This window comes from Lygodium microphyllum, chromosome 28 (genome assembly GCF_053477565.2).
Source record: "Lygodium microphyllum isolate KBCC chromosome 28, Lygodium_microphyllum_v1.1.10, whole genome shotgun sequence".
Classification (NCBI taxonomy): domain Eukaryota; kingdom Viridiplantae; phylum Streptophyta; class Polypodiopsida; order Schizaeales; family Lygodiaceae; genus Lygodium; species Lygodium microphyllum.
In genome coordinates, this window is record NC_141162.1 from 116,823,473 (window position 1) to 116,895,561 (window position 72,089).

At 41.1% G+C, this 72,089-nt stretch overlaps 1 protein-coding gene across 1 annotated transcript; it reads left to right on the forward strand.

Annotated features, from left to right (window-relative positions):
- The first annotated feature begins 6,591 nt into the window (after positions 1 to 6,591).
- Positions 6,592 to 43,711, forward strand: LOC148011899 (sodium/pyruvate cotransporter BASS2, chloroplastic-like). Its single transcript, XM_087670888.1, has 13 exons — positions 6,592 to 6,910; positions 7,003 to 7,090; positions 7,587 to 7,722; positions 7,855 to 7,896; positions 8,161 to 8,274; positions 8,463 to 8,525; positions 8,675 to 8,802; positions 29,880 to 29,961; positions 30,458 to 30,509; positions 30,658 to 30,755; positions 30,945 to 31,106; positions 43,078 to 43,167; positions 43,262 to 43,711. Exons 1-13 carry the CDS (start codon positions 6,769 to 6,771, stop codon positions 43,337 to 43,339), a joined length of 1,275 nt encoding a protein of 424 aa, XP_087527014.1. The 5' UTR covers positions 6,592 to 6,768; the 3' UTR covers positions 43,340 to 43,711.
- Positions 43,712 to 72,089: the final 28,378 nt, after the last annotated feature.

A 72,089-nucleotide genomic window follows, 5' to 3' on the forward strand; every position in this document is an offset into this window, starting at 1 on the left:
ATGGAGAGAGAAAATAAGGGGAGAGAAAGGGGAAGAGAGGAAAGAGAAAAAAACTTGAAAGAGAAAGAGAGAGGAAAAGAAAAATGGAGGAGAGAGAAAAGGAACAGAGAGAAAGAGAATTATAAAGAGAGGAAATATTAAATTTAAGAGAGAGAGAGAGAGAGAGAGAGAGGGGAGGAGAAGAAAATGGGGGAGAAAGACAGAGAGACAGAGAGAAGAAAAGAAGAAGAACAAGAGAGAACTTGAACATAGATAGAGAATTATAGAGAGAGAAAATATAACATTTAAAAGAAGGATAAAAAGAAAAAAATTAAAGAGAGAATGAAGAGAGAGCGAGAATAATTAAAAAATGAAAAACGAGAAGAGGGAGAGAGAGAGAGAGAGAGAAGGAAAAAAGAGGAGAGAGAAGAAAAGCGGAGAGAGAGGGGGGAGAGAAGAAAAGGAGAGAGAGAAGAGAAGAAGAAAGAGGAAAAGAGGGAGAGAGATGGGAAAAAAGAAGAAAGAAAAAAAGTAATTTTTAAATTTAAACATTTTTTGAGAGGGGGAAGGGAGAAAGAAGAACGAGGAGAGAGAGAGAGAGAGAGAGAGAGAGAGAAGATAAAATTTAAAAGAGAAAGATGGAGAGAATAAAAAAAGATGAGAAAGGGGAGGAAAAGAAAAAGGGAGAGAGAGAGAGAAGAGAAGAAGAAGAAGAAGAGAGAGAATATGAACATAAAGAGAGAGAATTATAGATAGGGGAAGGATAAAATTTACATACTTTAAGAGAGATTGAAAGGGAGAAAGGAAGAGAAAGAAGAAGGGGAGAGAGAGAAAGAGAGAGAGAATAAAAAATAAAGGGGAGAGGGGGAGCGAGAGAGAGAGAGAAGAAGAAGAGGAGAGAATATCAACAGAGAGAGAATAATAGAGAGAGGAAATATAAAATTTAAAAGAGTGAGAGAGAAAAAATTTAATAGAGAGAATGGAGAGAGAGAGAGAGAGAAGGAAAAGAAAGGAGAGAGAGGGGAGAAGAAAAGGGGAAGAGAGAAAGAGAGAGAGAACCAAGAGAGGAGAGAAAATAAACAAACATAGAAGGTAGAGAGAGAAAGAGAGAGAAAAAAATAAACATAGGGAATTGGGGGGGGGGGGGGGGAGGGAGAGAGAGAGAGGAGAAAAAAGAAAGAAATAGAGAGGGAAAATAGGAGAAATGGATTGTTGAGCACACTAAACTTCACTTGTTGTGAAGCGACTTAGTGTTCCATGCACTCAAAGCTCGTGTGGAACGCTAGTATAGCATTATAATCCCTTGTGCTTCTAAAACCATAACTCTTTTGGGAAATTGTTTTGCGAACCATGTTAAGAGATTACAATACATTGAAGTTCAAGAGTCATGAATCCTAAACACAAGTGCATTCCATCTTGCAAATGTAAGGAATTGTCAATCATAGGGAATCGAGATTGGAGCATAACCATAAAGAAGATGGAAAGAAATGAAGATATCTTCATGATAGAAGTGCAAGACAAATATGTGTGCACTTTAAAACAAGTTATCATAGTAATCAACATCAAAGTGAGCATGTAAGTACATTGATCCTTCTCCACTTCAAGGATAACCAACCATCTTTAAATGTCTATACAAGCAATGTTTTTCCTAAGGAACTTGAAGCAATTCTTTATTTGCTTCAGTCTATAATAGATAGGTAACTCATTGCTCCGAAGTCATTGTGTAATTTATTAAATAATGGTTAAAATAAAGGTTTCAATGAAAAATGCATTGAATTCAAAGATTCAATAAAAGCATAAAATGAACATGAAGGCAACTTTATGATCAAACGTTAATCCATGCACATAAAATAAATAAATGGTCGTATGAGACATCTATGCTTATTTTTCTAAGATATCACACACACACGCACACGCACGCACACGCGCACGCAAGCGCGTGCACACGCACACATGCACACACGCACGCATGCACATGCGTGCGCATGCGCACACACACGCGCGCACGCACACACACATGTATGCACATATAGATGCATGCTTGAATGGCTATAAGGAGAATCACCTCTCCCACAAAATATTAGCTAAGGGAGTAATAAGAGCCACATTTGCATTATTCCAATGCAAATATATATGATATATTGCAAGAAAAACAAGCAATAGAGTTTTTGGTCTTGTAAGCATGAGTATGTTGCATATCTTGCTAGGTGCTTAACTTAGGTAGAACCTTGTTCACATGGTACATTCGTGAAAGTTTGGCATCTTGCCCATTTGGAAACTCCTCTTCCTTAGGAGGTCATCCAGAGGAGGACACTATCTATATTAATCCATGGGTTGACACTTTGCTACCTTTTGTACTTTACATTGAGGGAAAATGGACACACCTAGACAATGCTCAAATAGGACAAAACACAAAAGGGATTATAAAATATAGACCTTTAGCCGTTGAGTTTTTCAATAGAAGTAGACAAGTTCAAAATACTAGAGGAGAGTGCATACAATCATAAGTCTTAAGCGGACCTTACTTGTGGTGCTCCAATGAATGAGAACCACCACATTGATGAATTGATGTATTGCAATGTCATAGATGTTCTTATAGAGTGGCTACTCCAACTACGATGAATTTTGTATGAGACAATGACATCTCCATGATGTGATGCATGGATAAGGTACTGAGAATAGAAATAGATATTCTAGACTTCTTCGTCACAATGATGAAATTTGAGATGAACATAAGTCAAGTTTTGTGATGCGATGAATTATAGATGAATCACATTTCATGTTCCTAACCACTAATCTTTTTAATTAAATGGGTATGTTTCTTGTACCAAATCAGTTTGAAGACACCCATCTCCATTGTGATTTTGTTTAGTTTACAATAGAAAATGGACCACTTCTCACTCTGTATGCATTGCAAAGAATAGTTACCTCCAATTGACTCTCACATACGTCAATATTTACATGTAAAAGGAAGTTTTGTTGCTGCAAATCAACCTATACACGTAGTGATTATAGATTAGTCAACCCACTAGTTTTGCTTCTTCTTTTTCACAAAAGAAGATCACAAATGATTCCATGAATTCAAATATCTTATGGCTTTTGTGTGTGAGTAATTGATCACCTTTTCCTTCAAATGGTAAGACATCCTCTCTTTTACACTATATTCTACTTGTTCTTTTATGCATAGACAACTTTTGACCTCTTTAGAACAATTGAAGGTAAACCTCTATTTAGAAGAACTTGAACATGCAACTCTTTATTGAGTTTTGTATAGGAGGCTTAACCATGCAAAGAGACGTATCTACAACCATGCAACAAATTGTCAAATGAATAAGCTAAGTTGAGAGCTAGGGGATGTAGTTTGAGGAACTTATTTTCTTTGCTACAACTACCAACTACATCAGTACAATTAGGTACAATTAGGTAGCCTTTCGAGAACTTGGTGTAAATTTCCAAGGTCTTCAAGAAGGACAAAGAATGCATTTGCATTGCTATAGCTATCAACCATATTGAAACAATTAGGTAGGCTTTCAAGAACTTATTGCAAATTTCCAACGTCTTCAAGAAGTTGAATTACAATTTTGATATTTTTTCAATTTAAGGTTTCCATCCCGTACTATCCATGAAATGGATCTTTCACTATGTGGCTTTATAATCTCTATGAGTAGCTACTATCATGAGAGCCAAGTCACATGCAAATAAAAGGACTTGCATGTTGCTCTAGCAAGTTTTTGTGTTGTGACACATGTAAGTTTACACTTACTATGGAGCCTAAGGCTACAAGGAGAGAGAACATTAGTAAGAAAAAACATGTGTTGCAAAAGGTGAGAGAAGCCTTAACATTTATGGGCCCAAACCAATAGGTATTAACCGTGTTTCTTGACTCTAATTAGTAGTAGGAGCACCCTCCTTTTTGAGGCTATATGCAATTCCTTAGAATACATTGGCTATGGGCTTTCGAGGTCATGCAAGTCCATGGCATTATATACATGTGCAAGTAAGTGCCTACTAAGTAGACTTGCTCAAAGCAATAAATGTGCATGTGTCTTAATTATTGTTAATAAAAGATTTTAGATTCTTACCATGTCACAACCACATAGCACCCCTCAACATTCAAGGAATTGCTGCACATGTGACCCTTCTTGGCGCTGTGTGTGTGTGCACATGCGCGCATGCATGTGCTTGAGTATTGGGTTGTAGGAAAAAACAAGGGCTTCTTAGCATGTGCATGCGCATGCACACATTAAGAAGCCCGTGCAAGTGTGTGTGTGCGTACAAGCATGTGTGTGCACACACACTCACTCATTCTCTCGTGCTGCAAGAAAAAATAAAAATTAATATATATATATATATATATATCTCTATCTCTCTCTCTCTCTCTCAACCTGAGTGTTAAAAAGGACAACCACTTATCAATGAGCTTGACTCAGGGCTACATGAAACCTATGGACTTCATCTATCCTCGCTATGTGCTTGTGAGAACATTAACTTGTATCATATTCAATTACACTTCACTGATGTGAAGACTCAAACAAAGCACCCCATACATAATAAATTTTGCAAGTTAAATCTAGAGTGCCCCACCTTGCTCAATTGGCTCAATATTAGCTCTAGCTTCTAGCTTGCTTTTCATGGAAGGAAGGAAGGAGAGACACAAAAGTCCATGACCATCATAAACTCTCTCCTACTAGTAAGACGACTGTCTCTGTCAACTTCAGTTAAGATCATCTATGAGAATTGTTGTGTTTGGGGCTATGGACACAACCACACAAGCTCTAAATAATAGAATGCAAGTCCACATTGAAAAAGCTCTAGAGAAGAAGAGGCAAGGTTAGTTTTGTGAAAGAGTTCTATGATGGCAAAAGTGACTTTTACATAAAACCTAGTTTAGACATACATCCAACTATGTTAATCAAACACCACAATCAAACATTTGATTTGTCTTTGCAAATGTAGTAAAAGAAAAGGGAGTTAAGAGACTTGAATGCATACCAATGCATTCATTAATTGATGTTCATGCCACCACCTTCATTAATCAATGTTCCTAGATTGAAAGGGGTTTGAGTATGAGAGTAGGCTAGAGAGGACGTTGCAAACTACGAATTCATGGGACTAAAGCTACAAATAGTAAAGGCATGGTAACAAGAGGATTACTAGGACTTTTGAGGATCTTTTACCCTTGCATGCATATTAATATGTGTTGCTATGACACATCATCACCCTCTATCTCATAATTGCAAGTTATATTCATGCACCTTTAGAGACATAAGAAGAGAATAAGCATAATGTGTAGAGTAAACAATAAGTATAGATAGTGCAAAGAACTAGGATTACTTAAGCAAATTTTATAGCTATGATATGAGCAGTCACTTACATAGGCGTCTTGATCATGAAATTCTTCTGAAATACTAGGTTGTTAAGGGTATGCGTAGTATGTAGATGATGATATAATTCTCACTAGCCACTCTTAGACTACTTGAGAGAGAGAGAGAGAGAGAGAGAGAGAGAGAGAGAGAGAGAGAGAGAGAGAGAGAGAGAGAGAGAGAGAGAGAGAGAGAGAGAGAGAGAGAGAGAGAGAGAGAGAGAGAGAGAGAGAGAGAGAGAGAGAGAGAGAGAGAGAGAGAGAGAGAGAGAGAGAGAGAGAGAGAGAGAGAGCACAACATGGGTTCCATCTAGGTTTGGCACATTGGTCAGCAAAGCTTGATGCATGCTCTTAGAATTATGGGCACATTCATGCTTTGCCTTGTCGTAGTTGGCCAAAATTTTGCTTTAGCATCCGGGCACATGTGCAGAAAGTAGAAGAGTTAAACAAGCTAGACAAATGTTCCTTTTTTATTTGGAGGTTACTAGAGCGAACCTATTGTTGCCTGAAGGCCTAACCCAATGGTGTTCGTCCAACACTAATAAACTATCAGATTGTTGTAGATCTGATAGCAAGGGGTCTCACTCCTCATTTTTTAGTACTCCCTACTTGATGGAATCCTCCATGTGCCTAGGCTAAGAGAGAGGAGGAGGAGGAGAAGAAGAAGGGAGAGAAGCGGGGGGGGGGATATAATCATGTTAGTAAAGGGGAGTCTTCCTTGGGTGGGAAACTCTTACGCACTCACTAGGACCTATCTTTATTGGCGTGTTGATTGCATCCAAGATGCAATCGTGGTGCCCAATCTACTAGTCTCATGCCTTGGGGTTTGCCACTAGATCATGAACCCTTTCTAGCCAAGAACGAGAGCATTCACCAAGAGGGTTTGGCCCGAGCATCACTTGTGCAGGAATTTTAATTGGGCAGCACAACTTTGGGTGCTCTGAAAGTGATAATTTATTCCCCAAAAATCTGCTCCGGCGTGCCATACGGTGTGTGAACTGGTTGGGACTTGGGAGCCATTTTCCTTGGTGGGAACATATCCCTATGAACTGGTAGCCTAAGGATTGAAAACATTATCCTGCACAGTAGCTAAGGTGAAACCAGGCGATTCAGATGTTTTCTACCATTCCCGAAACATTATCCTCATCAGCCAAAAAGTGAAAAACCCCACACATTTTCTCTTTTATGAAATGGGTTTTACACAAAAAAAACGGGCAAGGGAAAAAGAAAAAAGAAGTCCTCGCAAACACCGTAATTTTGTTTTGTCTTGTTTAGCCTTCTCTCCCTCTCCCTCTCTCCCTCTCTCTCTCTCTCCCTCCCTCTCTCGCGTTCGTCGGTAAGCCACACCACACAGAGAAGCACACACGCTGTTGTGCGTGCTATCATCTCTGTCTCTCTCTCTGCGTGTGCCAAGCTCGACAGCTCCCATGGCTTCCCGCATGCTCTCGGCTTCCCGTCCAGCCGCCTCCGCTTCCGCTTCCGCCTCCTCCATTTTCCCCTCTCCCACCTGTTCTCGGCATCCTTCCGCTTCTTCATCCAGCCTCGCTTTTGCATGCTCTCTTCCTTCAGGTAAACCTGCTTCCCACCTGGTGGACGTTTGTGTGGTAAGGGGCTCTCGTTTCTCAATTAACGACTCGCTTACGCTTCTCCCTTCCTTCCAGCATCTATCCGTTCCAGCCAGTTCGGAGATGGAAATAGGCCTCAGCTGCTCCCAGGATCCAATGCCAACCTTCCATCGCTTACAACAAGGTGCGTGGTGTAACATTTTTCAGCCTCATTGCGTGCCTATGTTGCTATCTCGTCACTCGTGCATTATTTCTTTTGCAACTGTCTGTAAGAACACGGATGCATTTCCATTTGCAATTTTCGTTTGCCGAGTTCAACAATTGATATGTCTTGATTCTTATTTCTCAGGTCTTTAGTCAAATGAAATTGAATAGTAGTTTCCGGTAATACTAGTTTTCGCTGATGTTTTCTGTCCCAGTAATCATGTTGAAAATACCCTTCTAGTTAACAGAATTTCATGTTCAAATTCGCATTTTTTCTGTTACTTTTGTAGCTCGTATGGTCTTAAGTAGATGCGGGCACTATGTTCAAGGTTCAAGGAGTCTCTCTGTGTTTACAACTTTAAGGAACCTGTGATCTAGGAGATGACATCCGTGGGGACTAGAGTTTAAAGTTGATCGGGACATCATTCAAGAAGCGGGCATTTGATGAATCAAATTTTGATCTATTTTTGTTCCAGAAGCAAGGGATTCATTTGCAAGGCGGAAGCAAATGCTCTGGGGGAACCTGGAGGCACTCCTAGTCCAGTTGCCTCTAGCAGTGTTAGTCAATTTGAGAAAGTAGTGGAACTGCTAACTACAATGTTTCCTCTTTGGGTAATACTTGGTTTCGATTTTGCAAATGAGATTAGCAATGTCTGTCTAAGAGTGCATTTATTTGACTGGTGTAAGGATTGACAGGTAATAGGAAAGAATGTGCTAAGCAGTGACCATCCTTTGTAAATACAGGTGATTTTGGGGACCATAATTGGCATCTACAAGCCTTCTGCTGTAAGTGTCCTGGACTTTCTTTAGGATCTCTAAGATTGCACCATGCACAATCTGTGTTGAGACATATCACTACATGCCTCTTAAATGACATTGCCAATGTCTAAAGTACTAAAATCTGGTTGTGTCATTCTTTATTCTTTATTACTCATTATTTGAAGTACTATCTAGTTATGACTGTCTGCACATTAAGTTTTTCCCCCCCCCCCGATGATTTGGAGAGCAGTGATGTCTACAAAGAGAATCATTCCAATGGTTTAATTGCAGGTAACTTGGCTAGAAACTGATTTGTTTACAGTGAGCTTGGGGTTTCTAATGCTCTCCATGGGCCTGACCCTCACATTTGATGATTTCAGAAGATGCTTACGGAATCCATGGACGGTGAGAGCTGACACTTGTAGAAATGATCTGTATACATTATAGTTCTTTTGTTCTTTTTGTAATATGTATGCATGTCAGTTAATGTTTCTTTGAATTGTGGTTTGTGCCCATATCACGATCAATGTCCATGTTAAGTTTCTTTTGTTTCCTGTCGTCCACTGTATCAAATTTCTTAAACTTTCTCGCAGGTAGGAGTGGGCTTTCTTGCACAGTATTTTGTCAAGCCTTTGCTCGGGTTTTTCATTGCTTTGGTATGAATTTTTTCCTCCATCCTGATTTTCATGTTGTGTACATTGTCCCTTTCTAGTGAGGTGTTTAAATTATGTTGCACATACTCCCTGGCTGGTTTAGTGATATCTAAAGACCTCTGATTTGTGTGTAAAATTTATTACATTGGCAGTCTTTGAAGCTCTCTGCACCTCTTGCTACTGGTCTGATCCTGGTTTCATGCTGCCCTGGAGGCCAAGCTTCTAATGTGGCAACCTATATTTCCAAAGGCAATGTGGCATTGTCTGTACTCATGACAACGTAAGTGTCTGACATCATGGTATCTAAAATCTTTTATCAGCACCAATGTAGCTATTGCATTGGCCCTAAGCTCCTGGTAATGTGGCGATGGGAAAGACAATCCAATTATGTTCAGTTTGCTTTTACCAGATTTTGTTCAGCTGATTTGGTAGTCTTTTGAAGCTCTATCTGTTGGCAAGTTTCAATTCACGTTCATTGATGCAGTACTGTGTTTGGCGATTACGCATTTGTGCACAATCCCAGTGCAACACGGCAAAATTATTGGATGTTTAAACTTTTTCCCAATCTGCAACACAACAAAATTCATGTTGGATGTTTTTCCCAATCTAAGCTTCAAAATACGAGATCAAATGTGTTGTGGATACACTCGATCTTGCAGCACCAGATGGCCCGATGTGAGCGATCAAGCTTTTCTTTCTTTGGGAGATGGGAAATGATGAGCACATGTCACAGGTGGTGCCATGATGGCGATGCGTAGAATGGAGGACATGGACAATGAAGAAAGATGGGAAAGGTGAAGGGATGGTGGATGGGAAGGAGGCAAGTTATAGTCCACATCTTGAGTGCCATCATGAGATTTGGGGCCTTTGCATTGATCCTCATGATCTACATGATCAAGGTTTTTGTGATGATCCTCCTCTTCTCGGTGCTCTTCGCCCTCAGGTCATGATGGTAGAAATGCCAATGAAGAAAGATGGGAAAGGTGAAGGGATGGTGGATGGGAAGGAGGCAAGTTATAGTCCACATCTTGAGTGCCATCATGAGATTTGGGGCCTTTGCATTGATCCTCATGATCTACATGATCAAGGTTTTTGTGATGATCCTCCTCTTCTTGGTGCTCTTCGCCCTCAGGTCATGATGGTAGAAATGCTGTTCTCCACAGTCTTGATTATTGCTTTGGCAGTTCTCATGGTCGTTGTTGGAGTCCCTCTCTGTCTGATCCTGCCTATCATACTAGTCTGCCGTGTGTATGCTTCAGAGAACCTGCAAAAAAGTGAGGAAAGATGCTACTTTTTCCTTGGAACTGCTTCCCAGAGTGGTTGGCGCTCTGCTCACTCCTGTGTTATGAGTTCAGTGGCCTCTGTAGGGCAAAGATGACCTGCTGTTGACACAGAGGGCCGAGTGTTAGGGTCAGCAAGGCTGAATGACTGAAGTGCTGGAGAGGTAGACTACAGTTGAAAAGGATGCTGCAGGCGTCATCTTGGAGAGAGGACTGCTGAAGGCTCCGTTTTAGGTAAACGACTGCTCTAGGCTGGAGGACAACCTGCTGCAAATGGAGAACACCTTTAGAATGGTGATGCCAGCTGTTTGAGGGAGTTGCAACAGTTGAAAGGGGTCCAGAAATAGGTGTCTGCTGCACGGTGTGGAAACACAGCAAATCAGGTGAAAAATTGCTTCGTGTAGAGGGGCTCTCCAACACTTTGTTTGGGGATAATTCCATGTAAGAGTGCAATAGAAGCATGAATATGGAGAGATGAGAAGAGCAGATGAAACATGAAAGAAACATGAGAACACTGTTTTGAACACTGGTACATGGCTGCACACAATTAGTCCTTGCACACTGTAGAGGTGCGGTAGTGAGGCTTTGGATTGATGACAGATCTGATGGAGGAAAAGAGAGAGAATGACTGGTTGGAATGATGATTTGATGAATGTGATGGATGTGATTGTTGAATGTTGGAGGCATGGGTGTGGATTGCCTATATATAGGCAAAGGACCAAGAACAGGCCGACTTGATGCCAAAAATATGGCACCTACTGAAAATGACTGCCTTGTTGCTCATGTGGCCGAAAAAAAAAAAAAAAACACTAAAAGATCAATGTGCCGTGTGAAGAAAACCGTGGAGTAGTTGCTAGGGTTTGCACTAAGGAAACATGGAGTGTACGACCATGATAGAAACACAATAATCAGATATAGGCGTGCAAAACTCAAACCTAAAAAGTAAATCTGAAAACTCACACACAAAAACAGAAATAAGCAAAAGGAGAGACAAAGAACACAACTCTAAAGTGAATGAAAACTGTAAGTGAATGAAGAGTGTATAGAGTGCCCAAGGGCAAAGTAGTAGTGTTAGAAAGTGATGTCCACTGGAGATGGATCCTAGGTATTGTAATCACTAGTGAGAGATGATAGAGTGCTGAATAATGAAAGGCAGCAGGTTGGTACGCAAAACACAACAGCTAGAGGCTGAAATCTGATATACACAGTAATGTACCACTAGAGAATGCTGAAAATTGATCACCTGAGGTAGAGAAATGTTAGGAGACAATAGGAGAGGTGTTTGTTGATGAGGTGGCTTGTTGGACCGCAAAACACATACTGGTGAGAGAGACGGCAGGAGATTCCACTGGAGATGGATCCTAGGTATTGTAATCACTAGTGAGAGATGATAGAGTGCTGAATAATGAAAGGCAGCAGGTTAGTACGCAAAACACAACAGCTAGAGGCTGAAATCTGATATACACAGTAATGTACCACTAGAGAATGCTGAAAATTGATCACCTGAGGTAGAGAAATGTTAGGAGACAATAGGAGAGGTGTTTGTTGATGAGGTGGCTTGTTGGACCGCAAAACACAGGTACTGCAGCAATTACTGGTGAGAGAGACGGCAGGAGATTGTCGCTTGGTACCAGATGTTGAAAAGCCACAATGATGCCACAGATGGAGACCCAAGGCAGAGAACTGTTAGGAGACAATAGGAGAGGTGTTTGTTGATGTAGGTGACTTGTTGGACCGCAAAAACGCAGGTACTGCAGCAATTACTTGGTGAGAGAGACGGTAGGAGATTGTCGCTTGGTACTAGATGCTGAAAAGCCACAGCGATGGCGCAGATGGAGACCTTCAAATAGCAGGGCGATGGCTGGAAATAGGCTGCCTAGGGTTGGATAGTGATGGGTTGCAATCGGTGATGGCAAGACAGGAGATGGTAGGTGGTTGATGGCCGAAATCTGCATGGTAGAGTCAGAAATCTGCACAAAAGAATGAAGATTGAATGCATATAGCTTGTCTATTTATAGATGTGAGTGGACCCTCTCAAATTAGGGTTTCACAAAAACTTTTGAACCGTGTGTTGTTTTTGCATTTTTCAATAAGCAAGCATGTTTTGGGAGGCTACGTAGCATGCAATGTATTTTTAAGCTCAACACCTTCTCTCAAGCCCAATATACAAGGCTAGAAAGGAAGGACAATTGAGGTTTGCCCAGGGTGGTCCACTGAAAAGCAGCTAGGGTATCGGACAAAGGGTGCATGGTGGCTGCCCAATGGACTAATAAGATGTTTTTGTTTCCAACACTAGCTCCAAGGCTCTAGCTGGGCTCCTACACTCTCCAAACAACCCCCATAGCCTTGTAGCCAGGAGCATCTGGATGCTATGAAATGATTTATCTAATGAATGCATTTGTAGACATGAGTTTCAAACTGTAGTTTAACGTACTGTCCATCTTGACTCTAAGCAGAGGGAGTATCCCATACATATAGGTGACTGCCACCTTGTTATACATACAAATAGAGCATCCTCTTAGCTAATTGCTGTGGCTCCTATGGCTCTCCTACACCCCAAGGATTGGCCCCAGGATGCGCCTCTCAAACATAAAGAACAATTGTGACAAAATTCCCTCATGATGTATATAACGATCCAAGAACATTTTAGCCTTACATAACATCTTTCCAAAGATCACCGTGCTACCCTATAGCAAAGAAACCTCACACACATAGCATTGGTCACAACTAGGGATATAGATGTTATGCATCTAGGAGTTTTTCTTTAGATACCATGCTTAAATGCAAATGCAACGTGTATGACTCATTGTGCTTAAACAAATTTTACTCTAAATCAGCTAAGTGTTATGCGAAAACAATCTTTCCATGATTTCTTTTCTCTAACGTTATGTTGCGTTGCAAAGGGACAATACTGGGCTAACCCATGCTACTATTTTTCTTCAAACTTAAATAAACCGAAGTCTAAATGCCATGATATGCAATTAAATCAAAACTTATGCAAATCTTATTTCTTTTCAGTCTTTTTTTTCCTAGCGCTTAGGTTTTGCTTTTGTATATAGGTGTAAAAATGTTGTCATCATTTTTGTATGAATATGTAATAAATACGCACTTTTTACACATAAATGGAGGTAGGCTGAGGCAAATCCTCATGCCCTACCCTCATTATACATCTATTTACACACTTAATGCTTAATAATTTTTAGCACATTAAAACTGATTTTTTTCTATTTTTTCCCTTCAAAGAAACTATTTTTTATTTTTTTTTCATTGATTTGAATATAAAATATCATTTTTTTAAATTTTCTAATTTATGTGACTAGTATGGACCGTGATCTATCAACTTATGAATTATTATTCCATGTGAATAACATCGAATTTCCAAAACCTAACAAAATTTTCATTTTTGTATTGAATCTTGTAGCTCGGGTTTTGTAGTTTTAATCTTTTTTACGTAAATGATTGAAAGTGATTGAGTTTTTAACGATTTTAGACATTGGCAAATATATCTCAAGCATTTTCAACAAATTTTCATGATAGACACAAGAGATACAATATTATACATAATAAAGTGACACGCTAAATCCTGCACATGTAACGCATCGTATTTCGAAAAACGGAGCCCCTGACGCCATTACACAGCTGTTGATGTTGACCTTCATATTTCCTTGCTCTATTCTTTGCATCTTGCCATGATCAGGTATCCATTTTCCCTCATCCTCTTAGTTGATACGAATAGCAATTATGGTGAGAGAGAGACTAGATTTTGGTCTTTTCATTTAGTGTATCATTTCAAAGCTTCCTAGTTTTCACTAACCACCAACTTACCAATTATACGGCTCATCATTTCGGGCCAAACAAAGGGGTGAATGGCCTCGGATTTGCAATCCGACTAGATGGGCGACTTCTTAGTATTGGAAACTATTATCTTGGTCTCCGTTACTTGCTTTCCGGTTTCTAGAACAAGTAGCTGCTTTTATCACCTAACCTTGTGGCCATTAAATGGGGGGTTAAACGGACTCGAATTGATGAACGGACACTTGTGTTAGATTCTCAGCATCGAAATACATATAGAAAAATTCCAACTTCTCAATTTGTGATCAACACACTTTTTTGCCAAAACGGCTTCTTTTATAGCTCTCGGACTACTTTTGTGCTTTTAAATCTTGTCTTAAAATGAGCTCTCATTAGCAACCATGGGATAGGGCGACTTAGCCTGTCAAACCCAGGAACTGATCTATATATATATATACGAAACATAAATAGCATCAAGCTTCTCCAAATAATATACATAACATAGTTTAACATAGCTCTCACTCTATCCCTTGACAAAATCAAGGTATGAATTCTACGAGAGATAGACCAAGCATAATCTAACAAAGAAGTCAAAAGCTAGGTGCTAACTAATTGCTCCAACTTAATCTGGCTAAAAGAACTACCAAAGGAGTCATCCCAAGTGATAGTCTAATCCGCCTACTTGACTTAGGACAATTGAACCAAGAACTCCTACTAGATGAGTACTCCTATAGCTTGTTTCATTTATATATTTTATTCGTTTATCTCAGTCTCTATTCTTTGTCATTTTGTACTCAGATGTGTAAAAAAGAGCGAGCTGAGCTGTGTTCCTTGCAAATCCACTAAAAGAGTTGTAGAGCCATTCTTTCCTATACAAACAATCTTATAAGGGCCATCCCACTTGGGTTGTAACTTGCCTGGGAATAGCTCACGATGGGCATCATAATATAGGACCAATTGACCGTTAGCAAATTTATATCTTAGCATGAAGGTCGTGAAGTGCTTTCATCTGCTTCTTCTCTACTTCCTAATGTAACAAGGCTTGTAATCTAATCTCATCAAGATGTGCAAGGAAAGTGAACCTTTCTTGCAATGCTTCCTCTTCACCCAGAGCATGGTTTATAGTGAACTTTATTGTAGGCAGCTTAATCTCCAAAGGTAAAACACACTCTTCTCCATATTCTAATTTGAAGGGGGTGTGGCTTGTACCACTTTTAAATTTCGTATTATAAGCCTAAATAGCCATATACAACTTTTTATCCCAATCATGCTTACCTTCGGATACCATCTTAGATAAAATTTCCACAAACTGTTTATTAATACTCTCTACTTGCCCATTCGCTTGGGGGTTGTAAGGCGTGGTCTTATTGTGTTTGATCTTTAAAGCCTCAATTACTTTATTCAATAAATGTGTCCCTTGGTCAGACACAAGCTCTTTAGGTGGATCAAAATGGCAAACAATTTGCTCCAAAATAAAACTAGTCGTCTCCTTGGCATTATCCTTCATTGTAGTGTGGGTTTCAGACCACTTCGTAAAATAGTTGGTCACCACAATGATATAATGCTTTCGTGTAGTAGACAAAGGATGCACAGGTTCAACAAAGTCAATGCCCCACTTCTCAAAGGGCAAGGTCACTAGAATGGGATTTAGCATTCTTATGATTTTTCCTAGTATCGCGTCTCTAATAGATATCGCAGCCCTTAACATATGCAAAAGCATCTTGGAAATCCGTCAACCACCAATAGCTAGTACATAAAGCTTTCTGGGCGGTAAGCTATCTAGCAAAATGATCCTCACATGTTGAATCTTGGCATTTCTCTAAAATGAATGGTACCTCATCAGGCACCATGCAACAATGATACACCTCATTCAATCCCGTTTTGTGCAAGACACCAGTTGTAATGGAAGAGCGAAGTGCTTGTTGCTTAATCTTCCTTTTCTCAGATTTGGAAAGAGTTTCTGTTGGTTGCTTGTGGATAGATAATGTGTAATAGATGCATACCATGGTGGGATTAAGGATGCATTAATCTTGCATAGATCCTTGCAGTCACTAATATCAGGCCACTCTTCCTTAGGCTCACTAAAATCTACTAAACATTTAACAATTCCTTGTAATTTTGGTGGCTTACTTTAAATCTCATAGTCAAAATCTTGAAAGAGATTAACCACTTGGCTAGGTGATCAGGGGGTTGAAGCTTGTTTAACAATAAGTGCAGACCTTTAGCCTTGGTGAAAACACCACCTTCTTATAAAGAATGTAATATCTAAACTTCTTGGTGGCGAACACCATAGCCAAACATACTTTTTCTAAATAACTATAACAAAGCTTTGAAATGCTTGATTTTAGGCTTGCAAAAGCAATCGGATGATAAAGCTGCATCTCGCAAATCTGTGATAGACAACAATGGATACTACGCCTTGTTGCAGTTGTAAATATATAGAAAACCTCACTTTTTATAGAGCTTTTAACATTGGCATTTTGGATAATTCCATCTTAACATCTTCAAATGCCACTGCATATGGTTTAGTGCATTCAAAAACATGGCTGTGCGCCAAGAGATTCGTCAAAGGTAATGAGCGCTCGACCAATGCATTAATGAATTGACGATAATAGCCCATAAACGAAACAAATCTGTGAATCTACCTATAGCTAGTGGGTGGGTTCATGGCCACAATTATTGCTACTTTCTCAGGATCAGTGGCAATGCTAGCCGCACTCACAATATGACCCAACAATAAGGCATAAGGAGCTGTGAATATACACTTCCGAGGATATAATGCTATGTAGTACTCATGACAACGCTCAAAGCACTTATGTAGAATGATGAGTTGTTCATCATAGATCGTGATAGCCGCCTCCAAATCATCTATTAAAACCTTAAGTTCTTTAGAGGAGCTATCGGCAAACATCTTGTTAGTTGTTCTTTACCAAGACTTGGGAGCATTGCATAGACCAAAAGCCATGACCTGTTACACAAAGGTATCGAAGATTATAATGAATGCCATTTTCAACTTATCCTTCTCAGCTATGGCCATTTGATTATAGCCTGCAAAGCAATCCATGAAGGAGTACATTTCTTGCCTTCCAACTGATCTAAAATCTAGTCTGTAAAGGGCAGAGGGTAGTAGTCCTTTACTGTTTGTTTGCTTATTCAGCTCCTTAACATCTATGCATAAGTGGATTTGATTGTTGTTCTTCTTCCTTACCACGACCGGTGAGTACCATTCAGTGTGTTCAACATGAAAGAGCAGACTTGCCTTGCTTAAATGCATCAATTGCTCAAAAAGAGACTCTCTTAGCTCAAAAGGCATTCATCTAACCTTTTGCCTTATTGGCTTACTCCCTTCTTTCAATGGCATTGTGTGCATGGCAATAGTAAGGGGTAATGTCTTTCAATTCATCATAGCTTCATGCAAATATATCCCTAAACTCCTGTAGGAGCGATACATAGTTTGCATGCTCGTCATCAAATAATATAATACCGAGTTTGGTTGGATTGGGATTATTAGGAGTTCCAAGATCCCACTCTATTACATCTGCATCACGTATTCTTTTGTTTCTATCGGCTCATTCAAACACACTTGATAGACCTCCTCCATTGTGGAACCCTCATTAGACTTACAAGAGCTTGAAGTGCCAGTGACAAAGGTGCCCTCAAGTGCCTCCCATTCTAAAGTGGGAGGTGTTTCCCTTTCATTCAGTGCATGCTCAGGGTAAACACCCAAAATTGTTCCCCTTGACACTGGCCTAAAGATTAATTGACCAGTTGGGATGTCTACTAAACAATCAGAGCATACTATCCATAGCCGTCCCAGCAACAACTGATAGTTTGTCCTCCTAGCAAGTCGGATAATACGGAAGTCAAGAATACACTCAATATGTGCTACTGTTACATGTACTTGAGAGACTATTCCTTTTGGCTGTCTTAAACTGTCATCAACCATCTTTAGGATAGTTGTAACATCATTCTGAATGAGTAAACTAAGCCTCTCCAGTAAGTTCATACTCATGATGTTTATGGACGAGCCTTGGTCTACCACAACACTTTCTATCAAGATGCCATCAACATTTGCTTGAACATAGGGTAGTGTTTCTCCACATGTTCTCATCATTTGTTGCCCACTCAATTGATACCTGCAAGTTCTACAACATAACCTGTTCATAGATTTTTCTTGAACTCCTTGCAAATGTTAGGTGACAACTCTATTAATTGTAGCAAGTTCACATCTGGCTTGACTTTACATAGGGCATTCGCTAGATCAAACTTAGAGAAGTTTGCAACAACCTTGTTTTCTTGCCACACCATTCTCTCTTTCAGCTTTCTGACATCCTTAATAACCTTCTTCACTTGTGACTTATACTTGCTCTTAACCATGGGCTTTTCTAAAACATATTGAGATTTAAGAGGACCCACCTAGATATTGACATTTGCAATCTTCTTGTCAACCATGATAGGCTTAGGGATAGCTTTGCTTGTACTAGGTTCATCATTTTGAACCTCTTTCATTTTTTGGCTCTTAGTGACCACTCTTACATTGTTAGAGGTTGTGTTTCCATCAATTGGAAGCGCCTCTACTAGAGTAATCCCACTAGGCGCTTTCTCTAGGGTGGCTTTTCCCCTTTGCAAAATTTGCTCAGGACCCTTTCCTCGAGGATTCACATAATTTGAACGATGATTCAGTGGCTCGGGTTGTTGACTACCTTGCTAGAGTGAACTAACTCTATTCCAGCATGTATTGGCCATATGTTCTGACTTCCCACATATATTGCACTTCACATGAGGGCAATTCTGCAAGAGGTGCTGACCACCACACCACTTACAATTATATCTTGATGGACCACTCTCATAGGGCATCGACTTCCTATTAAGTTTTGCTACTTCTTTAGGAAGTTTACGTCTGCGGCGGCTATTTGTTTATGCTATTCAGTTATCATGTCAGTATAATGCTTCATCATGTCCTTGACTTTCCCAAGAACATTTGATGCACTAGACTTATAATTGTAATCATCCGCTTGGCATTCCAATGGCTTAACCACTTGGTTAGATATTGGTGGCTGACTAGTTGACACTACATTGGGATTCATCATTTGTCTTTTGCTATTTAACGGGCCCATTTGGCTAACCATTGGCATAGTAGCATTAGGAGGAGTTGGCAGCATAGGTATATTTTGTGTGACGCCTCCTCTTGCATTAGGGTTTGTTATGGGTGGACTTATCGTACCACCACTAGCTGTAGGTAATGGCAAATTTTTGTCAGGACCTAGACTTCAATAGAGATTTGCCCTAGATACATAGGTCGCTTGTAAATGCAATTCTATCTTCTCCGCTCATGTAATGGAAGTATCTATATTAGCGAGAAGAACATTGCTCAACTGCACTCGGATGTTGAAATCCAATCCATGCAGAAGTTATTGTAGTTGAGCAACATGTGGAATGGGAATAGAGGCTTGCAATTTGTAGTACACCTCCTTCAATTTCTTGGTATAAGCTTGAGGATTTTCATGAGGCTCAACGTGTTACATTCAAAATATGTAGTCAATATTGACCTCCTCTCTCAGGCACAAACTCTCTTTGGAAGACCACATAAAATAGATTTTTCATAGTTATGGTTTCGGCTTCCAAGCCATGATACCACACTGTAGCTTTTCCTTTCAAAGTCATATTGAAGAACATCATAAGATGTCCTTTGTTCTGGATCGGGCAATTAAACATTAACTTTTAGAACTCACTAATGTGGAGTTCCGCATCCTCCTTTGCTAAACCCTTGAAAATGAGTAGGGGAAAACTAAGCGTTGGCAAATTCGTCATTTCTACATGTATCACAATTGGTTGTGCCATCATAATGACTAGGTTTGCTCTAGGAGTTTGTATCGGGGGGCGGGGGTATACTCCCACTCGGAGTAGATTGACTTTTTGGAGAAATGGAAACGCTAAAGCTTCCTTCTCCCCCTGACGGACCAATCGAGATATTAATTGGGTCAATAAGATCTCTCACTCTTAGTGATATCAGATTGCTGTACTTCGGAGAATAACTCCTAAGGATCTCTGCTCTTTGTCTAGCCCTTTTAGCTCTTTCTCGGCGTTGGCTTGACGCTTTCTATCAAGATATATTGGATCTATCTCGACACTTTTTGGGATATACTAACTAACTAGGTCCCTATTAGCTAAGGTTCGAAAATTGCTACTTATTAGTGGCTCTCGGCAAAATGCTACTTATTAGTGGCTCTCGGTACCATTTTTTACGATAGACACAAGAGATACAACATAATATGTAATAAATCGGTACTTACGCAAAATTCTGCATACGTGACGCATCATATTCTGAAAAACGGAGCTGTTGAAGCCATTACACAACCGCTGACCTCACCTTCGTACTTTTTTGCTCCATTCCTTGCATCTTACTACGATTCGGCACCCATTTTCCCTCATCCTTTTAGCTTATATGAAAAGCAATTATGGTGAAAGAGAAAGAGGAGAGAGAAAGATTGGATTTTGATCTTTTCATTCAATGCATCATTTCTCGCGTTTGTTGCAGCGATCGGAGGCAAAAAATTGTAGGAATCCATGGCCTAGGCTATTCCTTATGATTTGATCAGGTGGAAAAATCACATTTTTGGGGCCATGAAGAGGTGTGCCGAAAAATGCGTCCCCCCTCCAATCACGTTTAGTTTTTGAGATTTGAAGCTTACTAATCCTCATTAACCACCAACTTGCCAATTATCCGGTTCATTTGCTTCGTGTTTGTGCTGTTGATAAGTGGTTTTTCCTCTCGAGGTGGCCCTCGCGACATCTCTTGATGCTATCATAGTGGTAGCTTCTCCCTAGCTCCTCTAGCTGGGTTGCTTCACATCCACATCCTTCTTCATGGTTCTTGGCACCACACAAAGATTGACATTAGATTCTTCTTCCTTCTTCGGCATTGACATCCATGGTTGAGAGGGGTTTCCCACCCTTTCTTGGTAGTCTATGGGTTTCGGCATTTGTCTTCGACATGGGCCTCCCTTCCCTATTTTACCTACCCTTTGCATTGCATGATCATCTTCATTGTTGTAAAAAGGCACTTGGGCAAGTAAACAATTTCCCCACAAGGAACACTGTCCAAGTGGTACCTTGCTACATGTGCATTCTCAACATGTAGCATACTCTTTGCATCTCAGTGTGTAGAGTATCCTTAAGTGGATCCTGAGTTGTTTCCATTGGCGGTTCTTTGACCTCCTTACCACCACACTTACATACTTTTCCACCCTTTTCCTTGTTGTCGATACCCACGATTGGTTGGGTTAGCTTCCTTGTTTTGTTATGTGTTGGATCTACCCATCCCTTTTCATTCTTCCCTTCGGGCATAGTTACTTGACATGCCACAAATCATATCTTCTTTAAAAAAGAAAAAAACAAAATTAGAAAAAAAGTAGTTCCGTCTGCCTTTGCATGTCCCTGATTGGCCACAGGTGATCACTTGGGCTCCCTTAGTAAGATAACCATCACCTTTGTATTCTCAGTAGGCCACTGAGAAGCTGATGTGTATCCTTTGACTAATGCCATGGTTGCTTTGGGGTGGGATGCCTTGGTGTAAAAATGGGCTTGAGCTTTTCTTCCAGTCCTTTCTTGGTTCTAATTTTGGGCATGAGAGGGGGTGTTGAGCTAAAATGCATTACAAACTGTGTTGGGAAGTTGTTGGGGAATAAAGGGCCATTTTGGCTTTTATATGTGCACGGGTGTGAACACACCCTTAGCACATTTGTACATTCATATATATCTATCTAAAACCTAAAGAGGTACAACACTAGTCTCTTGTACCGAAGAACATTGTGCATCTCTCTTTGACTCTCTCTCTCTACTCTGCACTCACACACTCTCTCTCTACTCTGCACTCACACACTCTCTCTCTCTGCTGTGAGAAAGCATTGCGTGTCTTGATCCTCGTGCTCTCTGTCATAACAAACTGGTATCAGAGTAGGCAAGGAGTGCACACTTCTCAAGGCGTAGTCACGCTTGAGCTGGGTGAGCAGGCGACTACCAAGCGAACAGTTGGCGGGTTGAAGAGCAGGCAATGGGCTGGCAAGCGGGTGCAGATTCGACAATTGGTGGCCTGTTGAACAATTGTGATGGCTAGGTGAGCAGGCGACGTTGGCGGTAGGTCGACGTGATCAAGAGGACGGGCTGCACGGGCTGGACAGGTCAGCCGTGACCAAGCCGGCAGCATGCGGTAGGTCAACGCCGTCATGGCGTTACTATTTGACGGACATTTTTCACCATTTTTTAAATTTTCTAAAATCTGTTTTCCTCCCACTGACCAGATGTTCGCGCAACTTTTATGCAGAATTTGACAATCTGACTGAGAAATTGCAGGAATTTGTGACATTTTGCCTCCGACATTTGGGGCCCTCTGACATTTGGGGCTTTTCATGTACGTGCAAGAATTGGGCTGAAATTTACCCAATTTCTTGACATTGATGCACATTGGATCCCGTGCAATTTGGGGCTTTTGCTGTTTGGGCGAAGTTTGTGCATTGTTTGGTCATTTTATGTACATGCGGGTTTAATTCCATGCAATTTGGACACCTAGCACTTGGAAAAATTTGGGGGTTTTGCTGAAATTGCTCTATTTTGGCAAAATTGGCCTATTCTATGCATGTTAGACACAGTGCAGATGTATGGTTGATGCTTTGAGAACAAAAATTTTGGGGCTTTTGACAGTGCGTGTCAAATTTTGTGCCCGTGGGTGCATGTACAACAGAAATTGCAGCTAAAATTTGGGACTTCTCATGTAATGTGATGTGTTTGTCCTTGGAACAACTGTAATCAGTTGTGGAATGCTGTAGCACAAGGTTTAGTGCTTCTCAAAATTTATTTGCTGATCTGAAATTTCTACTTTCATGTGGTTATTTATTGCTGGTTGGTACTTGTTTGTACCTTGGTCACTTGTGTGACAGTTTGGGCCTGCATTTGCTGAATTTTTTGGTCACATTTGGACTGAAAGTCATGGAGGGCAGCAGTGATAGCAGTCATCTCATGCACATTAAGAAGCTTGAAGGAGCACATAACTTTGCAGTCTGGCAAAAAAATAGTGCTATAACATCCTGTTGCAGAAGAAGTAGGCAAAGCTGATTAAGACCAAAGGGTTTGCCCGCAGATATGGAACAGAAAGATTGGGATGAGTTAAACGAGCTTGCATGCTCAACCATCGAGCTATCAATTTCTGATGCCTTGCTGTTTAACATTGAAGGTTTGGATTCTGCCTATGCTATTTGGACTCGATTGGAAGAACTGTAGGCCTAGAAGAGTGCTGCAAGCAAAGTTTATTGGCTGAAAAAGCTTATGGATTTGTGTATGAAAGAGGGTACAGCAATGTCTACTCATTTGAGTGAGTTTAACTCCATTTTCAGCCAGCTGGTTGCCTTGAAGTTTATGATTGATGAAAAATTTAAGGCTATGTTCTTGCTTTGCACTCTGCCAGAGAGTTGGGATACATTGAGGACTGCTATGAGCAATTCTAATGCGATCCTTTTGTATGCTGATGTAGAGAGTGCTCTACTCATGAAAGAAATGAATCGGGAGAACAATGCATCCAGTAAGTCTTCTAGTGCTTTGCATACTAGGGGCAGATCATAGTAGAAAGGAAAATTTGATAGCAAGGGATGCAGTAAATCACGTTGTAAGGATGTTGAATGCCATCATTGTGGCAAGAAGGGTCACTTTAAACATGACTGGTATAAATGGAAGAAAGAGAAAAGAAAGGGCAAGAAGATAGATGATAGCAAGGAAGAGAAGAAGGAGAGTCAGCCTAAGAATAGCAGTGTCAAAATTGAAGAGGTGAATGCAGTTACTTATGACAGTGACAGTGGGAATGACGTACTCTTCGCCTCTTTACACTTTAGTAGACATGCTTTACTTACAGATACGGATGATGACATGCACACTTGGATTCTAGATTCCGGTGCTTCCTTTCATGTCACCCCTCATCGTAAGTGGTTTTCTGACTATACAGGGGGTTGATATGGTGTTGTCTATCTTGGGGACAACTATGCATGTGACATTGCAGGTATTGGTAGTGTGCAGTTGCAGTTTCAGCATGGTTATATCTTCACACTTCAGTCTTCGTTATGTTGATTTTGAGCATTGTGATCATTGTGTTTATGGTAAACATGCACAGACGTCTCATAAGAAGTCTCTTTCATTGAAATCTTCTTCTCTAGAGTTAGTACATTCTGATGTATGTCAGATGCCAGGGTTGTCTTTAGGGAGAAATAAATACTTTGTCACCTTTATCGATGATGCTACATAGAAGGTATGGGTTTACCCTGTTCGTTGCAAGGATGGAGTGCCTTGAAGCAAGATGGGTCACCACAGTCTGTCAACATAACATAATCAGCCACATTGTTTGCACCAGGAACGAATCTATCATGCTGTCCGGTAGCCCTAGACGATCTCCTAACCCAATGATCATTGTTTTCTGGCTGTTGAGTCTACAAATTTCCATTTTCAGCTTGCTATCCTAGCATTTCAGCCTGCAAATCAGCATTAACAACTTGTTGTCCTAGATGTTCTTGCACATCCAATGGCTCATCGTTATGGGCAATGGCCGCTGATCATTTCCAGTATTATTTTCTGCATTTGCAGGTTCATTTATAGCAGGTATTTGCATATGTACAACGGGCACATTTTGCTATCCAAAAAGTATTTCTTCTCGGAGTACAACCCAATGAACTTTCTCTGTTTTTTCGGGCTGTTTGTGCATGCAATCTTCCCGGAAGATAACATCATTGCTGCGTACTACTTTTCTTTTCTCCGGATCCCATAATATATACCACATTTCACCTTCATCACCATATCCTAGGAAAATACATTTACATGACTTTGGCTCAAGTTTGTTGCGTTCTTCCTTACGTATGTACACAAAAGCTTCGCATCCAAACACTTTCAAGTGAGCATACGAAGGTGGCTTGCCAAACCACACTTCTTGGGAAACTCCCCCCCCCCCCCCCCCAAAAGACCTGTTTGGTGACAGATTAATCAAGTGTATGGCTATCATAACAGCCTCTGCCTAAAAACCATGAGGTAAAGCAGCATGTGACAGCATTGTACGGACCTTGTCTTAAATGGTCCAATATATACACTCTGCAACACCATTTTGAGATGGATTATGAGAGGCAATGAGCTCCCTTTTGATCCCTTTGCTGTCACAAAATGCCTGAAAGGCCTTGGACACATATTTCCCACCATTTTCAAAGCGAAGACACTTAAGTGTCTTATTAGTCTGATTCTCAACCAATGCCAAGAATTTTAAGTAATGGACAGATAGGACAGTAAGAAATGGTATAAGGCCATGTTGTCAGAGATGGAATCTCTTGAAAAAATGGCACTTGGGACTTGGTGCAGTTGCCTAAAGGGCAGAAAACCCTTCCATGCAAATGGGTTTACAAGATGAAAGTCACTTCTGGTTCCTTGTTAAAATACAAAGCAAGATTGGTTGCGAAGGGGTACAAGCAGGAATATGGAGTTGACTTTGATGAGATCTTCTCTCCTGTAGTCAAGATGACTACATTGAGAACCATTTTGGGCTTGGTTGCAGCTGAAGATATGGAGCTCATACAGATGGATGTAAAGATTGCATTCTTACATGGTGATCTCCATGAAGACATATATATGCAGCAGCTTGAAGGGTTTGTGGCACAAGGGAAAGAGAATATGGTATGTAAACTCAAAAGGAGTTTGTATGGGCTGAAACAAGCACCAAGAGAATGGTATCATAAGTTTGATACATTTATGCAGTCTCAAGGTTTTCATAGAAGTCAAGTGGATCACTGCTTGTACACCAAGAAGGCAGCAGATGGCAGCCTGATTATATTGGTTTTGTATGTTGATGACATGCTGATTGTTCGCAAGGATACTCATGCCTTGGACTCATTAAAGCAAAGTCTTCATGGTAGCTTTGACATGAAGGATCTTGGTGATGCAAATCACATTTTGGAATGCAAATACTTAGAGATAGGTCAAAAGGATTACTCTATCTATCTCAGCAGGAGTATATCTCCAAGGTTTTGCAACGTTTCAATATGGAGGGAGGGAAAACAATTGGGGTTCCATTGCCTCCATATGTGAAACTCAGTGGAGAGGACAGCCCTACATCTGATGATGAGAAGGCTGAAATGGCCAAGATACCATATGCTTCACATGTTGGCAGTTTGATGTATGCTATGGTTGTTACACGTCCTGACATTGCCTTTGTAGTGGGAGTGGTTAGCAGATACATGACAAACCCTGGTAAAAAGCATTGGGAAGCAGTGAAAGGTATTATGAGATACCTCAAAAGCACAAAGGATTTGTGCATTTACTTTGGAAAGTAGAAGGCATCTGTTGTTGGCTTTACGGATGCAGATTGCAGAAAGTCCACTTCTGGGTATGTGTTTACCTTCACAGGAAGAGCAATCTCTTGGATATCCAGGCTACAAAAGTGTGTTGCATTGTCTACTACAGAGGCAGAGTATGTGGCTGCCACTAAGGCATGCAAGGAGGCTTTATGGCTTTTACGTCTTGTGGGAGAGCTTGGCATTACAAAGTTACGTGTTCTGCATTGTGATAGTCAGAGTGCTATCATGCTAGCATAGAATCCTATCTTTTATGCAAAGAGGAAGCACATAAAGATGAAGTATCACTTCATTAGAGATGTACTCGACAGTAAGAGCATTGAGCTTGTCAAAGTGCATATAGATGATAATCCTGCAGATCTTCTCACGAAAGGGTCTTCCAACAGAGCGGTTTACTCATTGCCGACAGATGATGGGAGTTGGATAGGTATATGTATTTCAGCTTTGTACATACCTAGACTTAGTTGATTCTTTTCTCCTCTTAAGGCACATTGCCTTTAGGTGGGAGGTTGTTGGGAATAAAGGGCCATCGTGCCTTTTATATGTGCACGGGTGTGAACACACCGTTAACACTTTTGTACTTTCATATATGTCTATCTAAAACCTAAAGAGGTACAACACTAGTCTTTTGTACCCAAGAACATCGTGCATCTCTCTCTTTGACTCTTACTCTCTACTCACCACACACACACACACACACTCTCTCTCTCTCTCTCTCTCTCTCTCCCTCTCTCTCTCTGTGTGTGTGCTGTGAGAAGGCATTGTGTCTCGATCCTCACGCTCTCTGTCATACAAACTGATCAGCTCTTTCATTTAGCGGTGTATGGTTCTAGAGAGTTACTGTGTTCCATAAGTGAAATCCTAATATGGGAGGATCCTTCTATATCTATAAATAGAGAGGCCGCCCACCATTCAGCCTATCCTTGTTTTGTAGGTTACATCAGCCCTTTGTGCTACTGTTGGTGACTTGTTTCCAGCCTACAGCCCATCACCATCTGCTGTCCAGCCATCATCGATTGCAGCCCATTCACTTGGTGCCTATCTACTACTGTTGATGATAGTTTTTAGCTGTTGACGACTGCATTTACTGCCCCAAATTTGCTGCGTTTGTTGTCCCAGCTGTCTGCCTTGCTAATCAGCCTCATCGTGTGCTTTAGTGAGCTTGTGTTTACGATAGTGCAAGCCCATACATCCTCTGACTGACCCTTCTCAGCTGGTGCCATGCTGTTTAGGGCCTTGGTGATCAGTTTCCAGCCTTGTTCGAGTGGTACACTATTGCATTTACTAGATTCCAGCCTCTAAACTGCTATGTTTTGGTGACTTGCTTGCTATCCTTTCACATTTAGCATTCTCTTAGCTTTGATTGGTGGTTATAGCACTTAGGATCTGTCTCTATTGGATGTCACACTTCGACTATTTTCACTCTCTACCTTTGAGCATTCAGTACACCCTTTCCTTCATTTACAACATTGATTCATTCACTTGTGAGTTCTCTTTCTTTCTTTGATTGTGTTTATTTTTTTGTGTTTTTGAGTTTTGCGTTTAGCGTTGTTGTCAGAGTTATTGTGTTTTAGTCATGTTCATACATTATGTGTTTTCTCAACGCAAACCCTACCTTATCTTCACATGCTTGCCAACAAATAGGACATAAGTAGGGAAAGAAAGACGTAATTTTTCAAATAGGAAGGCTAGAGAAAGTTAGAAAACAAGACTATCTTGGTCATGAAATTGTACATGATCAGTAAATGTTTAAGAAAGATCAATTGTTTTAGATAGACAAATTTTGTTTTGCAAAAGCACAACTATTGTACTTGCTCTATATAGGGTCTTCTTTGTACTTTGTATTTTTACCTTAGTGGAATTGTCTTTGATGTCTCATTAATAGAAATTTTCATTTCTTTTTTTGGATGGGGGAAGGAATGGTTTTTCTTTGTTTTGTTGCATGTCTACTTGAGGAATTTGCCTCGTTGCTAGACAAGGGAATTTAATTAATTAAAGAAAAGGATGGCATTTGGATTTACCATAAGCCCAATGGTGTCTACAAGTGATTATGGTGAAGCCTGGCTGATAAAGGCATGGATAAGTTACTTGTTATCTTGGGTAAAGAGCTAAGCGGTGTCTATGACTTTGAATTGATTATTGTAAAGCCCAGACAATAAAGGCATGTAAGTTACTCGGTATCTTAGATAAAGAGCTAATTGGTGAAATAATAGACCAACTTGATGATGCTTGATTCTAGATGTGTAGCACAGAGCTTAGAGGGGCCCTAAGCCAATAAATGTCTTCTATGGCCATGGGACGAATGCGACCACGTGCCCAACACAATGAAGCATTGGCGGGCCTCAATTTCTAGGAGGCAAGATATCCACAATAAAGGGGTTGTTGGTTAGGTAAAGAGCTTGTTATAAAGAAAGTGAACTTAATAAAAGAATATGTTTTTCTCCAATGTTTGATCGACTAGTTTATGTGATATGACTAAAGAATTGTGTAAGGAATCTTGTGTATAAGGTTAATTAAGGAACTTGCTTTTACACATAACGACAATGTGGTAGCATAACTTGTTTAAACAACTGAAAGGTGCATCGGGTGGAATGTAGGAGAGTATGACAATGAGAGTTACATTCTATGGATAGGTGGACCCAATAAGTCAGGTAGCTTTCCAACATCAAGCTAGCCATGATAAATATTGAGAAGATCCAAACATTCTAGAACCCTAATTTTTTCATTTTAGGGAAATGCAATGATGGTCATACTTTGATAGACAATTAAAAAAAAAAAGACTCTCCTTGAATCAAGTGCGGAAGTGGTAATGAGTTGTCTTTACAATATATTCATTGGCCCTATGGGTACAACATTTGTAAAGACTAGTTAACGCTAGGACGACTTTGAAAAGTTTAGGTACACTCAAGGTTGATCAAAGGGTTGAGGACTTGATGTTCCTCTTTATGAGGAAGTTTGAGAGACCACTTGACTGACTAAATCCATCATCATATGGGGTCCAAATGCCCCCTTGTGGAGAGATTCCAAATAACTATTGAAGGTTCCCTTCCTTGTCCTAGCTAGGTGTGATACTTAACAAATTTTAGCAAACATTGTTAAGTACCTTCTATATTAGGAGCATAATCCCAAGAAACTCCTCAATTCATGTAAAGAAGTCATTGAATCCCTTGTGCAAATGATGTATTTGACCTTCTCTAAAAGAATAGACAATGGTGTCATCATAGGTTTTTGAAGATTTTCAGATTTCTTGTGGGTTCGATGATTCCAAGAACTCAAGAGATGTATATTTAGATTTTAGGTGTACAAAAGGTTGGTTTGTTTGTTTTTTTGTTGTTGTTGTTGTTGTTTTTTTTTTTTTTTTTTTTTTTTGCTTTTACTTTTGACTCCTAACATAATTTTAGTGGAGTTTGCAAAGAGATGAAAATAGTTTTTTCTACTTTTTGACTCTAACATGAATTGGAGTATTCTTGTGGGTGTAGAGACTATAAGGACTCGAGATGTATTTTGACATTGTAGAAGGGAAGAGTTTTCTTTGCTTTTGGTTTCTATGAACTTGAAAGATATATTTGAGATTGTAGAAGGGATGGAAAGAGTCTCGTTTGCTTTTGACTCCTAATATAAATTGAGCTTCTGCCTACTCCCAAGACTTCTTCTCTACATGAGCATGTCATTTTCTGGAAAGTTCCTTGAAATTTTAAGATTCATGTGAGTGTGATGTCTTCTGGAAAGCTGCTCAAATGTCTAAGTAGTTTTGTTTTTTGAGATGGATATAGCTGAATGATTGTGTAGCTATTTGCCTTAATCAGTTTCTTGCTAAGTCAGGTCGTTCTTCGCTGTACAAGTAGCGTGAATAAAGTGCAACAGGCCATGCCTGTTTATTCTGTTCTTTACATGGTGTAGATTCTTGCATGCAGATGCTCAACGATTGGGGCTATTCTAATGACGCCATTGCTTACCAAAGTTCTAGCTGGTCAACTAGTGCCAGTTGATGCAGCAGTACGTTCAACTTACCTCTGTTATCATGGTGGAAATACTACTATTGTTTTTATGTTCTAGAAATTAGTCCTTCAGGAAATTCTTACCGAACTCCCAGGTGGTCAATTAGTGCCAGTTGATTCAGTGATATGTTCAGCTTTTTACTTCAGTTGTCAAGGCAGATATTTGACTGTCTTGTGTATGTTCTAGAGATTAGTTGTTCTGTTTTTCTGACTTGGAGATTGTTAGAAAATAGTAAGGAATATGATAAGTCTTGGTCATAGTCACCTGAGAGAATTTCACAATTCAAGCTAGTCTGTCTAAGAAGCAAGTCTGAAGTCAATCACTCGCTCACTCGCTCTTTGATAATTGCATAAGCACAAATCATGGTGTTTTTATGCTTTTCTAACTGGGAAGAGGGCTTGATGCTGGTCAAAGATTTTGCAAAAGTTCACACCATTAACTTGATAAAGTCATGTGTAGTCTGAAAGATGCTGTTCTTGCATGGAAATTTCAGGGCTTGGCTCTGAGTACATTCCAGGTTGTCCTTGTGCCCACGATTGTTGGAGGTCAGTTTGCCATCTCAAGCACATGCTTCCAGCATGACAGTGCTTCTGTAGTTTTGGTTGCTGCTATTCTGAGTATGTTTAGTTTCCTAACACAGGGCCAGACATATATGTACAGCTTTTGACAACTTTCTTACACTTAACTGTGCAGTATTATCCCATGAGTATTTTCCAAAAGTCACTGAAAAGTTGACAGCATTCACCCCATTAGTTGGAGTTATATTGACAACATTGCTTTGTGCAAGTCCAGTAAGTCCTTGCTCTTTGCTCTTTGTTATGTTGCTGAATCTGTTGAGCTTCAGTGTTCATGATCAGTACTGGATTGTCATGCCTCTTGAAAAATTAAAACTCAACGTATTGATGTTTCGAGAGATGGTTTGTAATGGTCAAAATCAGTGATGTGATGCATATTCTTATGTTGACTTATTTTGCGCGTAGATTGGGCAAGTCTCTGAAGTGCTGAAGGCACAAGGTGGGCAACTTATTTTGCCAGTGGCTGTTCTTCATGCAGCAGCCTTTTTTCTAGGTTACTGGTTCTCCAAGTTTTGCAGCTTTGGAGAGTCTACATCTCGTACGATATCTATTGAGTGTGGGATGCAAGTAAGTATCGTTTGGCATTTGCTAGTTTCAGTAGCTTTCCAGAGGTCTATGAATTATCTTACCTTTTGTACATTTGAGTTGGTCAGTATTTGTTTGCTTTCTCACTCCGACTGCTGCTCATATATTTTATTAGGACCAAAAAAAGAAAGATGTACTTACATCAATGGAGGGCCTGTGAGACCAAGCTAGTTACAATGGTTCCACATTGTGACACCAAAAACCAACCTGGTATAATGCCAACTACATTTGCAATATAAGGGTCTAATAGAGGTGGTATCGAGCTGTCGGAGGAAAGTAGTTACTATAATGGATGCTCGAAAGGTACTACCAGCGTTGCATCTATCTGAAGTGGTTTTTGATATGGAACTGCAGTTGTGGCTATTCGCCTGTCACATCACCCACTTGGCTCTAGCCCCTGTTCCTGTGCATTTATTTTGAAAGAAAAGAAGATTCTATCAATAACACCTTGGAGAAACGAGTTGTCATCGTACTTGTAATATAGAATATACATGCATGGCGTTCAATGGTTTGGCTTTATAAACTTGCACCATAGCATCCAAATTGGCAGCCCAGTTGGTGGATACATGGCATGTGTTGAGTGGAATCCTTGGTTCAATACTTGGTTGGGTGTTTTGGTGTGGGGGGCCTTATTCACCACACATGAAGCATTACCTGCAAAGGGTGCAAGACAGGATAGACCCGTTCAATTTTCTAAAAACTTGCACCATATGATGAAGGGTCACTATATGCACGTCCTTTTATCCATGACATCGGAATTGTCATCATCAAGCATATCCATTGTCTACACATCCATGGTCATAGGAACAACCTTCTCATCATGTGAACTCATCAACATCTCCATCACATCGTCGGGATCTCCAAAGAAAAGGGTATTTGATGCCTGGATATCCCTTGACTGCTCAGAAACTAAGGCCTAGTACTTGTTATTCAGTCGCTGAAATTTGGGCATTTCAATGAATTTCGAGAGTGCAGCTAGTCAACATTGGTTTTGGAGCAAAATTTGTCATCCAAGGAGCAAATTGAAGGCCAAAATCCCTAGTCAAACTATGGAGAAAATTTTGTTTGAAGGCTTGCTCGTTGCTTTTGGCAGCAAGAGGCATTGGACAACAAAGTAGATTGGAGTTAAATCTCAGTGTACTTCACATCCAATTCTAATAAAAGCTAAAGAAATACCAAAAGGGGTGCTAGTTTTGGGACGAGTTGGGTGTCCAATGTCCAAGATTGATTGGCAACATTTGTATTTCAGTTTATGTGAATTTTGTGCTGTTGCAATTAGTGTTAAATTAGGTCAGTACCACCCGTTCCCATAAGGATTGGCTAGTTACATTACATGGTCTTGTACTTTGCGTTTGTCAGTGAGAGTGAGGTTTGGGTGAGTGCATACTCTGACACTTGCTCATATACATATTCCATTCCAAATTTCAATGTTCAACATTCTTCATTTCAGAGTTCTCTCTCTCTCTCTCTCTCTCATTATTTACTTCATCTCTTTTCACTCAGCTTGTGCGTCTGCTTTTTGCAATGCTACACTCTAACATGGAGTAGGCCATAGAGAGTGATAGGTTGCTTGAACCTTGGGACATCCAATGAGGCCTCGGTGCTTTGCCCACACCTTGGGAGATGTCCCATAGGAGATGACTATGGGGGAATTTGAGATGCATTGGAGAAGAGCCGGGTATGACGTGACATCATTTGAGTCCCAATTGAGTGCTTCTTCCTTGATCCAACTGGATGGTAATGGAGACTCAAGGGACTTGTTGAGGATGAGGAGCTGATCTCGAGGGGATACACCACAATTGCTGCTGCACAATCCACACTTCATAATAGCACTCCAAGTGGTTAGGCCCTTTAAGCTTATCATTTGTGTTAGTGCATGGAAGTGTGTGTTGAGCCACTAATTTTAGGGTTTGCACTTCATCTTGAGTTTTGTGCATTAACCCCTAATTTAGTCTCCTTTCAACAACCCCAAAAAGCAATTAATGCTAAATCACAAAAAATAAATTGCTTAATTTGGAGAGGGACAAATGTACATGAGTTTGTGTTTAGTGCATCTTCAATCCTTCATTCATGCAGCCAACCTTCAGCACTCTCGCTTTCCATTGCTGCCCACACCCCATCCTGAAGAAGATCTCTGTTTATGGAGCCTTTCTGAGTGCTGCTACTTCCATCTATGTGGTCTCTGCTTGCAGCTGACCTGCTTTGGCGGGTCTCTATTGCATCCACTTCATCAGACACGCCTCATCCGGTTGCCCACAACCTGTCTACACCATTGTGACCTGTTTCTGAACAGTTCTTAGTTGCATTTCATTGGTCTTCTTCCTGCCCATCAGGTTGAGTTCATTACAGCAGCCATCTCTTCCAGTTTATGTTCAGTTATTGCTGATCTAGGCTGTCCAGCATCCCATGCATTCTCTTACAGTTGTTGCCATCTTCACCAAGTTTCCTTGCTTCTTAAGGTCTTCATCTTGCTGCCATATCTGCATTTTACTGCCTGGCAGACCGCCTTGCTGTTTGCTAGCCCTCTAGAGGAGATTTGGATTGCTGACGTCTTCTTAGACTTGGCAAGATCTGCATTTTTGCTGCCTCAGCTCTGCCTACATGACTGATGCCTTTTTCAAATGTCATCAAACATCTTTGGCCTGTTGGTGCTGGGTTATGGGATCCAAATAGAGTATGACAACACTCTTGGAGTTGATATCAATGTCTCCAACTCCTCTTTCAGCTCATCTCATCCCTGGTCCTTGAGACATGGAGGGTTGAGGCCTATTGTAGCATATTCAGCGTACGATTTCATTCATTTATTTATTCACCTTTTGAGTTATCTTCATCTTGAGTTCCATTGTTTGTTAGTTAATGTGTGAGACTATGCATGTATTAGTGGATTGTGTACCTTATTCCCAGTTGGAACCAGTCTTTCTTCTTGGAAAGAGTGGTAATTCCTTGATTAAGCACCTAATTACAGCAATTGGCAAATAAACATATCTTAATAATCTTGGACAATAGACACCTAGTTGATCCCAAAATTGACGCCTCTTCCGGTATTTCTTTAACTTCAATTGCTAATGGATTCAGTACAAGTTGAAATTCCATAATCTTCTTTGCTAGTCCAAAAGCCCCTTGCTGTACATACAATCAACAAGCAATTTGGGCCAATTGCCCCTTGATTTTCACCCACGAATTGCACAAATGAAACCACTAAATGGCCAAATGTTGCCTCAATTCACAATGGATGGCTTGACATCCAAAATCCTTGCAATTCCACGAATTTCAGGTGTTGATTTTAGTGTATGATGCCTTATTCTGTCGGCATAAGTCCCAAGGTAGTTGCTAAAGCCTAATTTTTGTAGAAATTTTAGGATTTACGGAAGAGATTTGTTTGGTATCCACCAAATTTGGTTGAGATTTGCCGAAAACGGTTGAGAAATGCTGAGATCTCTTGAGAATGGGTTGGAGAAGGTGAGAGAAAGCCAAGATGAGAGAGAAATCTGATTTTCTTCGCAAGAAAACCTTGAAATCTGCCTGCTACTTGCTCCAACTTGGATTTAGTACAATCACCTATATTGCCAAGCACCTCCAAAATATTGCCACCTGCTCAGTAATGCTGTTGCCAACCCTTGGAAGGTATCTCCTTACTAAGGCCCCTATGGGCTGTCTTCTGCAGCAAATTGTTGTTGTCTGATAAAATTTGGACTAACATCTCTCTTTCTCTCTCTCCCCTTCAAGCCGTAAACTAATTGAATGACTGAGACTTAGTCCCCATAAACGTTTTTTTAGTTTGCATGGGCATTTTTTGAGGTTCTCTGGTGGTTTCCTCTTGTAGGATAGCCTCAAAAGTGTGGGAGAAGTTAGAGATACTGTACAAGCACCACCGACCATGTGAGTTATGACCCTCAGTGGTCAACTTTAGGCTATGAAGTTTGAACCTAAGGATATGATTCAGTCTTTTTGCTTTGGTATATGCAAGTTGCCTTTCTGGTGGTCTATCTTGTGGAGATTGTGTTGTATAAGCTTACTTCGGAGTATGGAGTGGCCAATGCTTTACGAGCTTAGACATCAACGCACCCTGACAATCGTATGTCCTCCATACTACTTGAGCATTAGGCATCTCTATAGTTACAAAGGAGGCTTCTATCTCGCTATGGTGGCCAACAGGAGGCTTTTGAAACTTGAAAGAGGGGTGATAGGAAGAAGAAGAAGACGAGGACTCAATGTTATCTCTATGAGTTGTCTTTTGACTTTGATTCCAATTATGATTTAGACCCTCTAGCAAAGTTGAAGATGATATCTCGGAAGGGCTCATCTTTTGCAAGGAAGGGAAAGGCCATGTTGACCCCCTCTTTTTCCTTTTAGTCTTGGTGATGTAGGTCATTCCTCATGACTCTAAAGTGCCATAGAGGGAGTGTGAGAAGGTGGAGTTGGGGGTGTCGAGGCTCATTCATGTGTAGGTGCAAAGGACCTAGGGCATCGATGAAGTTTGGTAGATTGAAATTTTGGAGTTGCGATTGATATCTAGGTTTATGATGAATTGTCTCTTGATAGAGAGCAGGCTTTGCTCCTTGTTTGAGCTCACGTGAGAAGACACTTTAGTGGTCCAATTAAAGGTGGAGAATCCATGGTCACATATGCTATTGTAGAGGCATTACTAATTTTTGTTTTTAGGGTTGGTATGATCGACATAGACATCAAGTTCTTTTCAAGGCACCTTGGTGGTGGTTTGATCATCCATTGCTTGGGTATTGACTGTCCATTCTGAATGTCATTATTGTATGTACTATGGCGAGTCTTTATCATTTTATACTGTGTTGCATTAGTTCACCCTTGATTTGAGAGTAAGGTGTTAATATTTAGCAATTCATGTTTGAGTCCATGCATGTATTAGTGGCATGTGTACTTTATTTCCAATCATGATGTGGTTGATCTATTTTTTGGGTTCCTGATTTACCCTTTGTGTCGGCCAATGTATTTACGAGGGCTCATTACTGCTGACGGACCTGATCAGATTATGGCCTTTTTATTGGCTAGCATCTGCCTCCTCCAGCGAGTTCAACGTACACCATCTCATGCAGGTCCTATTGGAGAGAAGGAGTTGGTACTCGTGCCCACAACAATTGACTTACTGTTGTTCCATATTGTCTCTTTCTTGATATCTTGATTCCATTTCTAGAGGATCTATCTTCTAAGGTCTTTTGCAGTTTTCTACTTTCTTCATAGTGTTTCTCTTCTCTCTTGTGTTTCTATAGTCTTCTACAACAGATTCTTACACTTCCATTGATGCACCCACTTTTGACATTGTTTACTCTTTGTTTGTCATACACTTTGAGTTGCTCTATCTCTTTCTCTATCTCTATTCAAGCACTTCTTTAGAGTGCCATAGTAGTAAATAAAGATAAAATAGAGAAAGGGTTTGAGAGAGATATTTGGGGCACTTGTGGTCAGATAGCCAAATCAATCAAGAGTTCACTTGTTTAAGATATAGTTTAATCATACACAAGTAGTTAGAAAAGCATATAGATTGGTGTGAAGATATGCTAAGGTTTGCACTGAGGAAACACAACGTATACGACCAAGACTGAACCACAAAGACTCAAAGAGAGAGAAGCAAAACTCAAATTCTAAACGCAAAACACAAACGCAAAACTCAAAACTCAAGCACATGGACAAACATAGAGAGAAGAAACTTTGAAGTGAATGAATGCTATAAATGAATGTAAGAGTGTATAGAATGCCCAAGGGCAGAGCAATGCAGTGTTTGAGAGTGATGCCCACCAGAGACAAATCCCAAGTGTTGTGACCACCAATGAGAGTGTGGAGTGTGGGAAACACCAAACACTAATCACCAGAGTGTTTGGAAATTGAGGTGATCGCTGTGGATGATGCCTGTTGATGTGGGCGGCAGCAAAAAGCTACAAATGCAGCAGTAGGGGAGCCGCCAAGAGGATGAAAAAAGTCACCAGTTGCCACTAGGTAGGATGAAGGTCAAACGCAAGAAGCAAGTCACCAGAAGGTGTGGAAGATCACTGCCAATGGTTGCCTAGTGGAGGAGGATCCAAACGTAAGCTCAAGGAGACATGTTGTGTTGGCGATGGTAGAAGAGTCCCAACGCACTAGGGAGGAGGGCACCAAATAGTGGGTGACAGCTAGGGAGGAAGATGCTAGGCATTGCAAGGGCGGATAGAGAAGTGGTGGCAGTTTCGAAGGGTAGCTATGTGGGTGAAGGCAGCTGAAATCTGCATTGAAAGAATGAGAAACTTGCCCAAAAAGATTGGGGCTGAATGGTGGGAAGTTTGTCTATTTATAGATGTTGAAGGATGCCCCAAACAATTAGGGTTTTAGGGGACCACTGAAACTCTCTCGAACCACTAGCAAATTTGCGTTTTTCATTAATTAAAAGTGTTTTAGAGCTATTTAAAAATGTTGATCAGCTATAAAGTATGTTTTAGCTCAACACCCCCTCTTAGTCCCAAAGTTGAATATTCCATTTCAAAACAACCGAGTCATCGAACAAAGGATGTATATCGGTTGTCTAGTGGCCTATCAAGACCATAGAAGCAATGGTTATCTTACCAAGGGAGTCCAAGTAGTCACCCTAGAGAGGACATGGCACTAGGCAAAGGGGGACTTGTCGACTGTCTAGTCACCTATGAAGCCCTACAAATGCGGATGGAACTACATTGGACTTTAAAAAAAAAGTGGTGTAAAGTAATTGTAGGGGTGGCGATCGATTAAGGAATAGTGGCCCAAAAGATGGCAGTAAGGATGGTACACCCAACATATCACAAAACAATACAAGCATACCCAACCTCTTGAGAATGTCAATGATGAGGGAAAGGTGATGAAGTATCATGTGAAGAAGAATGGTGATTAGTTCGTTGATGGAAACAACTTAGGATCCATCGAGTAGTACTTTGCACAGTGGGATGCATGGTATGCTATATGCTGAAGAACACTCATGTAGCAGGTGCCACTTGGACAATGTCCCTCGTGGAAAAATTGTTTACCTGCCCAAGCGCCCTAGTACGAAGATGATGAAATCATGCAATATAGAGGGAAAGGCATAACAGGAGGGAAAGGTTGATGCCGAACATAAGTGTTGAAACTAGCAGAATACCAAGAAGGGTCGGAACTGGTAGGAACCCCCTCTTAACCTAGATGTCGATAACGAAGAAGGAAGAGGAGCTTGAGGATCTCAGTCTTTGTGTGGTGCCTAGAATCGTATGGATGAAGATAATTAAGCATCCATGTTGAAAGAGTAAGGATAACAGTCACCCCTATGATAACATCAAGAGAGATGTTGCACGACCGGTTGCAGGAGGGTAAGTCTCCATGCTAGTAGGAGAGTAAAACTCCAAGTAGATGAAAGCATGACAGTGCAAGCCCGTATGTTAGTCCTACATTGAAATACAAAGCCCCGCAAAAGAGATGAAAATTTGCAAGTAGAGAGGTAAGTGGTGAGATGCTCAAAAAACAGAACTGAAAATAAAAGAAAGCAAAGCCAAGTGCAATACAATGAGTATGTAAGTAGGTATCGGAAGTCTAACAAGGAAAAGGTTGAGTGTGTGGCCACTGTATGTACAAGGAGGTAGAAAAGGGGTCCTAGAAGGTACAGTTACAGTGGATGCCCTAGAAATGGATGTGTAAAGTGCAATGGGCAAGTTACTAGCAAACCAATCAGCTAATCCTTTAGGAGTAGGGAAGGAGATAGGTTGCTGAGATTATCCGCATGTCACATATCTAGTAGTTGTTGGGGCGGATGGAGAGATGGTGTAGTAGCAGGGGGTGTAGCCCCACTAGACCGGCTAGTCAGAGTAGAGGTAGTCGTAGCAATTTGTTGTAGTTTTCTAGGAGGAAGACCCTAGGGCTTGGTATGACATTGCTCCTTCACATGGCTTGACCTATGGCAGTGTGTGCAAAATCTATTTTTCTCAGGAATTTGCTGCTAAAAGGGTCGTGTTTCTTTGGTTCTGTTGGAGGAAGGGGTGTTACCCTTGTTTTGGCTTGCCTTCGCATCTTGCGAGTTCTTGTCATTACTATTGGTTTTTCCTCTTGAAGAAGAGGCAACCAATCCTTGCCCCTCTAAATGGATGTGTATGGAGGATCTTTTATGGACTTGATTGTATAGCCTCTTGTAATGTAAGAACTTGCACTTCAACTTGTAGAGCATCGGCAATTGAGATAGTGAGATAATGTGCTGGATAAAACGGAAGTATTGGTTGGGCAACTTGCTCAAGAAGAATGTGAGTTGATCATCATTTGACTTCGGGGATACAGTAGTGGAAAAATCGGTTAGTAAACGCCAATACTTGGCCAACTTGACTTTCAAATCATCCCCTTCCTTAATGGAAAACTCTTGAAGCTCGAAATCGAGATTGATACATCGAGTGCGATCTCGAGGTGCATAGTGGTCCAATGAGATGACTCAACGCTCAGATGCAAGGGAAAAATGCTGTAATTGAGAGCGGAATTCAAAACGTGACCCATGCATTAACTCAACATTGGTTGTAGCATTGTGGACTCTCCATTGACAAATGCGATTAGGGTGAGCTAATAGGCATAGGCTCGATACCAACAGCAAGGTTTCAAAGTTCCTGAGATTCAAGCACTTCTTGAATGAAGTTTGACCAATTGGTAAAATTCGACCCATTAAAATGAGTCTTATCCGTGAAGGCATTTTTGGCCATTGCAACAAGAGTGGTAGTGTTAGGAGATGGAGAAGGTAGCATAGGAAGGAATCCTAGAGTGCCCACTATGTATATGAGAAGTGTGCATAGTAGATCTATATGTGGGCAAGGGCTGACGAGGAATGTGAATGGGAAGCGCTTGCGGAGCCGAAGATAGAGGGATAGAGACATGGGAAGAAGAGGATGGAAATCCTGTGCAGAGTGTTCCAAGGGATATGTGACAATAGTCCATAAGCAAAGAATGGATATCATTGCGTTTGAAAGGTCATGTGGGGGGGTTTATGAGTGTCCGTGGGGTGGGTAGTGAGGGGGATGCCCATCACAACCCTCCCAAAGTGGAAGAACGTGGTAAAGTGGGGGTATGTGGAAGGTTTAGTTTTAAAGGCTGGCATTTCTCCTAATGATGCACCAAGAAGTGGAGTGAATGAAGGGTAGGTAGATGGTGGGATGGAAAAAGAAAAAGCGCTTGGAGCAGAGATGAAAGATTCAATCCCTAGTATACTTCAAGCGGAAGTGAAATGTAATTGCAAAATTTGGAATGAAAATTGAGTAGATCAGAATGTGGAGAAAATAGTGGTGGGATGGGACAGAGTTGAGAAGTGTGGTTTACTTGCTTAAATGAAACAAATGGTAGAGATATATCTGATGAAGGGAATTTGCTTCAAGAGCCTTCTTTATTAAAGTTAGCAGACTAAAAATCATCTGGATCTTGCACAACAAAAGAAGTAGGAGAGGGTTTTGGCTCATGTGACTCAAAAGGGTTATATGAATGTTACACAAGGCCTGGTTGTGATGAAGGAGATGGATTGCTAGACGTGCCGAATGTTATGGTCTCTCCAAGATCGGAGAGAGAGCTAGTCTCACCAATTGGTCCAAATGGAGTAGTAGCACTCGTTGGAGGTGTGTAAACATGACTATACGTGATGCTCAAGTACTCCTCAAAATCTTCATTTGTAAGATGGCCAATATGAGAAGAAGAAGATGTTAAAGGTGAAGGTGTGTCTACATGCTCCTCAAGACCATAATACCTTCTTAGAGCCTCCAATGATAGAGAGGGCTGATAGGGCATCATAAGATCCCTACAAGAAGGCGCTTCAGACATTATTAGTCAGAATCAAGTTGCGTGTGAGTCTCGCACCAAGACTAGCCTCCATAATCACCATAGGATGCTCTTTAGAAGAGCATTGGCTTTGATATCATGTGATGATATGCTAGGATTTGCACTAAGGAAACACAACATACCCTGAAATACAAAGGCAGAGACAGAGACAAGCAAAACTTAAACCCTAAATGCAAAATGCAATTAAAAACTCAAAACTCAAACACATGAACAAACACAAAGAAAAGAAACTCTGAAGTGAATGAATGCTGTAAATGAATGTAAGAGTATATAGAATGCCCAAGCGTAGAGCAATGCAGTGTCGGAGAGCTACATCCACTGGAGATGGATCCCAAGTGTTGTGACCGCTAGTTGGAGTAGTGTAGAGTGCAGAAAACAGCAAACACTGATCTGCAGAGTATCTGGGAATTTAGGCGACAACTCTAGATGATGCCTGATGATGTGGGTGGCAACAGAAAGCTGCAAATGCAGCAATAAGAGAGCTGCTAGGAGGATGAAGGTCGTTGCTAGCTGCGGCTAGGTAGGGTGAAGGTCAGACGCAAGCATTAGGTCACCGGAAGGTTTGGAAGTTCATTGCCAATTGTCACTTGGTGGAGGAGGGTCCAAACACAAGCCGGAGAAGGCAAACTGTGTGTTGATGATGGTAGAAGAGTCCAAACGCAGTAGGGAGGTCGCCAAATAGTGGGCGACAGCCAAGGAGGATGGTGCTAGGTGCTGCAAGGGCTGATGGAGGAGTGGCAATAGTTGTGAAGGGTAGATTGCCACATGGATGAAGAGGCTGATGGCTGAAATTTGCATTGAAAGAATGAGAAACCTGCACAAAAGGATTGGGGCTGAATGGTGGGCAGCTTGTCTATTTATGGATGTTGAAGGTGCCCCAAAAGATTAGGGTTTTGGGGGACCATTGAAACTCTCTCGAACTGTGCACCAAATTTCTGTTTTTCATTAACTAAGTGTATTTTGGGGCTGTTTAAAAATGCTAATCAGCTGTAAAGCACGTTTTAGCTCAACAACGGGCACAATATGGAGTGAGTGTAGTGAGAGAGGCACAACAACCAGTACATGAGACACTTTGTTAAGCTGAAAAGACAAAACACCAGTTTGAAGAGAATAGATTAGCAAAACATGCAAGTTTACCACAGTCAGGAGCAGGTCCAGCCAAAAACACAAGGTCTAGGAGGTCTAGGAACAGCAGGCAGCAACACTAGCTGCAGCCCTCACAACAAGGCAGTAGTCAAAAAATGCAGGGTTCAATACTTCTGGGAGCAGGAAAACAGGTCACTTGCCCCAAAAATGGGTTGTGCAGCTGATAGACATGTTGCGTTGTGAGAGATGAAGGGCTGGGAGTGAACTTAAGTTGCAGCAGCTCCAACAGCAGTAAAACACAGCAATAGCAGACCGATATTAGTTAGTAGACAGCAGGAAACAACATCAGAATGGAAGGTTCTAGCTGATTGACATCATTTGAGAATGCGCCAATGAACTGAAGTGCAAAAAGACAAAGCATAAACACTAATACGATGAAACATTGAGGGCCATGGAATCCATAAAGAGAAGTATGAGATGAATACTACAATACCACCAGGGTACTGGCACAATGACCAACAGTGGAGGGGGATCTAAGTTTTAGAGAGTGGGCACAATTCTAAAAGGTTCTCTCACTGCATATCATATTCAATTGCACATTGAAGTTTGAAGGGAAACTTTTTCGCTGTTTCTGCACACTGTCCATTTTTCAAAAGGTTGAACATCAGTAGTGTGTGCATGTCACCAGCTGCTTTGTGATGATCTCTAGGGGCTGAATGCACACAATGAATTTGTCAGTTAGGGGTCTCTAGCAAATTTAAATCTTGGTTTTCTTTCTTTTGATTGGTAATTTTTGAATAGCCTTAGCACATTTCTAGTGCACAGTAGAGCTGCATGCTGTTTTTTCTGTTTGGTTGGTTGGGGATGGTGTGTGGGGAGGGGAGGGGAGAGTATCTAGTTGAGATCTTAACCTTCTCAAACATTTTTCCTTTTGAGTATGTCAATGTATGTAGACACTCAACCATATGAGATTTTTTTAATTCCATTGGTTTAAGCCTTGAAAAGCTGTCGCCCTGCTGATATTTTCCTTCTGATCAAAATTTTTTGTTTTGAAAATCTCGGGCAGAGCTCAGCATTAGGATTCTTGCTGGCACAAAAACATTTTACAAATCCTTTGGTGGCTGTTCCTTCTGCTGTCAGTGTGGTTTTTATGGCGGTAACAAGACCTTCATCTCGTGCATTAAAGGATCCTTTTGCACATTGTAGTTGACAACCTTTATGCGTGTTAACCATATGTCTCACTTTTGCAGCTGGGAGGAAGTGCTCTGGCAGTGTTCTGGAGAAACAGGCCCATCCCTCTGGATGACAAGGATGACTTCAAGGAGTAACTACATTTTGTCTTCAATTTTGTCTCATTATACACTGGAAGGTGTACAATATGGTATAAGCAGGTACAGCAAATTTGCAATGGACAATCCTTTGATTGATAGGCTTGGAGATTTGAGATTTTTCCTGAGCAGGTTACAGGTTGTACTACAAACTTCTTACGATATGACATTGAGGGGAGATAATCTAAATTTTGTAGCCATACAGGTTGGGAATTATAACCATTCCCTTCTTTCTAGTCGTGTTCTTTGTGTTTTGGTTCGATTTTGGGCTGTAATGGATGCAGTGTTTGTATAATGAGTCTAGCATATAGCAAGGTGTTGTATACATGGTGCCGATGTTGGAGAGATGTCTTAAGACATTTTATTTCGACCTATCTTTTCTATTTCTAAGTGTGTAAATGACCTTGATGTGTGAACTATGAGAAGCACAACAATTGAACAGTCAAATATGCAATGGAAAGTTGTGAGCAGAAGTATAGTAGCTGCAAAAAGCTGCATTTTGGCACCAGTTTGTATGAGGCTCTTGTTGGAATTGGCCATCACATCATTTGTTACAATATCTCACTATGTGAAAGGCATTCTGTTGATATTTTCAAGAGCCTAGACAAGGAACCATATGATAATGTGGCAACATAGAATTTGGAGATTACAGATGTCCCGAATTGGAGAGTGTATGCTTTAATGTCTGTTCTCTTATCTACTAGCTGACTCTAGGACAGTCCAAGAGATAGTCAAAGGGCAGGAGCTAGTTGATATCAAGCCCATGTAAGCTCATCTAAGTGGCTATCTGTGAGTACTAACAGTCCCTCTCACCTGTCTCTGCTAGTTGTCTGGAGGAAGTCAATGCCAATCTGGGATATTTGTGGCACGGGAGCTCCCATATCCTATGCAAGAAAGTCATTTCTCTAAAGATTGCCTCCGCAACCATAGGTGTTGCCCCTAACTTTGCTTTGATGATAGGGGGTGGGATGGAGGGATTACTCCTGATCATGTGTGATGATATCATCACCAATGGTCTCTCTATGTAGTCCCAACCATCATAATGATCTCTCACTAGGCTAGTTTGATCAGTGAGCAGGCTCAATCATCTGTGATATAGGCTATAACCCTAGATCTTCACTCCATACAAAGAAGAGTAGGTCTGACTAGTGTGTCAAACAACCATAGTTCGGTGCAAGGTTCCTAAAATTGTTTATGGGCACATTGGCTCTCAACGGCCCCTAGTGCTCATAGCCTTGCACCAACTAGGTCTCAGCTACCCCCCTCAGTGAAAATCTTGTGCCAAAGTGACTCCTAGGTGTACATATACTCATGCTCCACTACGTTTCCCCCAAATGTGAATTGATGCATAGATTGGGTCACCCAAACTGCCAAGGTGTTGAATACCATGACTTTGTTTTTTCCAAGATTCACTATGAGATCTCTATCTTTGCAAAAGGCATATAGTGCATCCAAGTGACACTGTAGCCCTCCGGCGAGTTTAAAATGAGTATCGATATTAACACTCTAGCTAGGTTGGCTCCAACTCTATCAATGTAGTGAGTCGCCTTATCTATGTATAGTCCAAATATCATGGGTGAAAGTGGGCATTGCGTTTTACTCTAATGATGCTGTCGATTCTCTCAGACATCCCCCTAGTGTGTGCATACAGCCTGCCACTTTCCTGTACAATTTTTAAATTCGCCATTGTATACATTTTGGCACTCCAATCTCTTGCAATCGTTCCATGAAACATGCTTGAGATACTGTGTCAAATGCCTTGCAAAAGTCCACAAAGCAACAATAAATCCTATTGTCTCGAGCTTTGTCCTCAATAATTTCCCTTAGTGTGAGAATATGGTTCAATGTGGTGTATCCACGTCTAAAACTAGCTTGCCCCTATGCTCTCCTACCTTGCATCGTAGCCCATGCACTAAGCTCATGATTTAGTATCGATTCATAGATCTTAGCCAGTGTAGGCCCAATCAGATGGTCCTATAGTTATTGGGAATCAAAGGGTCACCACTCTTTAAAAGTGGGAGTATAGTATTGTTTGGCCATATATTTGGGAATCCCTCACATGTTGCTTTGTTGAACATACTTGCCAATATGGGTGCTAGTGTGTTATGTGCATGTGAGAAGTGCTTTGCTACTAGATTGTCACCATCTTTTGCCCTCCCATTTTGTAGTTTGTAGATCGCCTCTCTAACAATCTTACTAGTAAAGAAGGACAACTTTTGGATGCCAAATATATATATATATATATATATATATATATATATATAGTTGTTACACATGCTTTGTCATTATCTTCTTATTCTATTTCTAATGGTGTATGCATGATGTGTTGAAAAGGTAGGTTGCATTTTGTACGACATTACTAAAATGGAGTGTTCTTCATACCCTATTATGTGCTTCATGCAATGAAACGATCATTCTTAGATTCGATTCTCTCAAAGGTTCAGGGACCTAATGGAGTCAATATCTTATCATGATCATCATTCCTTGAGCACTTAGGTCAATTGCGCTTTAGTCTCTTGAAAGTGTTATTGAGTCTCCTTGACCCCGTGTTTCACTTTATTGATCATGTTGAGTTGGTGTTTTGTATTAGGCTTTCTTGCCATAAAGCAAGAGAGAAATCAATGATGATATATCTCCTCACTTGTAGTACAAAAGAAGGAAGAACCATTGGAATATGTTTGAGTAAGGGCCAATGACAATAGCCAAGTGGGCACCCCTTGTAGAAGTACACATTGTACAATCATACATAAGTGAAGACAACACATGAGAAGGATATTATACCCCTTGTAGAAGTACACATTGTACAATCATACATAAGTGAAGACAACACATGAGAAGGATATTATGCATTGTATCTCACTAAACTCTCTTATATGCTTCTCTTACTCTCTTACATGCTTCTCTTCCTCAACCCTCTTACACTCCATTGCTTTGACTTTGCATCCCATCGTTGCTTCCCTCTTAATTGGTATTAGAGCTGCATTTGTGGGAGATCATGCTTGGAGCCAAGAGCGCGAGGAGTCAAACATTGTCATGAAGTTAAAGATTCAAGCTTACCTTGCAATATTCATACTTGTTGTCTACATCTTCTCATTATTGAGCTCTCCATATATAAAGTAGGCATTTCAGCTTGAGAAGCCATTGAGGCTTGATTGGAAGATTGCCATAGCTCAATTTGGATGCATTTGGGCATCCAATAGTGGTTGTGGATTTAAAGAAGGATAGCTTGGTTTTGGAATGCTTAAAAAGAGGTTCCGGTCTATGTATTCAATGTATGCAAGCAAGGGGTTACTTGAGCATAGGGGCAACTTGTTATTCCAAAAACAAATGGCCAGCTTAATTGGAAAAGTAGGGGGTCTCTTTGCTTTTTTAAAGTAGTGGTTCTACTTTTGTCTATTAACAAAGAAGAAGAAAGAAAGATAAAGTTGATATTTTGATGAGATTTGTGATTTCTGTGGGTTGTATTGTTCATTTGGCTACTCCATGAGGTTGTTATTGATGAAAATGACCTATTTCGATACATTTTGATGAGTCAGGTTACTTACACAAATTTTAAATGTTTCTTCATGTTCTCAATGTAATTTTTCCTAGCATGTAACATTGGGTTCTTGGCTAATTGTATATAGCTCATGTTGTCACATTGAATGACAACCAGCTCTTGCACATCTCCTTGTAGCTCCAACACTAGGATTTTTTCTTTTGATAATATCAATGGTCTCAATAACATTAGTTTGGAGTACAATAACTAATGCTCTTACAAGCTTCACTTAATGCTCACTAGCAAAAGCATCACGTGTGTCCCCTTTTGATAATATCAATGGTCTCAATAACATTACTTTGGAGTACAATGACTATTGCTCCACTAGCAAAAGCATCACATGTGTCCTCTTTTGATAATATCAATGGTCTCAATAACATTAGTTTGGAGTACAATGACTATTGCTCCTACATGCTCGACTTTCTATGCACTAGCAAAAGCATCACTTGTGTCCTCCTTCTACAACACACTTAATGCACTAGCACTTACTCTACATGAGAGAATAACAAGTGGTACTATATCCTATAAAGAAATCATGTCATTACTATGGATAATATTTTTGCCTCTTGGATCCCAAAGGTAATACCTCATCTTACACTCTATTCATAGTTCAAAAAGATACATTTAGTGGATGTTGGCTCTAATTTGCTAGACCTTTCCTCTCATACATACACTTAAGCTTCATGACCACTATAAGGGATGAGGGGTATTTTGTTAGATTCTGAAGCTATTTGCAAGAAAATGTGGGCATCAGTATAAGTGTCATTGTCACCCAACAACTTTTGCAACCATACCACCTCACATGCTACCATAACAGTACCTCTATACTCTTTATATTTGATAAAGCAATTGCTGGTTGCTTTTTGTTGCTCCAAGTAACTATTGCACTACTAAGGAAAAACATGAATCTATTGGGTAGATCTTCTATCAGATTTGCTGCCAACCAATTTGTATCTATGTATCCAAATGCATGTACATCTTATTTACCTCATAAAAAAGTCCATAATGCAAGGTGGATTTCACATATCTCAATATGCATTTGAGTGTATCCAAATGAGGTTTCCTAGGTACTTGCATAAATTGACTCACAAGTCCAATAACATAGCTCAGGTCTAGTCTTCTATCTCATGTTGAATATGAGCAATCAACCTTACATTTTACTCCAATGGCACTAAAAGAGGCTTACATGCCATCACACTATACTTGGATAACATATCCAAGCCATACTACCTTTGGGACATGCCATTTACCATCTGTAGATTTAATCACCTTAATATCAAGAAAGCATGTCAGCTCACCCAAATCCTTCATCTCAAACTTTTGTTTCAAAAGGCCCTTAATATTAGCAATCCCACTATCATTATCACGTGTAATAATTAAGTTATCCATATAAATGACTATAAAAACTAAACCCGCATCACTCTTCCTCACATAAAATGAGTGATCTACATTAGAAACATAGAAGCCAATGTTGACAAGATACTCTTTGATTTTGTCAGACCATGCTCTAGGTACCTGTTTCAACCTATAGAGTGCATTCTTTAACTTGCACATATATGTGGGATACTCTAAATCCTCATAACTTGCCGATTGTTCCATATATATCTCTTCTTGCAAATCACCATGCAAGAAGAAATTCTTCATATCCATTTGCTATAAACTCTACCCTTTTGGTTACTACCAAAGCAATCACACATCTGATAGTTGGTATCCTATTTGGATTGAATGTCTCTTCATAGTTTATATCATATGTCAGTGCATAGCCTTTTTGCAACCAGTCCTACCTTATACCTGCTAATAGAGTCATCTACATTATACTTTATTTTATAGACCCACTTACAACCAGTGGCTTTTTTGCCTTTAGGCAATGGTACTAGATCTCAAGTCATGTTGACTTCTAATGTAACCATCTCCTCATTCATTGCTGCATCCCAATGAGCACGACCAACAACCTCCTCAAAACAAGTGGGCTTAACATCCTCAACTATCTTTATAATATAAGCATAATGGTGAATTCTGTAACCCTAAAAAATAAATCTTCCAATAGACTATCTTACCTTGCTAGACTTGGGTACCACTAGATTACTCAATGAAGCCTTTATATTACCATGTGCTCTCTGTACATTTTGTGCCCTAACTAAAGGAATACGAAGCTCATTATCCAGCTCTTTGAGCCACTAGACACTCCATCAAGAACTGTATGACTAGTAGATATATTATTTAAATCTGACACTTTTTTTTTCTTTGTCATTACTTGCAACAATAATAGATGCACTTAAAGATATGGGGCTATTCCTTAGTCTCCCAAACCAAGGATTCATTGTAGATCTACTATGAGATGATATCTCTAGTCCACTAAGAGTTTGTGATTTACACTTTACAATGTGCACATGACTATCATGATCATCAATATTATCCAATGCATCTCCACTAGATGCATATCAATTGCTCATCTCATAAAAAATAACCTCCCTACTTATCCAAAACTCACCACTAACATGGTTATAATAATGATACCCCTTTTGCTCAGTACAATATCCAACGAAAATACATTTTTCAACCTTTGGGTTCAATTTTTTCCTCCATTGATCAAGTAATGAACATATACAAAACATCCAAACATTGTTAAGTGTGATATATCAGGTTTTTTGCCTATAAAACATTCTTTAGGAATCATACCATGAATTGTAGCTGTGGGAAACATATTCATAATGTACACAACATTGTGAATAACCTTAGACAAAAACTGCTTAAGTATATTCTTTTCAACCCCATCAATGTGTATGTAACTTCTGCAATATGTCTATTTTTTCTTTCTACAATCCCATTTTGTGGTGGAGTATATTCGCATGTAAACTATTGCTTTAACCCATGAAACCTTTAAAAATCACCAAACTCATTAGAGAGAGATTCTTCCCCACCATCTCACCTCAAGCACTTAACTTTCATGTTATTTTTGTTTCCACCACATCCTTGAAACTTTTGAAGTGCTCAAACACTTCATCTTTTTCTTCATAAAATATATTCAAAGTTTCCTAGAGCAATAATCACGAATGTAACAAAATACTTACTGTCACCAAGAGATACATTATGGGTAGGCTCACAAACATTTGTATACACAACATCAAGTATATTCTTGCTTACATAATGCAAAAATGGTTGTCTTACCTACTTTTCAAACTAACACGCTTCACAAAATTTATGCAATTCTTCAACTTTGAATGTAGACAAACATGTAAGCAACCCTTTGAACTACATTAATTTCAACCATTGCAGTTTTACATGTCCAATACATTTGTACCATATTTCAATGTCTACAACTACACCTTTGCCTTTAGCATACATAGTAGCATTCATAGCAAGAATTCTAGTATCTAAGGTACTTTCTTTTGCAATCAACCTACACTTATTATTAAAGTCTTCAACAAAATATCCCTTCACATTAAATCTAACTTGTAGCCCTTCCTCTACCATTTGACTAATGGATACCAAATTCTTTGTGAGAAATGATACATGTAAAACATTCGACAAATACTTTTGACTATTATGCAAGGACAAGGAAACTTTTTCAATATGTAAAATCAAACAACATGAATCATCATATATCTTTACATAACCTAGACTTTGTAAATCCCGCATCTCTTCAAACTATTCACCATGGCTGGTCATATGATTAGATACACCTAAATCTGTTGAGAAGTAAGCATGGGAACTCTTCTTATACTAGAGAGGATAAGGGTAGCTAGGTGTAAATGGACTGGAGGACAGGGGATCAAGGGAAAACCCTAATCATAACTTCTCCAAAGGCTATATAAACTACCTAAAGTACACCCTCACAGTTGAGAAGAGTGTACCAGTTGTACCTTGAACAACTGACTAAGCAAGATCTTATTCTTGTACTTGAGCTCTCTCTCTCTCCCTCTTGTGCACACTCTCTCATGCTTCCAACTCTGGTTTTCCAAAAAATCAACATACCATACATAATCACATACATTCTTTCATGTAACAACATTCATCATATGTTACATGACAAACAAACACTCTTTTTTGTTGTCATTTTGGTTTGAAGATGATACATAATTTCCTTACTACAACATGCCATTTCGAATGTCATCCTTCTTATCAAAATGATGGATTGTGATGGTAGATAGTACTAGAATTGGTAGAACCTCTATTCTGCCATCCACCTCTTTCTCTAGAGCTCCCCCTATCTCTAGAATTGAGGGGAGCTATGGAGCTCTACCTCGAGACCTACGGACCGCTTATTGATCAAGCGTTTCAAGCCGAGCGGCCATGGCTACCTCTCACATAGCCGACGCGCAATGCCTACCTTACGGGTGTAGTGAGCTTACCTTGATGCTCGATCGAGTTCCCTCCTCTCTATTGCACTTCGGTAGCTCCAAGATTCTTGCGGCAAGCTCAAGCAACCTCAAGCCCTCTTCATTAAGCTACATCCTCCATAGCCACGCAAGAGAAGAGAAGAGAAGGGAAGAAGAGAAGATGAAGAGAGAAGATGGGGAGCTTCCTCTCCACGATCCCTCACTCTCACACACTCATTCCCTCACTCCCTCACACTCCCTCAATCCCTTACTCAAGCACAAGCAAGAAGACAAGAACAAGAGAAGAAGAAGAAGAAGCTTTGGCCACATACAAGAATGAGCTTCTCATTCACTTTTGAACTTTATATACATGCCCTACTTTTTGGGTGATCATCCCCACTTTTTACATGGCCGGCCATTAGCCTAGGCCCTCTTTTCCTATTTCCCACCGGTCTAACTTATCCCATTCCCAACTAGTGCATACAATTTGCACAGGAGTGAGCATGGCACTCTTTTACAAGGATTCAGGAGCGCTTTCACAATTAATGGTGCACTTTTACTCTTTTATTTTCTCGAGGCGACATTGAGGCCTTCTGGAAAGGTCGTCATTCAAATTTTTCAGGGTTCGACCGGGGCATCTTTTCCTTCCTTTGTCCTGTGCCCTTTCGGTTATCTCCTTCTTCCATTCTCCTGCTCCTCTGCTCCATTTTCTTGCTCCTCTGTGCTGCGGTAAACATTACCCCCTTCCTAACTGAGTGCCAGTCCCATGGCGCTGTGGTGGGGAGTAGTGGGGTAGTTGGGGTTGTTGCTAAGTGGAACTGGTGGGTAGATGACAACAATCAAAAGGTGCTATTGTGAATGGGAGGTCATGGAGTTTGATAACGATGATCGGGAGAGATTTCGGCGTGCTTTAGACTTCATGAAGATGCTCGGCATTTCTCACACAGTTGTAGCTCCCATTCTGCGACGGCTGATAAAGGTTTTGCATGGGCATCTCTAATCATTTGGAGAATATGAGGTTCCAAAATCTATGCCAATGGTGGGTCCATCACTGAGTTTTCCTTCTACTTGATTTGGTTCAGTCATGGTAGCCATCAACTGGTAGATGGTCGGCTGCATCAAGCATGTTGGTTCGGAGTATGCAAAAGCTCCTGAAACTATTGTAGTGGTGTCTTGTCCGACTCAGGGAAAAACTCCTGGCTAGTAGCGGATGTTGTGGATGATCTTCTTTAGCTGGGTAGCCATTCACTGAGTCACGATCATAGCATGTAAGAGAAAGTTGTGCACTCCCTAAGGGGTGTGTCTGTCTCACGGTGTGGTGTAAGTGCATGTGTGGTGGAACTGGGAGATGGGTCTAACCTTGGGTAAGCCCTTGGTAATGCCCCACACTTGAGGACCCAGTTCGTGTGTTGTTGAGGTGCAGTGCAAAACTTTGGGTGACAAGTTTGGAAGTCCTGCCCTTGATGTGCCCTAAGCGTGAAGTGCGGGAAGGGCTAAGTGTGAACCCTAAGTGTAGTGAGTGAAGTGAGCCCTCGTGCTTTTTTTTTTTTGAAGAATTGCATATAGGGAAGATGTCTTGGCTAACACCTATCACCTTCAGCCGGATTACGAGGTGGTCGCAAGCATTGGGATAGGAATGCGCGACTTTGTAGATATTATTTAATAGCGACCCGTGCCTTCAGAGGTGTGGATGACAAGAAAGGATGATTGCACCTCGTGAAGTGGGTATCACTCATATCCTCTAAGATTTCTAGGCAAAAGGAGAGAAGCAGGATTGCCCTCATCATTAGTCTAGTCATGGCTCTACTATCTATTCCTAGGTTGATGTCAAAAAAGAGTGGAGGGAGGTGGGCTTCCTCGGCTGTGGGTCTCTGCATTAGTAGGAACTGGATAAGCCTAAGATAATTACAGGTAGTTAAGAAGGCTGAATCTGGGCAAGAAGAAAAATCTGCGAGGATGCGGTTGATAGATGGGAGGAGATCCTCTAACCTAAAGACTAGGCATTTCTCGGGGCTCCGGGCATTAATGTTATATATCTTAGGAAAGTCAAAATCCCCATGAATGTTTCGATCATAGTCAACGCCATGCCTATGGGGGTAGGGCATGTAGATGGGGTCGTTGCGTTCTTCAGGGAGCGAGCTGCAGAAGGCAGTCCAGGCGTCAAAATTGGTATCCCATATCCTCCTCCGCCACTTCGGCTGTGTCTCGTAGCCTTGGACGGTTTTGGGAACCATGTTTACCTTGTCTTGCCAGTAGTCTACAAGCTCTTGCCTCCATCTAGTTATTATGAGGCTTCTTTCCTCTATCCACCTATTTGCAAGATCATTAGCCAGATCCTTGATCTTGGCTAGAATGCCTAGAGGCAACGCATGGTCCAGAGAGCGTGGATAAGCAAATGAAAGTTCAAATGGCCTGGTCTGGAACTCCTGTTCACGCCATATAACCAAATTCCTGAGGCCAATCGATAGAATGGGGCTCCCCCCGTAGTGGCATAGACTCTTCAGGGAATTGTCTCAGTAGTGATCGTGCTCTGCGTTGGGCTTCCTCTGCTAGTTCCTGTCTTCTTCTTCTGGCTGCCACAATGCGCTGGAGCATGTGGGCATCTTCGGGCTTTTCAGGCAGGAGGTTTGGTAGAGGCGGACTGGGCATTCTTTGTTGCTCTTCTTCAGCATCTTGCTCAAAGTCCGGATCCTCTTCGACATTATTGGCACGAAGGAGGAAGGTAGGGGGTGCAGCAGGGACTTGCCCTTGCCTACAACCACTGGGGCCGCTTCCACACTACCACTTGCTTCAGCCTCATGGCAGGGACTCAAAGGGTCGATCTCTCCTCCCCCATGGGTTTCTTCGACAGATCTACGAGTGGCCTCTGCCAACTCAGTAAGTTCTTTCATTCTTAGCTCGTCGGCTTCCTCCTCTGTCCTTCTTTGCCTCTCTTTTTCTGCCCTCTTTGATTCTTCTCTAATTCTTTCGAGTTCTTCCTCTTCTTTTTTCCTTCGTTCCTCCTCCACCCTCCTTGACTCTCTTTGAGCCCTCTTCATCTCGGCTCGCTCTTCTTTGCTCAGTCTTTCTTCCTTCTTCTTCTGGCTCTTGTCAGTCTTCTTTTGCTTCCGTGGTTTAGCCGCTTGAGTGGGTGGTACCTCCGGATCTCCTTTGTCGCTTATTGTGTTTTCACTCGAGCCTTCTTCCTCGTGGTGAGGTGAGCTTTGGTGCACAGCTTGCTCTTCATCTACACCGGCAACCTTGATAGCCTCATCGATGATTGCCATCAGGACACCTCCGTATCTGATTGTGGAGGCTTTCGAGGTAGGATTTTTCCTTGTGGAACGTGCAATAGAGGCAGGAGACTCCCCACCAGCTGGTGCTGCGGCTGGAGCTAGGAGCGCGGCCGAACTCTTGATCCTTTTCTGCACAAAACTGTTCCAATCCACCTCCTCTGGAACTCCTGCAACGATGCTCTCTAGTAATGGCACCCCGATTCTGTTCATTAAAGCATTGTATCTGTGTCCTGAGAAAAGGGCGTGGACCATTTTAGCTTGCATCCTTGTTGCAGGGTTTGGAATATCAGCCAAACTGATTCCATCCACTGTGTGCACGTCCTCTTTTTTGACTCCCATCATGGTATATACATCCCTTTTTGGGTGCCTCTCCTTCTTGGACACAAGCCCCAGGGCTTTCTCGACAATAGCTGCATTAAGGGGCACTTGCACCCTTCTTTTCTGGTCACCAGTCCTTACTGTGACCGTGCCACAACTCCTACCTTCATCAAAGCTCCTTGAGAAGTCAGCGTACATGCTGTAATCTACAGCCTGTCCGACCTTTTCCACATACTTTCGGAGGTTGCATTTGTCCACCAACTCCTTCACTGCTGGCTCTTCCAGGATGGCTTCATCTAAATTCATGGTATGCTTGAACGTGAACTGGCTAAATCCACGTGTCTCAACATTGATTCCATACTTTGTCAGCTCCGCTTCAGTGAATAAAGTTTACCCTGTCCTGCCATGGTAGGTGCCTGTCATTACACCATGCCAATATTAGCGTTATGAATTGACTCATCACTGACAACAACCCAAGAAAGAATACGTGTGATAATTTGCCATGCTGCTTCTTCAGAGGCATGAAACTTGGAAATAATTCAAAAGAAACATCTATTTCCTCCTTGCATTCTTTCCTATTTGAATTCAGTTGATCATTTTCATCCATTATACATCTTGCTACATCACTTGGCTCTCACTTTGCTCCCCCCCCCCCCCCCCCCCCCCCCCCCCTTTCTTAAGTTTTAAAGGAATCCTTCCTATGATTAGCAAGGGAAAAAGGAGGACTCACATGGACTTGGTGGGGTGAGTTACTTGGCCAACAACCAAGTATAAAGGTTAGGGTTATATTCAAGCTGGGCATGATGATCAAGTTCACATGGTCATATGGAAGCTTCGGTGATATAGGTCAAGACATCATGAAAGATGTCCCCGGCATTGAGGCGGCTAGCAACGTGCAGTTCCTCTTCCGTAAGGAATTGGTTAATGTAAGGATGGGCTAACACATGGTCATCTAAGTGTATGTTGGATGTAATGGCCAAAACCCTAAACGAAAGAGGTGCCACATAAGTAGGGTCATGTTCAATTGTTTTGATTGCCCTTCTTTGCTCGGCATTGGTCATGATGTGGCAGCCTTTTTTCTCCCATTGGAGTCGCAAGGCATACCACAATTGTAAGAACGAAGAATTAGAGCTGACAAGCTGCGTGAGCTCCTCCAGTTCAGATGCAGAGCAAATAGGCTTGCAGTACGAGGTAATTAGTCTTCTAAGAATGGCTTGCTCCTTTGAGATTTCTCCATTAGCAATTGATTCGGCAGCAATTTTGAAAAATTTGACGGTCATAAATTCGTAGTCTTCCCAAGTGCATGGCAACACACGAACATCAGAAGCAAGGGGTTCATCGAGAAGTCCTAGGTCAAGCCTCTCATAGCTCCTAGAGAATGTGGTGAAGGTGTTATCTAACTCCTTGATGCATGTCACTACATCATCTCCCGAGGTCTCAGCAAGATCCTTGGCCACTGAAAGGAAAGATCGTCTTTTATACAAAGACCTAAGACCTGTTGGTGGTGATGGTGCAATTGGCATGGACAGTGGTGACTCCATTGATGGCATCACAGATGGGACTTTGCACTGAGAAGCACTTTGAGATGCTGCAGGGGGCTCTAGTGGCATAGCAGATTTTTTGCATTCTACCGGAGCCGGCATGGGGGTGTGCAACTCCTCTGACTTGGATAATGCTGGGGCATCTAGCTTTGGATGATAAATGTGTTGGGATTCATTAATCACAATCGGTGCTGGTCCAGCTTGCTTTGCAGCCTGTACTCCATATGTGCAAGCCTCTCTTACTGGAGTGGGATTGCTTAGAGTTGAGCCTCTTGAATGGCCACTCTTAGGCAACCATATCCAAGGGTTGCCCTCATAGTATCCTTGTGCTCGCAAGAGATCTTTGGGGATCCATCGCGGCATGGAAGTGCGCCTATGTGGATAGCGTCTAAGCTGCTTCTTAGGCTGTGACTGATAGTTTTTGCATTTAGAAGTACGTTTTTTCCGTTTACGAGGAGGTGGCCCCTGTCGTTTTGGCACCCATATGAGCATGGACTCCTTGGCCTTGTGAATGGCCTTGGTGGGCTTGGTTCCAGCAGTTTGAGTGTGGGGTGAGATATCACAACCCTTCTCCCTAGGCTTGGTCATAGGCGTGGTCGTAGGTGTCTCGATTGGTGGCTTTGAAATCGTAGAAGAATCAAGATAACCCTAGTTGAAAGTAGTCACTATGCGCACATTGCCTATAGCAAGATGGATGCGATCTAGGTTATAGTCCACATTGCAGTTCATCTGCTTTTTAAAAGTGCGACCTAGTAGTGACTTATTACCGGCCCCTTGAGTGTTTGGCAACACATAAAAGAAGACTGGTATACTTTCAGACTCCATAGAGATGGCCACTTTGCATTTTCCTAAGCCTGAGTAAGCGTTGCCCCCAAATGGGCTGAATTTAGCGTTTGTAGGATGTAATTTAGGTTGACCAATGCGTGTCCAATGGTCATGCGTCAAGATATTATAGTCGACACCTTCGTTGATCAAGGCATCAAAAGAATACGTTTGTTCTGCAGTGATCGTGATTCGTAGGTAGGCGGGTGCCACTGCTTCCTCATCTTGATCTGTCAGTTCGGTAATAGTGGCCATGCAAACGTTGACAGGGGCTTCAAGCATAGGTGGCTTGTGCAACGGATGGGGATAGGATAGTACTTTTTCATGTGATTGCCATTGAAGAAGCCTATTCCTTCACCTTCGAGAGTCTCCAATTCAACATTGCCTGTTCTACTAATTGTACGTACTCGAAAAGGTCCTAGTCCTCAAAATTTCATTTTCTGTTTGTGACCCTTCACAAAGTATAGTAGAACGAGGTCCCCTGATCAAAGTTGTGCTGTTTGATATGCTTGTCAAACCACATCTTTCTTTGTGCCTTCTCACAAATCAGAGCGTGGGTGGCTAAGAGTCGAGTCTCCGTGAGACGCTCTTAACTCCACTAAACGGTTGGTCCAAGCCTCTCTTCCCTCCCAACGCTCCTGGGCTGCTATCCTTAAGCTAGGGACAAAGAACTCTAAGGGTAGAATGGCCTCCGTTCTATAAGTCAGCCAAAGGGAGTCTATCCTACAACTGTTTTATAAGCTATACGATAGGCCCACAAGGCCACCATTAATTTGTTATCCCAGTCACTTCGTGATGTGGATACTGTTTTAGTAAGCACGTTGATTAGGATTTTATTCGTGGATTCTGCTTGGCCATTTGCTTGAGGGTAGTAGAGCGAGGACCTTCTAGGAATGATTAGGAAGGTTGAGAGCAGGTGGGATATCACTTCATTAATGAAGCGCGTGCCCTGATCACTTACTAGTTCAATTGGACAACCAAAATGTGAAAGGACCTGCTCCCACAAGAACTTCGCAGTGGTTCTAGCATCGTTCTTCCTAGTGGCTCTTGCCTCTGCCCACTTCGTCAGGTAATCAGCCACAATGATGTAGCGTGCCTGGGAGTACTGTGCCGCAGGACTGATAGATCCCATGAAGTCAATGCCCCACTTTTCGAAGGGCTGTCATGCTATTACAGGGGTCAACTCCACCTTGTCATTGCGCACATGCACCTTAGTCCTCTGGCACTCATCGCAGTGTTTTACAAATTTAGCAGCATCACAAAATAGGGTGGGCCACCATAGTTGGGATTGTAGCACCTTACGGGCTGTTGTATCCCCACTAAAGTGTCCTCCAGCTATTCCACCATGTGCTTCTCTCAATACATCGTGCATCTTGTGCTCACACATCTACGCAACAAACTGCCTTGTCCTAGCCTATAGAGTTGGCCGACGATCAGTTGGTATGGTTGGATCTTTAACATAAGTCTCCTTAGCCTGGCTTTCTCAATAGATCTCTCAGGCAGACCGTTCTCTAGCACTTGAACTACATCATCGGCCCAATATGGCTTCAGATCGGCCCTAAACAAGTCTCTTTCTCTAGATAGGCCAAAGAGATGAGCGTCTGGTAGGTTGAAGATGGTGCACATTAATCGTTGGAAGGTCGCAGGTGCATTCTTTAGCCCAAAGGGCATAACGATGTAGGCGAATACACCCCAATTCGTGGCGAAGGCAGTCTTGTGCCTATCGTTAGGGTGCACTTGCACTTGACTATAGCCAGAGAAGCCATCCAGGAAGCTGTAGGCTTCTTTGCCTGCTATCCTCTCCAGCATGTGCTCGGTATATGGTAAGGGGTAGTTGTCCCTCTTCGTAGCGGCATTAACTTTCTTATAATTCACGCACACTCGAATTTTACCGTTCTTTTTCATAAGGATCACTATAGGTGATACCCAATTCGTGTGCTCAATCTCATATAGAAATCCCGCCTTCATGAGCTTATCAATTTCCTCCTTCACTGCATAGGCGTGTTTGGGATTCATAGGGTAAGGTCGTTGTTTTGTTGGCACCGCATCTGGAACCATTGGGATATTACGGGTCACAACCCTAGGATCGACTCCTTTAAGTTCCTCCAAGGACCAAGCAAACACGTCGACATACTCTCGTAGGAGAGCAACAAGTTTAGCCTCCTCATCCTTGGTCAAGTCGTCAGCAATGAACACAAGTCGAGGCTTCTTGCCTTCCCCTACCAAGTTCTTAAACTTTGTGAAGCGTTTGGGGAGATCCTGTGGCTTCTTTTGCTTTTCTGCTTTTGAGTCCTTAGTTCGCTTCATGGCCTCCTCCTTTAGCCGTATGTGCCTTAGGTGGACTGGCAAGTCCCCTTTGGTGCGTCTGACCTTAGAGGGTTGGGGTATTTCGGGGTCACTCTCTGTACTGACTTCTGACTTCGAGTCAAACTCATATCCCTCGCTTGAGGAAGGAGTTTCGCCAGGGGGTCGTAATTCAGTAGGTGTATCCATCTTAAGCACTAGAACTACTAATGGTTGCGCCACTCCTACCTGCTCGTAATCCATGGCTCCTATGTGCTCCAACCAGGATCTATCGCACTCCATCCGCATGACTCCTCTTTCATTCCAGCTTGCCCTTTCCCTTCTAGGCCTAGAGTCTGCCTTGATCTATTCGATTGTTCTCCCTTCAGTGTCATATTCTATCGTGTCTAACTCTTCTTCACTCTCGTCTCCAATAGAGTGGCAATCCTTGTACTCCTCATCATTAGAGTCTTGCCCCTTCAATGTCATATTCTATCGTGTTTAACTCTTCTTCACTCTCGTCTCCAATAGAGTGGCAGTCCTCATACTCCTCATCATCAGAGTCTTACCCCTCTGACTGCTCGTCATCCCCCAAGCTTTCCTCTCCAATCTCCTTTTCGTCAGTGACTAAAGCCCAATTGTATAATAGGTTCAGATCGTGAATTTTGGTCCATTTCCACTCAGGCTTAGCCAAAAGATCACTTAGGGGTTTTAGATTGGCAGCCATGTTGCCCTTTAGTTTATCGGTCAGGTACCCTATGATTTCCTGAAGCTCAAGCTTGTTGGTGGGGATATGGAATGAGACCAGTTTTCGTGGGTTACATGAGCTTCCTGCCATTATGCAGAGTGGCACGATGGGCTCCCTTGCTGGCATGCTTGGGGATTTAGCAGTTGCCTATATAGCTCTTCCTCATCTGAGAATGGTAGGTCAACGGTTGCCAAGACGTGCATCCAATCCCGCTCGTCCTCAGGGCAAGGGATGTACTTGGTCAATGACCTATAGGGTTTGCTTGCCTGTGCATCACCTTTTAGCATGGTTGAGATAGCCTCAAGGTCGGTTGGGGTAGTCTTCCAGGTATCCATCTCAACCCTTACCGCTTTTATTCTATTCCCGAAGAAGATGAGATTGTTACCCCAATCTTCAATAACTCGAGCGTTCCTCATCTAGGGTCGGCCTAGCAGTATGTCATAGTCCACTCCCTTCATGACAATGAAGTTCAAGGAAAACTGCACCCTTGCGACCTTCACTGGCCAGTTCTTCAGGACCCTGAATGGTCTGACCTTCATTTCGTTGGCCAGTGTGACATTGAACCTAGCCGTTTCCATAGGTGGGTTTCCCCAGGCCTGTAGAATTGTGTAGCTCAAGAGATTGACACTAGCGCATGTGTCTACGATTCCTTTTTGTGTTACATCCCCCAAGGCTAAGATAGGTAAGACTCCATGCATCTCAGTGCCTTCCCAGAAAGCATTGACGTGCAGTGACCTTGGAACTGAGTGTAGCATTAGGCTTGGAATCTGCATGACTGTGTCTTGCTCTTGCAAGTCAGCGGTAGTATGCTCCTCTTTTCCCTCCACCCAGTGCTTTAATTCTTGCCATAAGGAAGGGTGCTGCCGAAGCAGATCTCCTAGGCTCATGGTTACTGGAGTGTTTACTAAAGTGGTGAGGAGGTTGCTTGGTGGTTGCCTCCCTCCTTGGTCAGCACTCTTTGGCCATATGTCTTGGTTAGCTTGCTAACATGCTTCTTCGTGGTCTTGCCTCTGTGGAATCTCATGTGGTGTGGGTGCATTCCCCGATTGGGGTCGCAACGGTGAAACGGGTGTACTCACACTAGAGAGGTCTTCAATTTGGTCTTCCAGTATGGGCTCTATGTCCTTAAGGTGTTCCTGGGCGTCCTTGACCCACTCCTTGACTTTGGCTATAGCCTCGAGTTGCCTTTGGGGTGGGGGTATTCCCCTACCTTGGCACTCCCTAGTTCTGCTGTCTTAGGAGCCGAGGTCTCTGCCTCTACATCAGTGGCTCTCTTTCCTGTCACTAGTGTTGTAGCTTCCTCAGTCTTAAGGGTAATCCTTGCATCTGTTCTCTTTCTCATTCTCCTCTAGCTTTTCTTTCCCGATGAGGCTGCATCCAAGTTACTTAGCCCAGGCAATGAGATGCCTGCCTATTTTATCTATGCTCGCATCATGACATATAGTGGGATGGGCGTATCCTCACTATCAAAGGTCTCCACACCGAACAACCCCAAGGGTACTGAGGACACGTTGGCAGAACTAGTTGATGGCTTCCATCTAGGATAGTCAGGAAACATGTGTGTGATTCCACACTCGGTGCATCGAAGGTCAGCTTTGTCCTTGTTTGCATGTTCCCTTTCCGGGCAGCGTGATGAAATATGGCCGGGATGACCGCAAGCCCAGCATGAGATTGGATCTCGGCTTGGTCCTCCAAAGCCTCTGCCTCTTCCTCTACCGAGCGCCATCACCGGTATTGGTCAGTAGTCCATCAGGACTGGATTGCCTTCCTCATCATAGGATATGTATGGGTTCACGTAGGTCTCCTCTTCACTAGGTTCTTCCACATAGTGAACAGGAGCGTCACTTGGGCTCTGGTAGTCTGGGTATGCCTATGGGTTCATCTCTAGCCTAGGAATGGCCAGTCTTGCATCATTTGGTGCTGGAAGCACCAAGTGGGCTCCCCTGCCAAAGAGGTTAGGTGGCTTGTTGCCTAAGTATGGAGGGTTGTATTGCTGCGCATATGGGAATCTCCTTGGCAATCTGCAATGTAATGTGTCATGACCGAACCTATCGCAGTTCGAGCACGGCCTAGATCTAGGATCTTGGCACTTGGCTGGGAGGTGGTTACCGCCATAGTGTATACACTGCACATGCAAGCGCACAGGCTTCCTCATTTGGTCTTGCAATCGTGCAAGATTCATTCTCACCTCAGCAAGCTCTTGGCCTTGGTCAACACTCTTTCCCTTATCCCGTACGCTAGAGTTCTCTCTCTCTCCTGAAACTGTTGACCGCTCTGGAGCTCTCTGACGTGCACCTCCTGACTGCTGTTCCCCATGCTTCGCTCCCTAGGCTGATCATCCACCCTTATTGCCTATTCAAAGACTCTAGCTAACACGTCTCAGTGTAGAGTGGAGTTACTAGCCAAAGCCTTATAGAGTTCCTCGCTTCGAATTCCATTTATAAATACAGTAGACACCGCCTTCTCGTTAGGTCGCTCATTTGCAGGGATCCTCTTGAAGAGGCTACGCACATGAGTGACATAGTCCCTTACGTCTTCCTTTTCCCTCTGACTGACATTCATCAATCGGACGATAAGATTTTCAGAGTACCCTGCCTCAAAGAATCTCTTGATGAAGAGGTCCTTAAGACGGGCAAAGTTCGTCCGCTTAGTTGCATCTAGACTAGTGTACCAAATTCTCCCCTTGTCACCTAAGCACAGCCCGAAGGTTTGAGAGCATTGTGCAAGGTCTGTGAGACCGTTTACTTCGCAAACTTGTTCAAATTGCTCCACAAAGCTATATGGGTCATTGCTAGGTTCATATTTGTCTAGCTTCTTTGCTACAATAGGGATCCTAGATTGCCCCTTTGCCCCTTGCGTGACCCCTAATCCCGAGAGTAATGCGGTGGCTAAGGCTGTTGCACTCTACTCAGTAGACGTATTGTCCGTGAGCCACTTGGCTACGAGTTCACTCAACGATAAGTTAGCCTCTGCTGCTCGTTCTCTCTCTGCATTTGGCCCTACTTTGGCCGCATCGGCCAAGGCTAGCATACATGTCTACATCTTGTTGGAGTTTCCTAGCCTTCTGCTCATGGTTATAGGCAATTATGCTCTCTAGGGCCTTTCTAATCGCCTTTCTTTCCTCTTCTAGGCTTGCTACCACTTCCTCTATTGGTCTACCCTGAACTACCGTCTTAGTCAACAAGTCGTACTCATTGACTAACTCCTGTTTTGAGATTGGAAATTCTCCCAAGTCCAGTCGGTCCTCTTCGTGTCCGCCTCGTGATCCTGACATTGCTCCCACTTCTAGCTCCACAAGGTCGTTGATCAATTTGAGTAGCTCCGGCAGCATCCGTTTCTCTATACTGTCGCCTTCTGGATCTTCATGTCCACTTAGGGTCCTACTGATGGGGCTCTCGGGCACCCAACTATGTTTTGGGATCTTCTCCTAATAGTGGGTTCCTTGATGTTATTATATCTCCTGATGAGTTCCTTGTTATTGAAAGCAGTTGTCAATTTTATTCACAAGTTGTGCTTTGTGCTTTCTAGTGCTCAGTGCGAAAACAAGCTTTTTCTTTTCTTGTAGTGCACCTTTGGTGATAAAATCAAAAGTCAGGTGCGGATGCAGGCAACACTCAATGCAAACTCCACTCTTCTCGTCACGTTCGTAGCCTGAATATGGCTCTAAGCGTCCATCTTAGCATTTTAATGGGCTACAATATGACCTATTTTATCATAATAATGACAATCGATATCAGAAATGCTAGAATCCCTGTTCTACCATTCCCCTCTTCCTCTAGAGCTCCCCCTACCTCTAAAGTCACCAGGGCCTCTTGAAACTTATATATCACCAAACTATTGATTTAACTTGTTTTACTAGTTATCACTAGGACGTCCCATACCATAGCTGCTACTCGAAGAGGATCTGCCATGTCCCCTTCTTGAACTTGAGTAAAATGCTTTGACTTATTCACCACTTCTTTTAGATGATTCACTATGCATGCCGATCACTTCAATGATCATGAGAAAGACCAACTCATCAAAATTAAAAAATCACTTCCATGCATACGTAGATATAACAAATGATTTCCAAGCATTTTCATTATTAAGTCCACCCAAAGTAGATGATACAAAATCATCATCACCAGGCGTTGCATCAATCACTACCAAAGCATCTACAATGCTCCTCCCCTTCAAAACATACTCATTGACAAGCGTTTTCTCTTTCTCAAAGGATTCATGTCCTACTTGAGATGAATATTTTGTGTCTTTATATTCACAGGAAACATATTTTTAAATGTGTTCTATACACTACACATAAACTTTCTACATTTTTTATATACCCTAGCATAGTGTTATTAATGATTTTGCAGATAACCAATACAAATCACTTAGCACTCAGGTTTGGCTCCTTTTCTTCACCTGAAATAAACTCAAAGAGGCCTTTTTCAATAAGGAAATTTGTGACATGAAACTTCCATGATGGATAGTTGTTCCTTTCTACCTTCTCAATGATGGGGTTTCCATTGTTCTCTACCATTATCACAATTGATACAAAAGAGCAAGCAAGTCTTTTGCAATATTTCACAACAATGCACAACAATACACCATATAGTCTTTTTCATTGGTTGCTCAATAGTACATGTAATCTGCAACCTCTTTGCAAATAAAACTTGTGTTTGCTTTCTGGCAAATACTTTAGAACTTATATATTGGAAAACTATAATCTATGCACCCACTTTCAATCGATATAACTAAAATCGAAGTATATCCTAAAACAAATGTTCATAATCTTGCGGTCTGAATGGAGCCCAAAATAACCAAAGATGACCAAAAAAGCAATGGGTAAGTCCCTATAGAATATATTATGATTTTTTCATACATCAAATCTCATAGCAATTTGAGATTTTTGCTTTGCCATGCTGTCGGTGCCTCTATAGACACTATCCAAGAGAAAGAGTGAAAGACTAAGAGAGCTTCTTACCTATTGCTTGCTTGCTCAAATGTTTGCTTCTTCTCCTTCACTTGAGCCTCTAAATCTAGCCTTTTTTCAATGGTGTAACTTTGATACCATGTCATGAATTGCATAGTAGCGGAACTTTCTCAAGCTGCTGTGTCAAACACATACCATACACATAAGAGAAAGCTCACTCAAGAACACAAGAAGAGAGATGGAGTCTTGCTAGTTTCTTCTTCTTTTTTCATATATAATATAGACAAAATATAGATAAGATACAATATAAAGAAAAGTGAACTGCTAAGTCAAATAGTGTATAACGAACTATACTAATTGATCGGCACTATAACTATACCAATAGGTGTAAAAAACTAAATATCATAAGCAATAAGTCAGTGGCCATGTAAGAATCATAATGACCATTGACATGCTAAATGTATGCGGACCTATCTAACTAGGTGGTTTATCATCAATGTTTCCACATATTGAGCTTGCCATCTCAACACAAATCTCGTAGTAGTAATCTGAGATTTTTGCTCTACCTTGCTTTTGATGCCTCTAGAGGCATTATCCAAGGGAAAGAAAGAGAGAACGGGAGAGATTCTTACTAATTTATTTATTTCTTTAATTCTTGCTCCTTCTCCTTCAATTTAGCCTTTGAAACTAGTCTCTCTTAGTGGCACTACTCGGATACCATGTCATAAATCACTCGGTAGGGAAACTTGCTTGAGCTACTGCATTGAACACACACAATATGTACAAGAGGAGCCCACTCAATAACACAAGAAGAGTGATGGAGTACAAAACATTTTCTTGCTAGTTTTTCTTCCTTCTTCCTCTCACAATGCAATGTACACAAAGTATAATAAGATACAACATAAAGGAAAGTGGCCTATTAAAGCAAATAGTGCATAATTAACTGTACTTATTAACATGCACTATAACTATGCCAGCTGTAGGTAGAAGTAACTAACTAAATATAATAAGTAGTAAGTTAGTGGACATGTGAGTATCAGAATGACCACTGATGTGCTAAGTGTAGATGTGCAGACCCATCTAACTAGGTGGTCCATCATTGATGTTTATATGTGTTGAGCTTGCTATCTCAATATATAGAGCAAACTTTTTGTAACCTTTGAATTTAGGTCAAATAAGCTAGAACTATTTTCACATTGCAAAAACAAGATACCAATGTTTTGGAGGTCGTTTTAATTGAGATACATAGCCAAAAAATTGCAAGAGAACTTTGTAAGAAGATTGGTATGTGTTGATCTTATAATTAAGAGTGTCTTGGTTGCTTGCTTTTCATCACACATTGCAATGGCTATGGATTCCTGTTTGGTTTCAGAAAATACATTGCTCAATATTGAAATGCTTGATAGTATCAACTTTATATTGAAAAGAGAAAATCTATCAAGATAATCAAATTGTGAGGTATAAAGCTTGAGGACATGGAACAAGATGCTTGGAATGAGATGGATAAGATTGCATATTTTATTATAATGCAAACACTCTCTAAAGTTGTGTATTTTGATGTTAAGGACATGGAAGGTAGTACATTTGGTATATAGGAAAACCTACGTGACTTACATAAGAAAGAAAATGCTCACATGTATACTGGTTGAAGAAACTCAATAACCACCACATGGAGGAGAGTTCTATATCCCACCATCTCAATGAGTGTGATACCATTTTTAGTTGATAGCACATAAGATCAAATTTCATGATTTGGGTTAAGGATATGTTTTGATTGGTCACCTTGCTTGAGAGTTGGGATACTTTTAGGAGATTTATTAGCAATTCTACACTTACAAGTGGTCTTATGAGTGCTAATGTTGAGAGGAATTTTCTCATTGAGGGGGTGAATACAAAGAAGAATGCATATTCAAAGAACTCTCATGTACTATATACTAGGAAGGCTATGGATGGCATCCCTGTGATTTTGATTTGCTATGTAGATGATATGTTTATCGATGGGCTATTAGTCATGGATGTGGATGCACTAAAGAAAAGATTGCATAAAACCTTTGATGTGAAGCAATTGGGGAATGCTGGTCACATGCTTGGTATGCACATTATATGGCTTAAGAGACAAAAAGATACTCTATTTGTGTTAAAAGAAATACAAAGGTAAAGGTGAGTATTGTTTAATATAGAGAGGGGGAAGCAATCAACATTTCATTGAACTCAACCAAGAGGACAACCCAAGTTAGATAAAGAAAATGTTAAAATGGCCAAGGTTCCTTTTGCATCTACCACGGTGATTTAATTTATATCACGATTGCTACATTTCTAGACATTGCATATGCAGTGGGAGTGCTTAGCTAGGATATACCAAACCCTAGCAAGAAGAATTATGAGGTAGTAAAGAGTGTCATGAGATACATGAATGGCACTGGACTTATGTGCATATGCTTCAAAAGGAAGGAAGGATTTATTCTTGGATATGTAGATATTGCATTTGTAGGGAGTAGAGGTCTGCTATAGTTTTTGGATTTACTTTCTCGCCTGTATTCGGAGTTTCCTTGAGGTTGGTCAGGCTTGAGGCCACCCTAGCCCATTGAGTGCTCTATCCCAAACCATAAACATTGTACGCTCTACTGTAATAGATTTCGCGGAAAACCAACTATATCCGATCTTGGTTGAGCTTTCCAAGCAACTCTATCTTCCGCTTGAGATTAGACTATACGTTTTCCCATTCCTAATGTAAAATTGAAGTTAGATCACAAATGCCATAAACATAGGTGGTGCAATATCTTGGGTCACTCAATTTTGTAGCCATATAAAGTTTTACCTACAATTGAGGTTGAATATGTTGCAACCATTAAGGCTTGCGAGGAAGTCATATGGCTAACTTGTCTAGTATGAGACTTGGACATTGTAGGAGAGGTTCCTAGATTGCCTAGTGATAGTTGAAGTGCCATTTAGTTGGCAAAGAACCCAAAACCAGACAAAGCACATTGAGGTGAAGTATCACTTTACCAGAAAGGTACTTAATGACAAATACATTGAGCTTATTAAGGTCCATATAGATGATAGCCCTATTGAATTTCTTAAGAATATTTCACCTTTTGGGGTCTTTGCACACTACAAAGTATTGATGGGCATTGGATAGTATGTTCACTTTCCTCTTATACTTCCATAAAGGTGCATTGGTCTTTAAGTGGGAGGTTGTTGGGGTAAAGGCCAGTGGGCAATAACTGGGCAGGAACGCCTTGTATAAGCACACTATAAAATCATATAGAATTGAAAATAAGAAATGATAAGGGTACCATTCATTCTAAACTCTCTTGTGTCTTTCTCTATGTCAACCCTCTTGCACTCCATAACTTTCACTCTACAACCAATTAGTGCCCAAAATATTGTGGCTTGAGAGTGAGAAGCAAGAGGGAGACCACCCACCAGCATTCATCAAATAAATAATTTGTATTTTGGGGGTTTTATTAAGCTAGTCCATTGCAAACATGGATTTCCATCCTCTCTTGTTTCCTTCTCGACACCTTCCTCTTCTTTGGGAGTTAGTGCTTCTTGGCTATCTGTGGTGGCCTACCTATTTCCTCCAATGAGTCATAGTGCCTCCATGGTGAGGCGCTTATGAGAAAGGTGAGGGATCCTAAGTTAGTGAATGAAAAATGTGATCATGATGGGGGGCCATTGGAAGGTTCTTGAGCTATTAATATACAAGGATATTTATCCTCAATCAATGAGTAAGATTGATAAAGATCATCATGGAGTGATATAATCTAGGGAGGCAAGCCACCTTGTACATTTGATCATCCTTCAGATCTATTGTGACAAGACTCACTATGGTTATCTATTTTTACAATAATATGCTTATTATAATTACCCTTTTAAATAAAAGATAAATGATTTTTTTTGTAAAAGTATTCAATTTTGGTGTTTTTATAAAACTAAAATATTTACATAAAAAAGGGGCTTTGCCTATCCACTATTCCTATTGTAGGGTATTTATCACCCAACTATTTGAGGATTGCCTTTGGGGAAGTTGCCATCCATTGCCTTGGTGGTTGGCTACACACACATGTATATCAATAAAGAAGCCAAGTTTTGAAAGCCACTATTATCTTCAAACAATGTCCTCACTCAATCAAAGAGACTCCCAATGCAAGAAGGGTCCACAGTTTTGTCTTTTCATCTTTGACCATGTTTAGCCCATTGTGTAATGGACATCTCAAGAAAGTCATCCATATCTAGTGACGGTCCTTATTACATCTCCCTACAATCATTATCATTGATTACAACCTCGAGCTTGTAGAGAAAAAGACTAACAATGATGAATTGCTTGATGTAGCTAGCAACCTCATGAGCCTTGTTGGAATGATGGAGATTAATGCAATTAATGAGCTTTGCTATGGAATGGCCTTTAACCACAAAGAGATCAAAATTGTGGGGTTTTTGGATTCTAGGCTAAAAGCATGATTTGGTGGTATAAAATGTGGTGTCCTTGATACAAATTGCCTTGGTGAATGATGTATAGAATAGGCCACATTGTGAAGAAATGAAATATTTAAATTGAAAAATGATGAAAGGGGCTAGGAGGGAGGGGGTTTAGGATGGCCCTTTTTTAATGCCCTTTATGATTTTTTTATTGTGAGGGGCAGTGATGGCCCACTAGGGGGGTATGTGTGAGTGTGGGGGAGGGTAGTCTCTCCCCCCTCTCTCTCATCCTCTCCTAGAGAGCTTTGGACATTGCCACCATACACTTCTCTATATATATATTGTTGGATGTATCTTGCCCCCTATCTCTCTCTTTATGGCAATGGAGAATCCCAATTTATAGTGCTTTTCGAGCTTTAATGACTCTAAACGACCATGTGTGCATGCCATGGATGTTGGACACAATGTCACAAATGATCCCTACTTGCATGTCAACATCACTCACAAACCAATCTTACATTTGTGGTTATTGGGCTAGAACTAAGCACAAACAAAGAAGCAAAGAAATGGATCATGGCATCAATGTGAGATCACCAAAAACCAAGTCAAGAAAGAAGATTTGCTCAGTAGTGGCATGGTGTGGACACAAGAAAAATCAAGGTCCCCCAATGGGTGAGAAATAAACTATTATAGTAATTGATATACCATTAGACATTTTCAAAGTTGCAAAGTGCAAATGTTCAATCCAATCTTGTCTTTGGCATTGGGAACACATGGACATAACTCAAGATCCTTTGCTTGACAAGTGAGCTTTTTGTGAAGAAAAGATCTTTGAGTATGGTTATGAATACGATAGATGACTCAACAACCATGAGTCAATCTAAAATTTCTAGTGTCTTAGGTATTCATCAAAGGAACATAATGGTGAGCTGCATGACCTTTAAAACCAAATCTTTTAATAGGCTATCTAACCCTCCTAGACATGTGTACCACTAGATCACTCAGTGAAGCCTTTACATTACCATGTGCTCTCTGTAGACATGGTGTCCTGACTAAAGGATTACCAAGCTCATAATCCAAACTATATGAACCACTCAAATCTCCATCAAGTTCCAAATGACTAGTAGATGCATCATTACCATCTAACACTTTCTTCCTTCCCACGTTTTACTTGGAACATTTGTAGATGGACCTAAAGATGTGGGGCTGCTCTTTAGTCTACTAGACTGTAGATGTTGTACCATATGATGTTTCCGGTCCACTATGGCTGCATGATTCTTGCTTTTCTTTTTTCACATAACTATCATGATCATGATCATCATCCAATGCATCACTACTAGTTGCATGCCAATTGCTCATCTCATAAAAAATAACAGCCCTACTCAGTCTAAAATCACCTATGACATGGTTATAATAGCAATACCCTTCTACTCTAAAGAGTATCCAATGAAGGTATATTTTTTAGTCTTTAAATCAAACTTCCTTTACAACTCATTTGGCACATGAACATATGCAATACAACCAAATAATTTCAAGTGTGACACATTGAGCTTCTTGCCTATACAACATTCTTCGGGGGTCATTCCATAAACTGTAGGTGTGGGAGTTCTATTCATAATACAGACAATAGTATAAATGGATTTAAACCAAAAATGTATTGGCAAATTATGCCCATGCAACTTCTGCAATATGTCTATTTCTCATTTTTACAATCCCATTTTGTTATATCTCTAGGTAAATTGTCTCTTTATTCTATGAGATCTAAAAAATTCATTGAACTCATTAGAGAGGTACTTTCCCCCTTCCTTTGACCTAAAGAACTAAATTTTCAAGCATGTCTTGAAAGTTTTGAAGTGCTCAAACACATCGCTCTTTTTCTTCATGAAATACACTGACATCTTTCTTGAACAATCATGAATAAACATGACAAAACATTTGCTGCCACCAAGAGATATATTTTTGTAGACCCCCGAACATCTGAATGCACAACATAAAGTATATTCTTGCTCACATCTATATCATGCCAAAAAGGTTATATTGCCTATATACCAAACTAATATGCTTCACAAACTTTATGAAATCCTACAACTCTAAAAGAAGGCGACTTGCAACCAACCCTTTGGACTTCATTAATTTTAGCATTTACACATTTGTATGTCATATACATTTGCACATTATTTCAATGTCTACAATCACTTCTTTTTCTTTAGAATACATAACATTATTCATAGTAGGAATTCCACCATATGAAGTGAACATGTGGCTAACTCTACTTCCTTTTGTGACCATCCTATACTTATTATTAAAGTCTTCCACAAAGCAACGTTTTGTATTAAATCACACATTTTTTCCTTGCTCTACCATTTGGCCAATATATACTAAATTCTTTGTGATGCTGGATGGTACATGTAATACATTTGACAAACTCTTTATCAGATGATCATGCGAGGATAAGAGAACATTTTCAATGTGTAAAATTGGGTGGTATGAATTATTACCTGTTTACACATAACCTAGATTTTGTAAATCCTACATCTCTCCAAACTATTCAATATGGATGGTCATATGATTA

What these genes read in the sequence shown, in the direction of transcription:
- LOC148011899 (XM_087670888.1), top strand. Translation starts at nt 6,769, where the DNA reads ATGGCTTCCCGCATGCTCTCGGCTTCCCGTCCAGCCGCCTCCGCTTCC. An exon ending in CTACAATGTTTCCTCTTTGG is followed by an intron (nt 7,723 to 7,854) that starts GTAATACTTGGT and finishes TTGTAAATACAG; the next exon opens with GTGATTTTGGGGACCATAAT. An exon ending in TCGGGTTTTTCATTGCTTTG is followed by an intron (nt 8,526 to 8,674) that starts GTATGAATTTTT and finishes TTACATTGGCAG; the next exon opens with TCTTTGAAGCTCTCTGCACC.